Source organism: Xenopus tropicalis, chromosome 1 (genome assembly GCF_000004195.4).
Source record: "Xenopus tropicalis strain Nigerian chromosome 1, UCB_Xtro_10.0, whole genome shotgun sequence".
Classification (NCBI taxonomy): Eukaryota; Metazoa; Chordata; class Amphibia; order Anura; family Pipidae; genus Xenopus; species Xenopus tropicalis.
Genome location: NC_030677.2, coordinates 24,012,795 through 24,079,743, shown reverse-complemented (window position 1 = coordinate 24,079,743; position 66,949 = coordinate 24,012,795). Strand labels below are relative to the sequence as shown.

General features: G+C 41.9%; 3 long non-coding RNA genes across 3 annotated transcripts in view; 2 read left to right on the top strand and 1 right to left on the bottom strand.

The window, feature by feature from the left end:
* Positions 1 to 6,812: 6,812 nt before the first annotated feature.
* LOC105946261 lies at positions 6,813 to 22,359 on the top strand. The gene is made up of 3 exons (XR_001169785.3): positions 6,813 to 6,987; positions 19,510 to 19,579; positions 22,270 to 22,359. It is a non-coding gene; the product is annotated as an uncharacterized LOC105946261 (long non-coding RNA).
* Positions 22,360 to 22,398: 39 nt separating this feature from the next.
* Positions 22,399 to 25,003, top strand: LOC105946260. The gene is made up of 3 exons (XR_001169784.3): positions 22,399 to 22,438; positions 23,106 to 23,242; positions 24,714 to 25,003. It is a non-coding gene; the product is annotated as an uncharacterized LOC105946260 (long non-coding RNA).
* A 20,703-nt stretch (positions 25,004 to 45,706) lies between these two features.
* Positions 45,707 to 66,949, bottom strand: part of LOC116408437 — a 182,812-nt gene continuing 161,569 nt past the window's right edge. Inside the window, exon 2 of the long non-coding RNA XR_004220927.1 lies at positions 45,707 to 46,372. This is a non-coding gene — a long non-coding RNA (uncharacterized LOC116408437). The remainder of the gene's footprint in view (positions 46,373 to 66,949) is intronic.

Below are 66,949 nucleotides of genomic sequence, written 5' to 3'. Positions count from 1 at the left end.
CATGTTTGGGGGCCCAACATTCCCAACTGCTATCCATGTGTCATTTTCCATTATCCATGTGTCATATCTGCCAGTATAATTGTGTATTGGCTTCTTGCACTTCCTGCTGATGTGAAGGTTACAATAGAAAGGCAGCTATAAAGTATATGGCCCCTCCTACCTTATCTGCCCATGTGACCTGTGATTGATTGTTCAGTCGGATACAGTACAGGGGGGGGCCATGTATGGCCGGCTTAAAACTGAGTACTTTCCCATCAAAGCCTTCGATTGTTTTCCTTATGGCTTTTGTCTTTCTCCATCATCACTACCTGTCAGACAAACAGAAAGCCGATGCAAAAGTACCTTAGTATTGAAATAAACAAGACCACCGAGCCTTGTTATTCCCCCTGTACCCACGCCGCTCACATTTCTAACCTGACACGGCCGTGGCGCTTTCCTTTGTTTTCTGCTATTTTAAGGCCAAGTCGACTGCGGTGTTTAAAATTCGTATCCATCGTTTGTGGTTTGAACAAAAGGTTGGGGATAAATTATAGCTTACTGTACTCCCTGTGAACCCACATTTAAATAATTCCGTTTTATGCTGGAACAACATGTAACTAGCCTTTTATTTCACTCGGGAGAGAATGCCTGCTACAGGGACTTGAAAAGTTGCAACTAATTCATTTTGGGGTTTTTTTTTTGTATTTTTCAACTATATCTGGCTGTATTTGGTTTCCATTTATCACTTCTGACAGCATCCTGATTGGCATTCCTCCCTATCATTCACTTTATAGACGTTGGCCCCACCCAAGCAATTACATCCTCTGTTTTCATTAATACAGATACAGGATCTGCTATCTAGATACACATTATCCAGAAAGCTCTGAATTACGGAAAGGTCATCTCCCTTAGACTCCATTTTAATCTAATAATTCTATCTTTTAAAAATGATTTCCTTTTTTCTATGCAATAATAAAACAGTACCTTGTACAGGTATGGGATCCCTTATCCGGAAACCCGTTATCCAAAAAGCTCCGAATTACGGAAAGCCTGTCTCCCATAGACTTGGTTTTAATCAAAAATTTCAGAATTTTAAAACAGATTTCTTTTTTCTCTGTAGTAATAAAACAGTAACTGTACTTGATCCCAACTAAGATATAATTACCCCTTATTGGGGGCAGAACAGCCCTATTGGGTTTATTTAATGGTTAAATGATTCCCTTTTCTCTGTAATAATAAAACGGTACCTGTACTTGATCCCAACTAAGATATAATTACCCCTTATTGGGGCAGAACAGCCCTATTGGGTTTATTTAATGGTTAAATGATTCCCCTTTCTCTGTAATAATAAAACAGTACCTGTACTTGATCCCAACTAAGATATAATTACCCCTTATTGGGGGCAGAACAGCCCTATTGGGTTTATTTAATGGTTAAATGATTCCCTTTTCTCTGTAATAATAAAACAGTACCTGTATTTGATCCCAACTAAGATATAATTACCCCTTATTGGGGGCAGAACAGCCCTATTGGGTTTATTTCACGGTTAAATGATTCCCTTTTCCCTGTACAGGTATCGGACCCCTTATCCAGAAACCCGTTATCCAGAAAGCTCCGAATTACGGAATGCCCGTCTCCCATAGACTCCATTTTAATCAAATAATTCAGAACTTTAAAACCGATTTCCTTTTTCTATGTAGAAATGAAACAGAACCTTGTAACTGATCCCAACTAAGATATAAATAATCCTTATTGGATGCAAATCAATCCCATAGGGTGTAATTAATGTTTAATTGATTCTTTAGTAGACTTAAGGTGTGGAGATCCAAATTACGGAAAGACCCCTTATCCGGAATACCCTTGGTCCCGAGCATTCTGGATAATGGGTACTATACCTGTAATAATAAAACAGTACCTGTACTTGATCCCAACTAAGATATAATTACCCCTTATTGGGGGCAGAACAGTCCTATTGGGTTTATTTAATGGTTAAATGATTCCCTTTTCTCTGTAATAATAAAACAGTACCTGTACTTGATCCCAACTAAGATATAATTACCCCTTATTGGGGGCAGAACAGCCCTATTGGGTTTATTTAATGGTTAAATGATTCCCTTTTCTCTGTAATAATAAAACAGTACCTGTACTTGATCCCAACTAAGATATAATTACCCCTTATTGGGGGCAGAACAGCCCTATTGGGTTTATTTAATGGTTAAATGATTCCCTTTTCTCTGTAATAATAAAACAGTACCTGTACTTGATCCCAACTAAGATATAATTACCCCTTATTGGGGCAGAACAGCCCTATTGGGTTTATGTTTGTGCAGGGCACAGGCGCATTTAATTATTGCAAAGCTGTAATTCATTACATTACATTTAGTTGCCTGCTGATTGTAGAATCCATGGTCCTGAGACTCCAGTACGAGAGTCCCCGGGTGGCAGATTCCACGTTTCACAGTTATTGTTTAATGTATGCAATGTTGCTTGGAGTCGGCACCATCTGTTGTAAGTGTAATAGGACTTTTTTTTTCTAATAAACAGAGTTTGCCTTTCCCTAAATAATAGAGTGCTTTTGTGTACACAGATATTCTATAATACTTTACCCAATTTGTCTTGCCTACTGTGCATCTGCATTGCTGTCTGAGTATGAATAATTCATGGTGCTGCACTAGGTGGTGCTGTAATCCTGCCTCAATTGGGTTTATTCTCATAGAAAGTAAAGTATAGATCTGTTACTTCAGAGCCGTGCCCATGGCAGCAAATCATTTACAGCAAACATATTTTATAGATGTTGAATGCCTTGCTTTCCTCTTGCCAGCTAGGTTTGGAACCACGTTCTTAGAAAATCTATGCGAATGTGATAAATGCTGAAAACAAGATGGTTAAATACTGGGTATATGGTTAGAAAGGCAGAACTCAACATATTTGGCTTGGCAGCAATTGGCCCTTTGTATTTTCATAGTAAACTGGTACAGGTATGGGATCTATTATCCAGAATGCTTGGGACCTGGGGTTTTCTGTAATTTGGATCTCCATGCTTTTTGTCTTCTAAATAGTGATTTAAACATTAAATAAACCCAATAGGATTGTTCTGCCCCCAATAAGGGGTAATTATATCTTAGTTGGGATCAAGTACAGGTACTGTTTTATTATTACAGAGAAAAGGGAATCATTTAACCATTAAATAACCCCAATAGGGCTGTTCTGCCCCCAATAAGGGGTAATTATATCTTAGTTGGGATCAAGTACAGGTACTGTTTTATTATTACAGAGAAAAGGGAATCATTTAACCATTAAATAACCCCAATAGGGCTGTTCTGCCCCCAATAAGGGGTAATTATATCTTAGTTGGGATCAAGTGCAGGTACTGTTTTATTATTACAGAGAAAAGGGAATCATTTAACCATTAAATAAACCCAATAGGGCTGTTCTGCCCCCAATAAGGGGTAATTATATCTTAGTTGGGATCAAGTACAGGTACTGTTTTATTATTACAGAGAAAAGGGAATCATTTAACCATTAAATAAACCCAATAGGACTGTTCTGCCCCCAATAAGGGGTAATTATATCTTAGTTGGGATCAAGTACAGGTACTGTTTTATTATTACAGAGAAAAGGGAATCATTTTTAAAAATCTGAATTAATTGATTAAAATGGAGTCTATAGGAGACAGTCTTGCCGTAATTCGGAGCTTTCTGGTTAACAGGTTTCTGGATAATGTATCCTATACCTGTACTAGGCGTCAAGCAGGCTGAGTGCAAATAATATTTAGAATGTTACATTTTGAAGTGAGCCAAAGACAGTAAAGTTGGTATTTTTCCTTTGTTAATTTGACACATTTAATGCTGGGATATGGTTTTTGACAGCAGCTAAATAACTAGAAAATGGCTACTATATAGTCCAATGCAGATGAAATATGAATGTGAAAGAAGTAATGGAATTGCCAGAGGCAGAATAGCAGCAAACCCTGTGAGGGGCACCTCTGGAGCTTGCACTCTAGATCAAGGAAGAAGAGTTCCTCCTAGGCTTAAAGGTGTAAAGGGGCTTGGAATCTATTTAGAACAGACCCTTCTAAATGGATTTGTTCTAACCATAGAAAGCATTATGTGCAGTTAGCTGGAGGTAGTCCCTCAGATGGCTGATAACTGATAGATAACTAAAGACTTCCACTGTTGTGCCCCACAAGCGTGCGTAACTGGTCCCTGCTCAGCTCAGTATAGAGATCAGAACAAGGAATCATTCTTTGATTGACTCAGAACTGTAATGTCACAACACAAATGCAGAGACATAAAGAGGAGAATCCATTTTGGGCTCCTCTGTCAGCTGTTTGAGGGTTCCTTGTGGCTTCCTATGGTCTGTTCTCTGATGCAAAATTGCCATTAACAACTGCTAGAATTTGAAAAACCTACTTTAAACAAGGGATAAGGTCCAGCAGATCCTATAGTTATTATATATAGTGTTTTTTTTCTCCCCAACCACCAGTTGTACCCTGCACCAAGCTCCATTGCATTGGATGTACCCACGCACCTTTAAAATGCTCAATCATATTAAAGAAACACAGACAATCTTTTCTGTTGGGCCCAGTAATCCCTAATTTATATGTTTTCCCCTTTTGTTTTGTCTCATATGGTACCATGGCTTTTTGGAAAGTTTAGCGCCACAATGACAGAGCTATGGGGATCCCAAGTCCCTGTGAAGCAACCTCCTAAAATGCATTATCCTCCACAATATAACAGGGGCTCCATTTAACCCATGTTCTACTGTATAGCTGGGATTTTAGGGGTGCCTTAAAGTGTTACATAGCTTGCAACAGAGAACAGAGGGTTTGCCCAATACAGGGCACAGGGCATAGCCAGTGTAAATGACCTTTGGGGTTTAATGAGCTTCAGTGCTTATCAGCTGCCCTTGTATATTGCAATGTAGAAAACCATACATTGTGTAGCACAGATCTCCCTGAGTTCATCCTCGGGGGCCCGGAAAGCTCAGGCATACATTACAGGGAATCACATTTGTTACAGTCACGGCAGCCTTGGAACTGCAAGTGCAGCAGATCGGAGCCTCACACACAGCCTCCCAATTTATAGCCTCTTCCCCAGTGACTTGCACACAGCCAACAGGACTCATTTCTTATAGAAGAATCAGCATGAATCAGCTCTGTGCAACCATATAAAATAAGCAGCCGAAAGCTGAGGGTCACTGACCCCGGCAGCCAAAAACTATTGCTCTGTAAGGCTATCATTTTAATTGTTATTTTGTATTAAAGGAATACTGTCATGGGGAAACATGTTTTATTTTTTAAACCCATCAGTTAATAGAGCTTCTCCCTGCATTGAAATCTGTTTTTCACAAACAGATTTTTTTATATTTAATTTTGTAATTTCACATAGCCATATTCTTCATTTCCCAGGGTACCACAGCCATGTGACCTGTGCTCTGATAAACTTCAGTCACACTTTACTGCTGCGCTGCAAGTTGTAGTGATATCCCCCCCCCCCAGCAGCCGATCAGCAGAACAATGGGAAGGGAGCAAGATAGCAGCTCCCAGTAGGTATCAGAATAGCACTCAATAGTAAGAAATCCAAGTCCGGCTTGGGACTCCTCCAGTTACATGGGAGTAGGAGAAACAATAGGTTAGCTGAAAGCAGTTCTAATGTGTAGCGCTGGCTGAAAGCTCAGACTCAGGCACAATGCACTGAGATGGCGCCTACACACCAATATTACAGCTACAAACACATTTGTTGGTTAAAGAATAAAATTTTAAATTGTAGAGTGAATTATTTGTTATGTAAACAGGGTAATTTAGAAATAATAAGTACCCCATAAATATCACAACAGAATCCCTTTAATTATCTTTCTAATTATCTTTCTATTTAGGTCGTCCCCTATTCATATTCCTATCTCCCTTTCAAACAACTGCCTGGTAGATAAGACCATAGTAACCAGAGAGCTGATGAAATACCAAACTGGAGAGCTGCTGAACAAAAGCTAAATAACTAAAAAAAGACCAATGGCAAATTGACTTACTTTAGTTAAAAGGTAAACAACCCCTTTAATACCTTGTGTCTAGAAGTGGGCTGTTTGTGAGATGAAATAGAAGAATGATCCTTATAGAGGATAAGAATGGACAGCCCAATAGCATTACAATCAGCTCAGAGTATTGCTAATGTCCCCAATGGGAACCAGAACTCTGACACCGCGCAGCCTTCACGACAAGCACTACCACTTGGGAGTACATAGATTTATAGACTTATTAAAGTTCTATTCTCTGACCTAGTAAGCACAAAGCTTGGCTAGAACAATGCCAACAATAATTCCAGGTTCTACATAGAAGAAAGGGGCCTCCATCCATCTTTACCCAGCACTCCCTGGGGCGCCTGCCTACAGTCCCTCTGTCACAGCTTTTTATACGACTCTATAGATCTATAGAAATATTAATCTGAGTGTGTGCTGCTTGGGATATTTTATTTTTGCAACCAGCTCTGGAAAAGTAAAGAACATGGTTACGCAATGCTATTTTGGCTATGTAGCCTATTTAATATATATATCTATATTGTATAATTGAGCATCCCATTAAGTGCTCACAATGCACTTTGGGTGAACGGTCATTGTTGCCTTAAAGGAGACATATACAATAATTTTTCACTTTATCTTAAAAAGCAGCTAACACAGAAAAATTGAATACAATAAAGTTTATTTTCTACCTACTCTTCAAGAAGGCTGTTAAATCCTTGCTGAAACGCTGCAGCCCCTCCCATCCACAGGGCTTCCGGCCAGAACAAAGTCTCTGTCTTCAGCTCGGGCCGCCGGCCCCAGCTTCTTTCCTACTGACACGCTGCAGCCAGTGAGAGAGGAGTGGGCGTGAGATGTGGGCGGGGACTTTGGTGATGTCATTTCCCCGCCCACGTCAGTCACGCTGGGGTCCTGCTCTCTTGTGCTGCTCCCAGCCCCGCCCAGCCCTCCTGAAAAGCTGTTCACTTGGCTGGCAGCGTCTGGGACTCGATCCTGGTAAGTAAGCCTCTTAAATCTCTTTATTGAAAAATAATATTTTGCCAAAAAAAACGTTTTTGATACTAAAGGAGTCTATTCTATAGACTGTACCTAATGAAAAGAAATGTGTTTGTTTTTACATGCAATTCCCTGCAACTTGTACTTTGACACCTAAGCTGTTTTTTTTTGCATTTTCTCCTGCAACAACTCCCTGCAACTTGTACTTTGATACCTAAACTGGCTGTTTTTTGGTATTTTCCCCTGCAACAACTCCCTGCAACTAGTACTTTGATACCTAAACTGGCTGTTTTTTGGTATTTTCCCCTGCAACAACTCCCTGCAACTAGTACTTTGATACCTAAACTGGCTGTTTTTTGGTATTTTCCCCTGCAACAACTCCCTGCAACTTGTACTTTGATACCTAAACTGGCTGTTTTTTGGTATTTTCCCCTGCAACAACTCCCTGCAACTTGTACTTTGATACCTAAACTGGCTGTTTTTTGGTATTTTCCCCTGCAACAACTCCCTGCAACTTGTACTTTGATACCTAAACTGGCTGTTTTTTGGTATTTTCCCCTGCAACAACTCCCTGCAACTTGTACTTTGATACCTAAGCTGGGTTTTCTTTTGCATTTTCTCCTGCAACAACTCCCTGCAACTTGTACTTTGATACCTAAGCTGGGTTTTCTTTTGCATTTTCTCCTGCAACAACTCCCTGCAACTTGTACTTTGATACCTAAGCTGGGTTTTTTTTGCATTTTCTCCTGCAACAACTCCCTGCAACTTGTAAAGATCAGGCAGCAGCACAGGACAGCTATGTGCAGACTGGTAACAGATACACAGGCAGGGAGTGGGAGGGGTTTCCCTGCTACAGCAGAGTTCAGCCTGTCAGTCAGTGCTGTGACCATTTCCTGTGGGAGAATGAAGAGACACTCCCATCTCTCATTTCAGTTTAGCTTCAGAGGAGTGAAGATCTCTCTGCAGCTCTGATATAAAAACGATTTTAGCAGGTAAAATGCATTCAAATCGTTTTTTTTCTGCAAGATTACATAGATTGAAGAAAGATGAATTATATAACTGAATATGAAGTTGATATGAAATGTCTCCTTTAAAGTGTTGGGAAAAGGAGGCTTTCCCACCGCCCCTCCATTTCGCTTAAATATTAATATAAATAATGGTGATACGCAAATCCCAGCATTGATTTGTGTATGAGGCTTATTTGACAGGATTCAGTTGAATCCCTGAGTGCCTGGCTGAACCAAATCCTTGCTGTAATTGTCACGCAACCTTAGACTGTAAGTTGAGAATTTTTTTTCCTGAATTTTGTGATTTTGCTATACACACAAATACAGGTTTGGTAAACGATAATACATTGTCTAAAGCTGTTCAAGCCCCATATACCCCTAGGGACATGCCCCTGATCTGCCAAAACTAACCTACCCCAAACTCGCCCTCTTTAAGGGACACCCGACACGTTTGTGGTAGTTCAGGCCCCCCCTGCTTCCGCTGGGCCCCTGACAGGTTGGGGTTCCCCCCAGACGGTATTTGACAATGGCAAATCGCCAGCTAGGGCAGGAATTACAAATTTACCAGCAATATATCTGCTGGTAAATTTGTAAGGGTGGCAGCCCTAACTATAATGCCTTCCCCTTCCCTGATTCTTTCTGCAATTAATCACTCCCTTTTATATAACGGCCAGCCTCTGCTCTGCTCACTCACCCTGCCCACCTAATTACTTCACCTGTCCATGTCCCAACCCCAGCCACCCATTTCTCTGCCTAGTCCACCCATTTCCCTGCCTATTGCACCCATTTCTCCCCCCCAACCACCCTTTGCCCTACCTAATCTGCCCATTTCCCCATCCCAGCCACCCATTTCCCCATCCCATCCATTTCTATGCCCCATCCACCCATTTCTCTGCCTAGTCCACCCATTTCCCCATCCTATCCACCCATTTCCCTGCCTATTCTGCCCATCCCCCCAACCACCCTTTGCCCTGCCTAGTCCGCCCATTTCCCATCCCAGCCACCCATTTCCCCATCCACCCATTTCCCTGCCTATTCTGCCCATTTCTCCCCTCCAACCACCCTTTGCCCTGCCCAGTCCGCCCATTTTCCCACCTCAGCCACCCATTTCCCCATCCACCCATTTCCCCCCCCAACCACCCTTTGCCCTGCCTATTCCACTCATTTCCGCCCCCCAACCACCCTTTGCCCTGCCCAGTCCGCCCATTTTCCCACCCCAGCCACCAATTTCCCTGCTAGGTGTCCTTCCTGCAAACCTTAAATCATAAGGGGCTCATTTATGACCAGGGCAGCTGTGCTCACACAAAACTGGATGAAGGGGGTGAATGATGCCATTTATTAAAGGTACTTGTATCCGTCCCGCCCCCTGTTCTGAATCACATGCAAGTTCATATATTGATATAGGGGAGCCCTGGAGTTACTGTCATGCTGGCGGTGAGTTCAGGGATCCCCCCTTATTAAATATATATATATATATATACACACACATATGTACAATATTTGCAATAAAGGGATGTCACAGTTTTTTCTGCCATTCTGCCCATAGTCACTGTGTGTATGCAGCAGTTCAGAATACTGTCCTTTATGGCACTCCGCGGCTGCACGCCCCCACACAGATCCATAAACCAATGTCATCAGGCATGGTATCTGCTGATTGCCCCCCACCCCGAGCCGCTGCCGGTGACACACCACTCAACAAATCTCTTCCAATTAAAGAGTCTTCCCTGTTGGTTTAAAAAGGGTGAGAGGAACATGCACTCTGCTCGTTGCCTTTCATCCAGCTGTTACCGTCATAAATAATTCCCCGCTTTAGTGCTGGAAGGGTGATTACTTTATATTGCTGTCACATTGTGCGTGATTTGCTTTGCTATCTCCGCCGTTCCCAAGAACCGGCCCGACATTTTAACTTTTTTCCACCAACTTTTCTGCAGCGGCACAAAAATATGAAAAATTAAATTTTTCTTTGTGTTTCTGCACAAAAAAGATTTCACTGGGTATAAAACAAAATCCGAAAACTCCACAAACTCATTATCAGAGAGAGATGGCAGCAACTGAATTGCCTCAGAATAAAGAATGATCTATGTCAGGGGATTTTTTTGTCTTGTGGATTATGATATATAAAGAGGCGCCACATCTTGATTCACTCTAATAATATTAAGAAAGCTGCTATAACAAATGACTACAGTGATCAGTCTGGGATACAGCCATCAGTCTGGGATACCACTGGGATACATCTGGGATTTCCTTGCAATCCTCTGGGGGCCACTAAAGCATAATTCTGATGTCACAGGATTAAACAGAATAAAAATAATATACTTACAAATAATAAAGCATCATATTGGGACCCTTGGACCCACTGGACCTTATCAAAGGCTACTGCTACCATCGGCCACAGTGACCACCACCCCATCAATCCCCCGAATCCCCCCCCACTGCTGCTGCTGCAGATGCCATCCACCAGCTACACCCCTCCCCGCCCATCTCAATGGATGGCCCAATGGGTTTTATCCAGTGGGCCAGTCCAGCTGTAAAATACTCTATAATCAGAATTGTAATCTTTGAAAACACAATTTAGGCGGCTAAATCTAGGCAGATTTAAAATGCTGATTTGACCAATTCGGTATCTCATCTGCCCCTGTGTTAAGGCCCCCATACACGGGCCGATAGAAGCTGCCGATATCGGTCCCTTGGACCGACTTGGCAGCTTATCTGCCCATTTAGGGGCAGAAACGAGCGGGCTGGCCGACCTATATCTGGCCTGAAATTGGCCAGATATCAATCGGCCAGGTTAAAAGATTCAGTCGGATCGGGGGCCGCATCAGCTCGTTGATGCTGTCCCCGAACCGACTGCCCCATTGCCGCCTATATAATCCGGTCGTTTGACTCCAGGGCCAAACGATCGGATTATTTTTTTTTAAGTTCAAGCTCCCCGATATCGCCCACCCGTAGGTGGGGATATCAGGAAGATCCGCTCACTTGGCGATCTCGCCAATCGAGCGGATCTTACCGTGTACGGGGACCTTTAGGCCCTCCAACAGGCCTAGTCAACTGATATCTGGCTGAAATTTCCCACCCTGGGTGGGCATATTGGGGAAAGATCTTCTCATCTGGCGAGCTTGCTAAACAAGCGGATCTTATAATGTATGACCAGCTTTATTTACAAGTGGAAATAGAAAGTGCAAAAATATATATAAACGATGGCAAGCATGAGAAAGACACATGAAACATCTGTTGGAATGGCAGAAGGAGAAGGACTTAAGATAAGAGAGGTCATTTACAAAGCAATACTGCAGATCATTAAAGGTTCATGCGTCTAAAGTCACTCCTTGCTCTTCTACATAGTTGCACCCTGGATTTACAACAACCTCAAAGGTAGTGGAAGCTTCAGGGTTCCCAGAGCAGCCTGTGTTAGCTGAGACAGCGGACATGCAGTTGCACTCAGACATAAACCCTAAAAACAAGGATGGAATGTTCCATTTACTGAAAATGTTCACATCAGGGGTGGCCAAGACGTCGATCGCGGTCCACCAGTCTATCCCCTGTGGATTTCTGGTGGACCACCTCTAAGCCTTGGAATGCGGAAGTATGTATGTATGTATATCTTTATTTATAAAGCGCTACTTATGTACGCAGCGCTGTACAGTAGGATACATTAATACAAACAGGGGGTTATTAAGATAATAATAGATAAATACAAAGTATAACAATAAATACAAGGTACAGTTACAATAAGTTAAGAGTCAAAGACACAAGAAGATGGAGGTCCCTGCCCCGTAGAGCTTACAATCTGTAGGTTGTACATGTTACTTTTTGATCTTGCAGAGTCCCTGCAGTAGAGAGATGCCGTAGCACAATTTGTACTTTGAGCTTTAAGCAAAAACCTTCTTTCTCTTAGAATCTTTACAGCCCACTTATTTTTTATAGCTTTTTTTTATACCATCCCACAATTAAATTCCACCCCCCCAGGTATCTCACCCGGTATCCACATTCACTTAATAATGAGCAACTCATGTTTTCACCATTTTGCTAACTGTAATTGTATGCCCAGACACGAAGAAAGCCAATTACCTGTAGACAACACAATCTGCTTTTCCATTAGGTGGCCCTGTCACCATTTGCAAGATTTAGTTTCCCTACTTTATCATGTTAGATGGTATTCATCGCGTCTGTTAACTGTGGCTTTAATTAGCTATTTTGCCTTGAAAACCCAAATCTTATCTTTCTGAAAGGTTTATATGTTGTATCCTTTATATATTTATGGAGAAACTGTTTAGGAACACTCGGTGGCATTGACAAATTATACTTCAGTTAGACTGTAAAGGTTATGTAAGCAAGGGCTGGCAGTGTAGTGTTGGCCAAGTGGTGCATGGAAGGACCATGGAAGGACCAAGTGTGCTCTCTCCTGTCCACACATGACTTCTGCACCAAGATGGATAGCCATTCAAAATGAATTCCAGTTTTAATGGGTACGACTTTCTATGTAGGCTATATATATATATTCAAGCAATGTTTATGGTTATCCATAACCCTTACTGTAATTTCATTAGTTCCATTGTAGATGGCTGAAGCCTGGGTGCTGACTATGATAGATTTGTGATGCCTTCGGGTAAAAAAAAAGTTTGAGATTTGAGAAATTGTTTCTGTAATTAATGTAAATAATGGATCCATATGATCCATATTCATTTACATGGTCAGTTAGAAAAGCAGTCAATTTTCATATAGAAAGCCCTACAGCTCCAATATCTGTGCGTGGTATTGGTTTTTTGGTGCATGGATGTTGCACAGAGAATAACTGAGATAACCACCATTAAGCTCAAAATAATGGGTTCCATGGGCAGATCTTCTCCATGTCTGTGATGGCCTCTCATTCTGCAGTTGACAACAAACTCCCAGTTCTCAAAGATATATTTATTTTATTATTGCCAGGCAAGGACCAACTGCAAGCTTTCTTGTGGAGGCCGGGATGGTACAGAGTTCTGGGTAAAAACATTCATCATTCCATGTTAGTTTCTACCTGTATTTTTAAGTGTTTCTTGTGTCAGCACACAAGACACTACCAACACACAAGACAAGATGGACTATTCAATGGACTATTGGGAAAACAATGTGTGAAGTTCCTAAAACAGCAGGTATAATGTGCCCTTTCTTGTTAAGTCTTAGAATGCAGACACCCCATGAATGCAACGCCCCCTGTTGGTGTGAGTCTGTTTGTTAATTTGGTTCAAACACCTATCTCTGAGAGACAGACAGTATACGATATAAACATTTTCTTTAATCAGAAGGTCTTCTATCCAGTAGGCAATAACATATACTCATAACTATGGTTATCCTATAGAGCCGAGTGAACATCTTCAACCAGTGATTTATCCATAGAAAGCAGGGATGCTATTAGGGTACAGGAGGTACTGCAGTTAAGGGCCCCATGACAGAGGGGGGCACCAAGGCAGAAATTGTGGGTTGTGAAAGAGGCCGGGTTTGTGTTAGAGTGGGTGGGGTTGGGTGGACCATGGGTGGAGTGTTAGCATAATCGTGTTGTGGTTGGAGCAGATCTGGGTCTTGAATGTGAGTGCAATGAGCATTTTATTTTTATTGAAGCCCCATTTTGCTTATCCAGAGATCCCAGGTGGCCTGTTGGCTACAATTACCAATGGCTGCCCTGATAGAGAGACTCCAAGCTTGTACCCTACTATACACAGTTCCTTCAGGCAAGTGTCCTGGTTCCAATAATTCCTCTTTAGCCACTTTCTTCCTAATCTGAAGGTATAATTAGCCTGTCCCCTGCTAGCCTCCCTTGCAGTTATCTTCATCTGTTAAAGTAATTACTTCTCAGTTAGAAGTTCTGATTGGTGCATAGATTGTATTCCCTTTCCTCTTGCTAAGACTACAGGGAGTTGTGCAAGAAAGCAAAGCTAAAATCATTATTCACTTGCCATACATCACCTTTCACCCCGTCTCAGGGATGTTCTCTGCAGCGATATTATTCTGTCTCTCATTGAACCTAATTACAACTTTTCAGAACGGTATTTAATTTGCATTTAAACAATTACAATTTTACAAACTATCCCTCTATTTACATTAAACTGTTCACAAGTTCAGCATATTTAGATTCAGCGTTCTTAGGCATATTTATAGGTGCACAGAGTATCAACCATAATGCACTGGGCTTTTTCGCTTCAAGTGCTTTAGGTCCCACAGTTGTTTAGGACTCATAACAAGGTAAGACACAGGTCCATTAATATCTAGGACCAATGTGCCATCCTCCGTTCTTTAACTGTCTATTAGTCAATGATGTGAACAAAGTGAGCACTCTCCAGTATATGTGGAAAACTGGGAAACGGCCCTTGATTTAACTTGGACTTACAATGTTTGTGATGGAACATCAACTGGTGGGAGCCATACCAGACTTGTGCAAACCAAAGACAATCCCCAAGATATTTGGAGCCAAGAATGTGCTGGATTCTATTCCAGGGCTCCTTTCTGTTACTGCAGTCTGGCTGGGAACATGTATTTTTAGACAGGCTGACCAACAAGGACATCGCATCCATGGCTATCCAAGGTGGACCTCCCCTTAAAACTTTCATGCATGCTGTAACCTGTGTCAGACCAAGGTATTTTGTCACCCAATGGGCAATTACTTTAATCATCACCCTCCCCCCGTCTCATCTTAGTAGTCATAGCACAGTGGCCAATATCCCCCCTCTGTCCAGCCCAACACTACCCCCCCAAATAATCACATGGCACACCAGCCCCACCCAACCCCCTCAGTCCCAGTACACCCAATTGCCCTCAGAAAGTCGCAGTTCACCCCCCCCCTATGGTAGCCACCTTTTTTGTAATTAAATACCAGCCTTTGGGTGGGGCATGGGAGGTGATGTCACTCGGGGGCAGGGAAATGGGCAGAGTGGGTGGGAATATGAGTGGGGCACAGGAGGGACAATCCTTATAAGGGTGAATCAGGCAGTACAGAGCTTCAGGGAAGGGAGGGATTTATAGGGTATTACAAATTGCAATTACATTGCAAGAAAATGTGTAATTGCAGCCCAGGCCCTAGTACCCCTAACCCCCCAAAACTGTTACAGCTGCACACAGCACAACCCTCAGGTACTCACAGCATGTCCATTTTCCAAACAAATTGACAGAAAGTAAATAATGAAAAAACACCATCGCCAGCCATATAAAAACCTGCAACCCGGCCACAAGAGAGTCTCTCTGTGTAAGGAGGCAAACCACCCCAGCACAGCAGCTTCATGCTGTTTATCCCGCCGCCCCTTACAGACTGACAGGGGAGCAGGAAGCACTTGTGCCAGGGACAAGATTAGGTAAAGACTATCATTGCGCCAAGGGGCAGCTCTCCCTTACACTCACTAAACATTGTTTTATTAAAGGCCAATCCAATGCACACACAAAAGAAATAGTGAAAAAAGTCATTCTCCCTGGAAACTACGGCGTCCAACAATTGTGCCCAAACGCTTGCGTTTCTAGCCCTAATGCTGCCTGAGGTAGTTTTTGCGATGCCGAATCCTCAGCGCTAGAGGGGGTCCAGGGGTTGGTATTGCTAATGGAGATGGCGCAATTGTGCTCCCTGCACTAGAAGAGCTGAATATCCAGTTTAAAAAAAACAAAATTAATCTCTTAAAGTTACCAGGAGCAGCATTTTGCCACCCCTGGTAACTTGCAGGGTGCTGCCCCTGAGCCCTAGGCCCCTGGCTACTCTGCTTACCGCTAGTTCCAGCCCTATGTGCAGGTACCAGCATTGTCCACAGTGCATCATTCATGAACAAATCACTTGCAACTGGCATATCAGTAATGGTGCAACCTAAGGAGGGTTCATCTATATGACTCCCGTGGCCTGACCCTTAAGAATACAGCAGGCAGGGCTGTAACTGTGCAGCAGACACAAGTCTTTGAACGCCATTTTGTAGTGCAAAGATCTGCGGGCAAAGTGCAGGACCAGGTGCAATCAGTAACAAAACTAATTTAGGGCTGGCACGGGTGCAGGAACATGGCAATTTCAACCCCAGTGCTGGGCCCAGTTCTATTGGTGCCCAAGGCCTGGCCCTCAAACATTCTTCTCCCTGCCAATGGACACTTGCACCCCCTCTCTACTTGGTCTGCTGCTGCTGCTGCTTATTACTGGAACCCCCTCTTCTCCTACTGCTGCCATTCTCTCTCCTTTCCAGTCTCATTTCCCCCTGATTGTGGTCCCTGCGCCGGTGCCCATCTCTCAGTTTTGCCCCCACTGTGTTGTGCCCTAGGCAGCAGCCAATTCAGTCTACACATATTTCCTGTGCGATTAGTAAATAAGCACTATATTATACTGCTTCATGCCCAACAATAAAAGCCGGTTTCCTATTTCCACAGTGTTATGACTTTAGTGAACAAAAAACACATTAAGGCAGAAATACTGTGTTCTCAAAACAAGTGCCGCCTACTATAACTTGGTAAATCTCAGCCACAAGGCGCATATGCGATGGAATCCTATTTACTCTCGCTCCATTCATACAGCAGATGTACAGCATTGTCTGTGGAAACCATATTTGTCATCTGTTTTCCTTATAAGAACAGACAATATCCTCCCGACATCAGCAGCAAAGTGACAGCTTAATTGCATGTGGGCTGCCTGCGTGGCACTCGGGTATAATTACTATAATAGATGTGTGCGGTGGATCCCAATGAAGCCGCAATAAGCATTTCATATTATTTAGCAAATCACAGTTATTTGACAAATGAATCTTTACGGCGTTTACACGAGATATTGTCAAACATCAGCCCCATCCCTGCCTAATGTCGACTGTCACTCACCGGCAAAGCAAAATAATGGGGGAACTAGTTTTAAGGTGGCCCCTTATTTATTTTCTGCATTCTCATGTATGCACTGCTATTGAAATACATGGAATGTAATTAAGGATCATGTCATGTCATTAAGACTCTGACTTATAATCGATGATAAACTTTAAATGCCAGGGTTTGGTATTTACACCATGCATTGTATATGCCCCGCATTTGATTTCGAACCGTTTTTTTACAAACATTTGTCATTCTATAGCTTTGCTTGTCAATGAGACCCCTTATTATTGCATACAAAGTAGCAATTGCCATGCACTACAGGTATGGGATCTGTTATCCAAAAAAACGCTATCCAGAAAGTTCGGAATTATAGGAAATCCATCTCCTGTTCTATTTTTTTATTTTTCTTTGTACTTGATCCCAACTAAGATATAATTACCCCTTATTGGGGGCAGAACAGTCCTACTGGGTTTATTTAATGGTTAAATGATTCCCTTTTCTCTGTAATAATAAAACAGTACCTGTACTTGATCCCAACTAAGATACAATTACCCCTTATTGGGGGCAGAACAGTCCTATTGGGTTTATTTAATGGTTAAATGATTCCCTTTTCTCTGTAATAATAAAACAGTACCTGTACTTGATCCCAACTAAGATATAATTACCCCTTATTGGGGCAGAACAGCCCTATTGGGTTTATTTAATGGTTAAATGATTCCCTTTTCTCTGTAATAATAAAACAGTACCTGTACTTGATCCCAACTAAGATATAATTACCCCTTATTGGGGCAGAACAGCCCTATTGGGTTTATTTAATGGTTAAATGATTCCCTTTTCTCTGTAATAATAAAACAGTACCTGTACTTGATCCCAACTAAGATATAATTACCCCTTATTGGGGCAGAACAGCCCTATTGGGTTTATTTAATGGTTAAATGATTCCCTTTTCTCTGTAATAATAAAACAGTACCTGTAATTGATCCCAACTAAGATATAATTAATCCTTATTGGAGCCAAAACAATCCTATTGGGTTTAATAAATGTTTCAATGATTTTGCAGTAGACTCAAGATATGGAGATCCAATTTTGGCAAGACCCCTTATCCGGAAACCCCAAGGTCACGAGCATCCTGGATAACAGGTCCCCATACCTGTATCTATATAGTAGTTATAGCATATTATATGTATTGGGATACATGTGTGCCTGTAAGAGCAGGAAGCAAAGTTACATTTTGAGCGCAATTGCCATGTATTTTTCCCCATTGTGCAGTATCTTTTCCCTGAGTTACAGCACCATTGCAGTACCAAAAGAGTGGTGCACTAGTGCAATTGCGCTGCACCTACCGCAGTTGAGCCTCATTCAGCAAAATTACCACAACTGTGTATGCATTTCGTTGCAACCCAGACGCTTGCCCAGCAAGGAGCATTTCCAGCATTCGTTGTGTGAGTGACATCTGCACCCGATTCTTTAGGTGCAAGTGTGTGGCGCCTATAGACGCTGGGCGCCAAGGGAACCCTGAAGCTACCGCCTGGTCAGGGGGTGACGATAGCTTTAGGATTCCCCTGTGTCAATAGCACAGCAGCTAAGCTGTATATATAATGTGTGATGAAGGTCCACAAAACACAGGACTTAAATGTTGAAGTAAATTATTTTTATTTGGAGGCTCCCCCACTCTCTTTAAGATAAAGCTCAGCTGTTACCTTCTGGAGCACTAAAACATTATTTTGCCTAGTCCTGCGCTTAAGGGCAAATGCCCATACCTGGTGCACTCTTACATATAGATATATATATCTTAGCTATATACTAAGATATAATTACCCCTTATTGGGGGCAGAACAGCCCTATTGGTTTTATTTCATGGTTAAATGATTCCCTTTTCTCTGTAATAATAAAACAGTACCTGTACTTGATCCAACTAAGATATAATTACCCCTTATTGGGGGCAGAACAGCCCAACTGGGTTTATTTAATGGTTAAATGATTCCCTTTTCTCTGTAATAATAAAACAGTACCTGTACTTGATCCCAACTAAGATATAATTACCCCTTATTGGGGGCAGAACAGCCCTATTGGGTTTATTTAATGGTTAAATGATTCCCTTTTCTCTGTAATAATAAAACAGTACCTGTACTTGATCCCAACTAAGATATAATTACCCCTTATTGGGGGCAAAACAATCCTATTGGGTTTAATTAATCTTTTAGTCATTTTTTAGTAGACTTAAGGTATGGAGATCCTTATCTGGAATATCCTTGGTCCCGAGCATTCTGGATAACAAGTCCTATACCAGTACTGGGAAGCTATAAACCTGTTATAAAGACATTCACCTGAAATGATGCTTTGCTATTCACTATCCCCTATGAAAATGCTTATTTTGCACAGATATTATACATTAATAATGTTTATTTTATTCTATAACAGCGATAACTCCTAGACTTGCATTAATGGTACAAATATGTATTTTCTCCCTTTCCTTTAATTAACTATAAAAACATTTTCGGGAAATGTATTTAATGAGCATTTTTTTTTTACTATCTTTGTAATGATCGCACTTTCTTCCATTAGTCGCAACTAGGACAGTTGGTCCTTGAATTATTGGTGTATTAATGTTAGAGAGACTAGTGAGGAAAAGTCCACAATGAGTTTGCAAAGTGTTCAAAGTACTTTTAGATTTTATGTTGTCAATATAGATCACAGGATATTATTCCATTTTATCTCACTCTTGTAGGCACTCTGTAATCTGAAAAGGACGGAGAATTGAAATGTGGCTCAAAGGAGAAAACTTTTCACAATAACAGGTAAGTTCATTTCCTATAGTCGTCAACTTTGCTGAACAGCCAAACACAAAGAAGGTTATTATTAGAGATGCTTTGGTGCATCCCTAATAATTATTATATAGTGTGAGAATTTACTTACATGGCGGAGGTGGCAATACTTGTTTTTTCAAAGGAAGAGACAGCTACACCCAGTGTAACATCAAGCAGGTAAATACCTGTGTTTTATTCACAGCAGGGTTTTCCCCACAACTGGCACTTTTCAATTCACACAACATAGCAAAATAAACAAGTAAAGTTTATTCTTTTGACACCAGAGCAGACTGGTCCATTGGAAGGCTGAATATCTTAGAGAGCTAATTTTGGCAGTGCCTCGGCCATTATTAAGGCAACTTATCTGGGAAAAGAAAATATCTAACACATCATTATCATTTATTTATAGAGCCCCAGCAACTTACACAGTGCTTTCATGTTAAATTTACAGTAATTTAACAAACAAAGGTTACAGGGTAAAATAGGATCACAGGGCCCTACTCACAAGAGCTTACAATCTAAAGGACACAGTCTTTAGGTGTTTATTTCATTTGCTCTAGCAAAAGTGCACAAACTTAAGACTGTAAGCTCTACGGGGCAGAGACCTCCTTCCTACTGTGTCTCACACCCCATGGCACTTACTCCCTGTGTATTTATACTTATTTATTGTATTTATTATAACACTTGTCCTTCCTGTGTGTAATTGTGTATATTGTAAGATTGTAGAGAGCTGCATATCTTTGTAGCGCTTTATAAATAAAGTTATACGGGATTCTGCGCATCCCTTATTTTTTGTGGTTTTTCAGTTATTTGTTTGTTTAGCCACTTATCTGGTTGCCAGGGTCTTGTTTTCCTTAGCAACTAGGCAGAATAAGATACTGGAATGTGAATATATATATATTGTCGGAAATCAGATATATTATCATTGATAGTTTTACATGGTGAGCATTCTGCCCTATTTAATGTGCTGCATGGGGTGCAGTAAAGCTGGCGTGTCAGTGTAACATTTCCATCAAGCTGAATTAGGCAGCAGAGTTCAGGCGGTGCCAGTTTGTTGTACGTACGGTTTGTACTGGTGCTGCATGATCAAGAGGCAGGATGACCCGGAACAATGACCTATAATTCATTGGCAGAACACTAATCTGGATGTACAGTGTGTGCCATCCATACCACCGTGTCTCTTGTAACCATTTAATCATGATTTCTCCACAGAAGCAGGTTATAGGTCCAGCGGCTGGAGAGGCGCCGGTGCCCACGTGTCATTAGCTATGAAAGGGGCGATTTATTAAATATAAATGTTATATATATACTACAATTTCCCCTTTGAACCTTTTGTATATATGTATTTTATCTTGGAAATGTTATGGTAGGAATGTTTCTTGCTGCTGTTGAACAGAGGCCCACATCCCCGTCTCTCAGGGACATTCTCAGAGGCTTTTTTGTGCCAACGCCGAAGCTTTCAGCAATTGTCTGTTCCAAGGGCAGAATCTCGTACGGTTTCAGCGCTGTCAGAACACCTACACGTTTATTGCTTTCTCCGATACTAATGCAAGGAGATTCCTGCTGACACAGAATATATGGGTCACAACGCTACAGAGCCACCGACTCATTCTCAAAATATAAATCTGATATTTTTTTTCCAAAATGTCATGCAGAATTCCTGTAGTCAGTGTAAATGAGTTGCCACAAATGCACCGGAACTGAAAATGTCACATACAATTCATTTTGATGTAGATTTGCCATATGGCTATGGCTCCCGAGGGACCTAAGTTTTCTTGGCAATCAGGGATTATTTATCAACACTGGGAACATTCGTACCTGGGCAGTAACCTGTGGCAACCAAACAGTGATTAGCCAAGTTCAGCCGGTTACAGGTAGAGCAATGAGAGCAATGAGAGTGTTGCCATGGGTTACTGCCCAGGAGCCAAGGTGATACTGAAAAACATACATATTTTACATGTGTTTTGGTGAACAAATACACCAAAACCTATACAGCTATATTTGTACATTGGTCTTGTCCTAAACCAACTTTTTTTTCATTTGTTATGATTTTTTTTTCATTTATATTCAGGTTTACACCCAAATGTAGTAAAAGCCACTAAGTTTGCCCAGGAGCAGTAACCCATAGCAACCAATAAGATGTTTGCTTTAAAACAGGTGACCAGAAAATTCTACTTGCTGATTGGTTGCTATGGATTTATGCTTCTGGGCAAACTTAGTGCCTTTTATTACCTTAGTAATGAGTAGAGAATGCTATTCAATGGTCTTTGTTTTCTATTATTTGAGATTTTTTAAATTATTTTGCCGTTTTGTTCAGCAGCTCTCCAGTATTCATTTCAGCAGCTATCTGGTTGCTAGAGTTCAATTTAACCTAGCAACGAGGCAGCAGTATGCAGGCCCGGATTTGTCGCGAGGCCACAAAGACCCGGGCGTAGGGCGGCACAAATTTGGGGGCGGCACAAATTTGGGGGCGGCATGCACCAAAATCTTGCCATTTTGCTCCCATACGGAGCAATGGGGACCTCTCTCCATTGCTCGGTATGCGAGGGGGGGGGGGTTGATGCTCGGGGAGCCCAGATTAGAAATCCAGCGCCGGCAGTATGAACGTGAGGCAGAAATATGAATAGGAGAGGGCTTAAATAGAAAGAAAAGTCATAAAAAGTAACAATACCAATTTGTAGCCTTACAGATCAATAGCCTTTTTGGCTGCCGGGGTCAGTGAGCTCTATTTGACAGATATAAGGAGTCAGAAGAGGAAGGCAAATAATTAAAAAACGATGAAAAATGAAGACCAATTGAAAAGTTGCTAAGCACAGGCAATTCTATAACATACTAAAAGTTAGTCCAAAGGTAAGCTTCCCCTTCAACTGTCCTGCTCAGCACTTTGCATTTCCCATTGCCTTTTTGCCTTCTGTCCTTCTCTCCCATTCACTCCAGTTTGAATTACTTTTTGTACTTTTTGCCTTTCTCTTCCCCCGCTTATAATCTACTTGCCCTAATTACAGTGGTGTAACTATAGAGGAAGCAGACCCTGAGGTTGCAGGGGAGAGCCTGGGGGCCTGGGCTGCGGGGTCTGCTTTCTCTATAGTTAGATGTTCCCTCTCCCCAGCCGCTGTCTCACCTACCCTAGTGTGAGTGGAGCAGGGGACGTGAGCAGACAGCAGGTGGAGAGAGGGCCGGGTAGGGGCTGCTCTGCGTGCCGGGACCCTCCAAAGATATTTTTGTGGGAGACCCTGTTCATTATTTAATGTTCTGCTCTTCCTTTCTCTTCATTATTCGTACCCCTCACTTATATCCCTTTTACTTTTATGTTGTCAGCTCTTCTTTTACTACTGTCACTGCCCTTCTCAATTTAATTACTAGTCTTTGAAATCCCCACTTCTTGTCCCCCTTAACCCACCCCTAAGAAGTGGAATAACTCATCTCTACCCCAAAACAAAACCTGTTTGTGCCTGAAATACATTAATATTTTTAATTGGAAGGAAACAGTTCAATTCCGCAATACTTGCTTCCATAGGTCTGTTGGTGCCTATGAGGCTAATAATCAGTGTTACGAGAACAAGTCCTCCTGCCTTAAGGTGAGAATCCCCCCAGGGGGCTGCATGGATATAACGGCAGAATTCATGACTTTCTGCATTCCCTTTAGTTTTAAAGGTGAGAGAAAAAAACTATTTATTGCTAGCTCCTCTCTAATGTCTCTTGGTCCACACAACTCTATTTGCTTTCTGTTATTACACTTGGCACATTAAATACTAGAGACAGGATTTTGCTTTTATTAAGTAATGTTCAGTATTTCTCACTAGGGATAATCAGATTTGTGCTCTTGACCTTTATAATTAATTGTTAGATTGGATTTCCTTTTCTTCAAAGATTACCTTCAGCACATGGAAGATTCCGCCCCAAGTTCAGCTGTTTTGTGCTGTATGTAAAGTTAAACTTTATTAATAAAACTACAGACATGTATTTTATCTGATATGTTTATAAATTTTCAATTAAATTATATAACTATAAATACCCTGCTGTGTAGCCACGGGGGCAGCCATTCAAGCTGAAAAAGGAGAAAAGGCACAGGTTACATAGTAGATAACAGGTAAGTCCTGTGGAATATAATTGGGTTTGTCTGATGTGTATCCTGTGCCTTTTCTCCCTTTTTTCAGCTTAAATGGCTGCCCCTGTGGCTACACAGCAGGGTATTTATATAAACTATAGTGGAGTTTCTAAGGCAAGCACACAACTTTTACCAGTGCAGGGCAACACTACACTATATTTTATTTACTTTGATACTTTTTAATTTCTTTGTGTTACTGTTCCTTAAAGAACTGGAGCCCAAAACTGCCCCCCATACTCAAGGTGAGGCCTTACCAGGGACCTATAAAGGGGTAAAATTATGTTTTCATCCCTTGAGTCAGTGCCCTTTTTTATACAAGACAGCACTTTATTTGCTTTAGTATTATTATTATTATTATTAACATTTATTTATAAAGCGCCAACATATTCCGCAGCGCTGTACAATAAGTAGCCACTGAATGACACTGCCTAGAATTAGACAACTTGTTATCTACAAAATCCCCAGATCCTTCTCTGTTAAGGATACCCCCAACACACTACCATTTAGTGTATAACTCACATTTATATTATTTCTACCAAAGTACATAACTCTGCAATTTTCAGTTTTCCAATTTTGTGAGGTTTTTGCTCACCACCTCTGTTACGTATAAAACCATGCTGGTACAAACTCCCAGTATTGTGATTTGCAATGTATTCAAGTACCCTATCCCTTATTCCCCTTCCAAAAGCTTTCCTACCCGTGATGTCAGACTAACAGGCCTATAGTTTTCAGGCTGAGAACAGGATCCCTTTTTGAATAACGGAACCACATTAGCAATTCGCCAGTCCCTCTGCACCATGCCAGGCACAAAGCCAAAATTTATGGTAGAGGGCCAAATCAATTACCAAAGAAAATAAACTAGAGAACAAAAAAAGCTCATGTTATGTTGATTGACTAATCACCCCATAAGTATTCACCCTTAAGACCAGGTATATGTAATACAGCTAATAATGGCCTTTTTAGGGCCATTCCTTGCTTCTTCCTTGCTGAATCATTGAGCCATTTTCCTTGTTCTAGGTTCCGAGTTCTAGAAGTCTTAAGTTTGTGTTCCTGAGTCCCTTCCTGGTTCCCCTGAGTCCCTACCGTGTTTCTGTACTCCAGTCCCCATCTTACCTTTTCAGACTTCTGGCTTATTTCAAGGACTGGTTTCTGTTTGCTGCCTGCCCTGACCACTGGCTTGTTTAACAGACTTGTCTCACAGGTTAATTCTTATTTAATTTTTCTGTTCAATTATTATTCATTAAAGCATTTATCTCTTATGTGTAGCGTGAGTTGCCAAACACATAGGCTCCTGCTTGCTAGCTACACATCTGTGGCTGTCTGTGACTATTGTTTTCACCCAAATTGTTAAAGAAGGGATTTATCCTTGTACCTGAAGATGTTTATTGCTGACATGTTCCTGAGTAACCGAGGAAGGGGTTCATCCCTGAAACACTGCACTAACACAAGAGGTTTATTTCCAAAATGTCATGGCTGAGAAGCGGGTCTAATGGTGGAATGTTTGCTGGGTAGGTCTTAAATCTCATAGTGAATGGGGCGGTAGTGGCCTATCTAAATACCCAAGAACCAAGTCTGTATCAGCTGACTGAAGATCTCTACTAACCAGGGCTGCTTTATCACCCAACATATGGACATTTTAGGTAACAGAGATATCCAAGTCGCCCACATGTCACTAATAACAGATGCCAGTTTTCAAAAAGGTAACGTCCCTGTACACACAAGCAAGTGTTTTGGTTTGAGGAACATGAAGCAGAAGTTCAGGATCTCCCATGGCCAGCACAGTTGCGACATTTAAATCTATTGGAGCCATTGAGGTCTGTTTTGGGAAATAAAGTGACAAAATGCTCTCCCCCCCAAGGCTTTTCCAGATAATGGGTCTTGGAAAACTGTCTGAAGGCTGCCAAAGACATCTGGGTTGTTTTGCCGCCATTGTGCAAATGATAAAGCAAAGTAGTATAGATGTGTATTTACAAAGGACACTATGGGAAAGAGTACTGCTGTGTGTAGGAGCTTTCTGGATAACTCGTTACCAGATAACACAACCCATGCATCTTTATCTTAATTTGTACTCTGCGGTCCGCCGTAATGACTTGGAGCAGTAGAAATAACTCCTCCTTGGAAATCAGAGTTTCACACAGACATCAGAGGAAACATAAATTGTAAAAAGATCAGCATCTTCTTTATTCTGAAGTCTTGTGGAGAGATAATTAGAGAACTTAAAAGATGCCGTGAATCTAATTTTTTTTCTCTTTTTTACAAAAGCTTCAGTTATTCACAGGGCCAAATCCTCTCAGATGTGGCAGATACCCACTAATATTGTTAAGCTGTGGCATTTGACTGGCAGGTGTTGAAAAACATCCCAGGTGGCATTTTGTTTCTTTGTGTCGGCTAATATGCCTTTCTCTTTATTTTTTTACCTCTCGTCTCCTTTTCTGGGGAGATTGAATGCCGTAATTGGAGCGCAGGCAATTAAATATGATTTCACTGGGAATACATAATAAGTGTAAAGAATTTGCAGAGGAGGCAGCAATTTTTCATACATACATTTTTCTTTTCTGTACAAGAAGCTGTAAATAGGTATTTAAACGTTCTTAGCCCTGAAAGGTCAATAAGATTCCAACTTGCATAGTCACAACCACCCAAAATGAAAAAGGGCAAGGTTGACTGATTTATTGTTCCCCAGAAAATATCAAACCTCCATTAAGAAGGAGCTTAATGAGAAACTGACTGATATTAAAATCTTTGCATAATGGCATCGGAGACGCTTTTGTACGGCACCTTGAGAACAGCGGGAAAGTGCCGGCTGGCATATTATAAACTGAGAGGCCAAAACTTTTTTTTTTTTAAAGTTGGCCCCAATAGTGGGAAAATTTTTGCTGATCAGAGCTGTAATAACAAAAGCAAATACTGGGCAACACTATTTACAGGACAGTTCTATAGTTTATTCATTTTAATTTGTCCCACAGGATCATTGTGGTCCCTTTCACAGCATAGATGTCCAACTCCCTTCTAAGGCAACCCTGGACACAATGGCACCTTTAGGCAGGGCTACCTTGCATTTATTGGGCTCTATACTTTGCACTTGAAGGCAATTCTTCATAGTGTGTTGGAGAAACCTATAAACACTTGCCTCAAGGTGCTAAGGAATATGTGTAGATGCTAAAGGTGCCTCAAGGTGCTAAGGAATATGTGTAGATGCTAAAGGTGCCTCAAGGTGCTAAGGAATATGTGTAGATGCTAAAGGTGCCTCAAGGTGCTAAGGAATATGTGTAGATGCTAAAGGTGCCTCAAGGTGCTAAGGAATATGTGTAGGTGCTAAAGGTGCCTCAAGGTGCTAAGGAGTATGTGTAGGTGCTAAAGGTGCCTCAAGGTGCTAAGGAGTATGTGTAGGTGCTAAAGGTGCCTCAAGGTGCTAAGGCAGTGCTGTCCAACTTCTGTTGTACCGAGGGCCGGAATTTTTCCGACCTACGTGGTGGAGGGCCGATAATGGAAGCCAGTTTTGACCACTCCCCTTTTTGAAACCGCACCCACTTGAAAACACACCCATGTTATCACATGACCATACCCACATTAATGGTTGTTGTACAGCAAAAACCTGCCATACTCTGCCTGCCCTACCCTGCCTGTGTGTGCCATACTCTGCCTTCCCTACCCTGCCTGTGTGTGCCATACTCTGCCTGCCCTACCCTGTCTGTGTGTGCCATACTTTCACTGTGTGTGCCATTCTTGGCTAGTTTGTGCCATACTTGGCCTGTGTGTGCCATACTCTGCCTGCCCTACCCTGCCTGTGTGTGCCATACTCTGCCTTCCCCACCCTGCCTGCGTGTGCCATACTTTCACTGTGTTTGCCATTCTTGGCTGGTTTGTGCCATACTTGGCCTGTGTGTGCCATACTCTGCCTTCCCTACCCTGCCTGTCTGTGCACACTACAAAAAGAACATATACTGAGGTGGTACTTCAATTAAAAAGTTTTTTAATATATAGTTATTGTGCAGACTGTAGGAGCAGTGCCAGCATTGTGTCACTGTAGGCTGCCTGTGTGTGCCATACACACAGGCATCATAGGGCAAGCAGAGTATGGCACACACAGGCAGCCTACAGTGACACAATGCTGGCACTGCTCCTACAGTCTGCACAATAACTATATATTAAAAAACTTTTTAATTGAAGTACCACCTCAGTATATGTTCTTTTTGTAGTGTGTAGGGATTATATGTGGGTTTCTACTCCTCCTGAGGTGTGAACAGGGGAACAATGTGGGTGATTACAGCCTGAGCCTGAGGTGTGAACACTGCAGGGGGTGAACAATGCAGAGATTAAAAGGTGTGAACAACACAGGGGATTACATATTTAAACAATACAGCCTGATTACAGCCTGAATCTGAGGTGAGAACCATGCAGGGGGGGCAGTTAATCACAGTACTGATACCATTTAAAGCTTACACAAGAGTAAGCCATCAAAGCAGCCAGACAGGTGGGGGGCCACACAGAGGGGGGTCGCGGGCCGCCAGTTGGACAGCACTGTGCTAAGGAATATGTGTAGATGCTAAAGGTGCCTCAAGGTGCTAAGGAATATGTGTAGATGCTAAAGGTGCCTCAAGGTGCTAAGGAGTATGTGTAGATGCTAAAGGTGCCTCAAGGTGCTAAGGAATATGTGTAGATGCTAAAGGTGCCTCAAGGTGCTAAGGAATATGTGTAGATGCTAAAGGTGCCTCAAGGTGCTAAGGAATATGTGTAGATGCTAAAGGTGCCTCAAGGTGCTAAGGAGTATGTGTAGATGCTAAAGGTGCCTCAAGGTGCTAAGGAGTATGTGTAGATGCTAAAGGTGCCTCAAGGTGCTAAGGAGAGTGGCGTGCAAATAAAGCAAATTCTTCGAGCCTTCTGTGTAACAGGATTCTGCACAATAAATTCCGTGGCGGAAACACTAGGGCCGTGATCACCTCTTTGATGTTGCTCCCAAGAGCCCCAAACTAGGTGCCATTTTTACATGTCTGACTTGGAGGCAAGTTTTGGAAGCACAGAGACAAAGTTTTACCCCAAGCAGAGCCTCCTGCAGGTCAGCAGTCACATGGGGCTACCAAATAGCCAATGACAGTCCTTATTTCGCATCCCCAAAGAACTTTTTCTTCCTGTTTGTAACTTATATTTTTATTGTTTTTTCTTTTCTTTTGCAAGTAGACATTAATACAAAACATAAAAAGAAACATAGTAAACATACTAGACATAATAACCCTGAGTTCTGCTGGTTTTGGTTGTCTTAAAGCAGTAATAATTATTGTCCTTGTTATTACTGTTGTATGTCCTCATTCTCCTTGTATAAGTGAGCGACGTTCCCATGTGGTCCAGACTTTTAGGTATGCCGGGGTCTTGTTGTGAAGGTGGCCAATCCTAGACTCAAAGTTTTGTTACTTTCAATCCTTTGATAAAGTTCCTCCCAAGTTGGGAGGGCTGGTGTTTTCCATTTGGATGCTATGGAAATGCAGACTGCGGATAGTATGTGGTTGGCAAGTTTCTGTTGTGATCTAGTGAGTCCGATTATGGGTTTGCCCATTAGGAATGTGGCTATGTTTTTCTGGATTCAAAAGAGATGTCAAAAGGCCTTGGGTTTTATCCCAGAGAGATTGTAGGGAGGGCAAAACCAGAATATATGTGGTACATCTCCTGAAGCTCCACCACACCTCCAGCATGTCTGTGGGTATTCAGGGTAGATTCTGTTCAGCCTCCCCGGGGTGAGGTAGCAAAACATTTATATTTTATACAAATTCTCTTTTTGCTTAGTACATGTCACATTTGTTTATGCGTTTCCCCAAATGAGGTTCCAATCCTCCATTGTGCAAAGAACTTTTTTTATGCTTGTGTGGCTCACCATTATTTTTTACATCTGAGAGTGGCTCAGTAAAAAAGGTTGGGGTCTAGAAGATAATGTTAAGATGGAATTTCACTTTCATGACCATGAATGGCCAAGTAATGGGTCTACCAATGGTAAAGCATGTGTAGAGGCATGAAAGCCAGCTATGGCAAGGTATCCAAACAACCAGCCTGTACTAGTTCCATGGTTTAACCCCATCAAAAGGATCCTTCTTTGATATTATATCAGATTTGCTTTCATGTCTGGGTTCTATCCTATTTCCTCGATATCTTGTCAACTCTTTTGGGATATTTCAAATTGAAGGTACATTTCTGTTTACATAAATAAAATAGTGTTTAAATATGCAGGATAGAACAGCTAGTCTGCAAACTCACCCTCTGTTTTCAATGTGCTGGGAAACATCAAACTGTACGTGCAGGAAACACATCACAGAAAATCCATAAAGATGTTCAACGCCATGGAAATCCAAAGTACTGCATATAATGTAATTAAGACAACAAATGGATGTAATAGCAAAAACAACTTAAGAAAACCAATAAAAGCCGTGCATCTTTTACTATCGCAGCAGGGGAGTTTGGTTTCCCACATCCACATTTTTTGATGAGATCTTTCCTTCAAGGGACTAACAAAATCAAATAACTTCCAGGCTTTTGTTGAATGTTCTAAGTTCCTTATGTGCATCCTCATGGAACTTTACTCTATAAATAATTCTCTATTGGAATAGTCACTAGTGCTAGAAAGCCCCCAAAATGTGGTCATTTAATAGTAATGGACTCTTATGTCTACAATGCTCTAATTCCCAATCCAGTCCCAACACACACTACTTCTTCTTCAATACATACTCCTGTCTTTTGCAATACCAGCATAATACAGTATAAAGGCAACTGCAAAAAGGAAGAAAACTCATGAGTAAATATACTATACATCCACAAAATATAGGTTACTAGCCTACCGTATATACTCGAGTATAAGCCGAGTTTTCCAGCACTCAAAATGTGCTAAAAAAAGGAATCCTCGGCTTATACTCGAGTCAAGCTGGCTTACTTGTCCTCCCTGCACATCCGTTGGCAGATCGTGAACCAAGGAACGATGCGCAACACCCCCCGTGCGGCGCCTGAGCGTTGCCCGAGCGCCGTGTGCGTACGGGGAGAGCGTGCAGTGCCATGCGTGTGTTCCGGCGCGCCGCACGGGGTGGGGCCAGCGCAGTCTCTTCATTTATGATGAGGTACGCTGCCCTTTCGATTAAGCTGCGGATGGATGTGCAGGTCGGGGGTACAGGTGTACGCGCGCCGCACGGGGGAAGGGTAGGGGCCGCCACACGGCCTTCCTTCATGCTCTGAGGACGGATCTGCAGGTCGGGGGTGCAGCCATTTCATGTTCCACATAAAGCTTGACAAAGCCAAGCAACACTCTGTAAAAGTCAAGGGCTGAGTTCCCTGTTAGTAATGTGTTGGCAGTGCAGCAGTGTGGCAGGAGAAGCAGTAATTATAGAGAGATAGATACTTAACTACTACACTTATGGTGGCCCAAGTGTAGCACACTGCTGTTATGCATTCTGCAGCATTATTACTCCAGCGGGTATGGCATAACATACAGTTATGGCAACATATCCTAACAGGGCAAAACTATGCAGGACTATCATTACCTAGACACTACAAAAATGAAATGAGATATTAACCTGTACAGCCTTGCATGTGGTTATCTTATGTTGGATGTGCCTCATTTTCCAGCCCACACCTTGTGTTTATTTATATGGTAGTCATGTAAGCACTTGTGAGTGTCCTTTTATTAAATAATTTGATTATTGAAACTTAGCAGTAGCGGCTGCATTTCCCACCCTAGGCTTATACTCGGGTCAATACATTTTTCCAGTTTTCTTAGGGAAAATTAAGTACCTTGGCTTATACTCGGATCGGCTTATACTCGAGTATATACGGTAATTAAAGGGGATTTTTATGTTTTCAAATAAGACTTAACCAAGCCACAATTTCTATTCCAATATGTGACCTATCAATGAATCCTATCAGCTAAACTCTCTTAAATAAAGAGAAAAAAAGTGGGTGCTAATGGTAACAGGAAGCAGCAAAGGAGTTGCTCCCTAGCAAGTACATGTGCCCTTGGTTTGTGTGTGAGCTCAATGGCTCATTTGGGCAATAGAGATGAACTGTAAATGGCAGAATTTTATTCTGCTGTAATCTAGTGGTAAACAAATCCTATCATACTTAATGGTGTCTCAAGCAGTTACAAAATTTACAAGACAACCCCATTTAAAAAAAAAAAATCTGCTACCTGGTATACAGATGGAAGAGGGGCTTGACCTCAAGCCATGTTTTATCCTACAGTCACCCAAAAACATTCTAGATAAAGAGCACAATATTAAAAACGATACAGTCATAAGACAGTTGCCAAAGTAATAAATACAATATAATTTTTCCACATGATTCAATTATATGGGGTCTTAATGGTACCTGGGGATAGGGGCAAACAAGTTAAAAGATTGGGCCAGATGAAGGTTAAGATGAGGTTTGGGGCCTATAGGGTTACCCACACTGGCACTATTTCCCTATATTTTCTAAATGAATTCCCATTGCCAGGTCTGATAACTCAATCCCTGCACTTAAGGGCCAACCCCCAAATCTTTTGCACTTTTACCCTCCAACTTGTGCCTGTATGTTACCCACTCACTTAGACTGTAAGCTCTACAGGGCAGGGACCTCCTTAAACTTGTAATTATTGGCCGGCATATCGGTCTGAGTTATGTTAATTGGTTTTTGTGAAGTTTTTAATAAAAACCCATAAAAACCCTACTGTGTTTTATACAGCATGGTACTTAATCTGTCCTTAATCTGTGTATTTATACTTATTCATTTATTTATTTATACTTATTTAAACTTATTGTATTTATTATAATACATGTACCTGAGTGTATTTTTGTACATTGGAAGATCGTACAATGCTGTGTATCCTTGGTTATACATACATACATACATAAAGTGGCTGGTTATTAATCACGCAGGATCTTAGGGGCTGATTTAAGAATCATTGCACTGTATTAATGTCAGAAGACACGGTTTTTATCTCATTCACATTTTCTGGTATCAAATTCCTTAAAACACAAAAAATAGTGATGAGCGAATCTGTCCCGTTCAGCTTCGCCCCAAAATTCATGCAACGGCAAAGAAATTTCGCGAAACGGTGAAAAATTCGCGAAACACATTTGTTGCATGATTTACTTGTCGCCCGCATCTTTTTTGTCGGCCGAGTCTATTTTTTTGTCGCCACCGCGCCCAATTTGATGCGCGACAAACACAATTTCCGTGTGTCGAATTTTTCTGCGGCAAATTTTCACGGAAGTTTCATGAAACAATTCACCAATGTCGAAATGTGGAAATTTGCTGGGAATCCATGCCTGCGAAAAAATTCGCTCATCACTACACATAAATTGTGTCACCTAAAACCTGGTGACATTGCCAAATCCAAAACTTGATGGGTCTTAAGGTAGTCCCTTAGCATTGAGGATTTTGATGTAAATGATAATGAGAGCTCCTCGACCGAAAACCTTGGTATCCCAACATTTAATTATTCCAAAATGTTATTGTCTGTGCAATCTATTCTACTTGGGGAACTTCTCAAGGAAACTCTCCACGCTTTCCTCTTTTTAACATTGAGCATATTTATGTGTGTATTTTTGGGTTTCCTTGTTTTATCTTATCTGGTTGGATTATTATTTTGTTTAAAAAATAATCCTTAAGGAAAACATTTCTTTAATGAGGGGGGAGTCACACAAGAACATGACCTTTACTTGGAAGCAATGATATAATGTAAGGCAACTTACTGCATGGTGTCAAATGTTATTCGGGGCTGTGAGTGTAAACTCGGCTGAATTAGAATAAGCGCAGAGTTGCTCGTAACTGGATTGTAAAATGATGTCATGTCTTCCTGGACTAATTACTGTAATCAGAATGTTTCTTTCTCTGTATAATGATGGCAGCAGTCAGCAAATATGCCAAAGAGGCGGGGCCAACAGCTAAATGTGTATGTAAATAGTGTTTTTTCACCCAACCTTTGGTCTCTGTTAATGATATACTGAAGAAAAGTCATTAGTGAAGGAATATGAATGAGGCCAATGTCTCTTACCAATATGGAGGAGCCCAAATGAAGGAGCATGGCGAAGTGTACTTAAAGAAGAAGGAAGGTCTAAGTCACTTGGGGGTGCTGAATAAGGGCCTGTGATTTTAGTTATTTAGTAGCCCAATGTGGATTGGCACCTACAGGGGCTCAGTTTGGCAGTACACATGGTCTTTATGCCTCTAAAACTTGCCAAAAACAAACCAGAAATCTAAAAAAAAAGCTCCTACTAAGGACTAACATAGTGTGCACTCAGAAATTACACTTAGGGCTGTGACATACGGGGAGATTAGTCACCGCGTGACAAATCTCCCTTGTTGTGGGTGACTAATCTCCCGGAAATGCCATCCCCCCGGCTAGAATGTAAATTGCCGGTGGGATGGCAAATGTGGCGCTGCGATTTGCCGAAGACGCAGAAGTTTCCTCTCAAGGCAACTTCCGCGAACGGCAAACCGCGACGCTGTGTATGCCATCCCACCAGCAATTTCCATTTCAGCCGGTGGGATGGCATTTCGGGGAGATTTGTTGCGTGGTGACTAATCTCGCCGTGTGTCACAGCCTTTAAGAAGAGGAAACTGGAACTCAGCAAAAACATTCCTCCCATGTCTGCCAATAGGTACCATAATCATAATCCGAACAATTTCTCTTTATAGCAGCTGGTTTAAAGGAGAAGGAAAGTCTAAGTCACTTGGGGGTGCCAAAATGTTAGGCACCCCCAAGTGACTTGAATCGCTTACCTTTTACCCCGGGCTGGTGCCCCTGTATGGAGAAAACAGCACCAGCCCGGGGTAGCAGCGATCGCTTCCTTCTTCCTACATTGTTCATACATTGAATAAAGACTGTTTCTATTTTTAATCACGTGGTGCGCCACCTTTTTTGAAGTTTTTCATACATACATAAAGTGGCTGGTTTTCATCATGCAGGATCTAAGGGGCTGATTTAAGAATCATTGCAAAACACGTCACCTAAAACTTGGTGACACTGACATGTCCAAATCCAAATAATAATGAGATAATCATGATAATAATGTTGAATTGTAATATTTACGTAACATTTTATTTATTCCAAAATTGTATTGTCTGTGCTATCTATTCCACTTGGGGAACCTCCCAAGGAAACTCTCCACGCTTTCCTCTTTTTAAAGTTTTTTCTTGTTGAGCATATTTATGTGTGTATTTTTGGGTTTCCTTGTTTTATCTCATCTGGTTGGATTATTATTTTGTTTAAAAAATAAACCTTAAGGAAAACATTTTTTTAATGAGGGGGGAGTCACACAAGAACATGACCCTTTACTTGGAAGCAATGATATAATGTAAGGCAACTTACTGCATGGTGTCAAATGTTATTCGGGGCTGTGAGTGTAAACTCGGCTGAATTAGAATAAGCGCAGAGTTGCTCGTAACTGGATTGTAAAATGATGTGATGGTCATGTCTTCCTGGACTAATTACTGTAATCAGAATGCTTCTTTCTCTGTATAATGATGGCAGCAGTCAGCAAATATGCCAAAGAAGCGGGGCCAACAGCTAAATGTGTATGTAAATAGTGTTTTTTCACCCAACCTTTGGTCTCTGTTAATGATATATTAAAGAAAAGTCATTAGTGAAGCAATATTCAGTGAGGCCAATGTCCCTGACCAATATGCAGGAGCGCAAATAAAGCAGCCTGGTCAAGTGTACCTAAACCAACTGCCATAAATAGAAATTGTTAGGATGATGATAATGGTCTTTATTGGCAGACATGGGAGGAATGTTTTTGTTGAGTTCCAGTTTCCTCTTCTTTAAGCGGAAATGGCATTTCTGTGTGCGCACTGTTACTAGCCCTTAAAACAGTGATCCCCAACCAATGGCTTATGAGCTGCTTGATTTTGCCCCCAGTGACCTCAAAGCAGGTGCTTATTTTTAGATTTCTGGTTTGGAGGCATAAATACCATGTGTACTGCCAGAGCCCCTGTAGGTGCCAATCCACATTGGGCTACTAAATAACCAATCACAGGCCCTTACTCATCACCCCCTAGGAATTTTTTCATGTTTGTGTTGCTTCCCAACACAAGGAGCAACATGATATTTAATTTCACACACTCACTGGATTGGGATAGACACCAGTGTCAGTTCTGTCTAGGTTAAGTGAATGAGCTCTATTATGTTTGAGGTAACAGCATAGAAATAAATATGAAAGGGACAACAAAAAGGAATCGTAGTTATTAAACCAGCGACTTTTTGAAATAATATTGGAAACAGGTCATTAATGTTTCTCTATGGCACCTTACTATATACTGTAGATGCCTTCATCATTTGCAGTTTGCTGCCGACTATTTCCCATTCAGCTGAGATGTAGATTTCATTTGTTAAGTACAAGTACAACAGGATTTGGACTTCAGGATCATTTCTATATAAATAAAGAGCCTTCCTTTGTATTAGCTTGGAATTATTTCCCTAACCTAAACCTTTTTTGCAACCAAATATGAGTTTCAGTGACACAGAAAGATAAATAACCTATTTACAACACAAACAAGAGTCATCTGGTATTCACATTACTGGCCCAATATAAAAAGAGACAGGACTGAACTGTGGGAATAAATAATTCACTAAATAAAACCAAGCTTGTAATGAAGGCAATAAAACCCCCCAGTAGCCTGTCTGGAGAGCACAGAGGCAGCGTGTTTTTTTACTCACCCACGTAATTAGAGAAGAAATATTTATGTGCATTATAATTTTTGGGACAGGTAATCAAGGAAAATCCAGAATGAGTAAATATGTGCCTGTGTAGGGAGGTTTATAGGCAACCTTAATAGACCTCAGTCACAGCAGTGGGTTTCTTCTGTCTGAACAATGGTCTCCTTTTTATCTGGAAGTTAAATCTTTCTGCATATGAAGCCATTCACATTTCTTTCACATTTCTTTCCCGTCTCTGCTTCATATGGCAAGTAATTATCTCAATCATGTTCAAAGAAAATGCTGACTAATACAAAGCTAAAAATAGGGTCTTTTAAGCATAGTGTGTATTGGGGGACTTCATAATAACGCCAGATTTAGTAAAATCATGGTAAAGCAACTGAAATTAGTCTGCTTAGCTTTTATTAATGTGAGCAGAAGGAATAATTTCCTTTTACTTTACCTTAACTGCCATTGTCTCAGGCTGGCAAGAACTTGACTGGGGCCCTCTCCTAGCCTTGCCTAAATGATTTTGTAGCAACAAAAGCACTGGCACTCAGAGCTGCAAACTGGACTAGCCCTTTAAAAATTCTTTATTGCGGAGGTGCAACGCTTCGCAAAGTGACCCCTTTATCAAGCATATAAGGATTTTTTAAAGGGCTAGTCCCATTTGCAGCTCCGAGTGCCAGTGCTTTTGTTGCTACTGTATATACTCGAGTATAAGCCTAGTTTTTTAGCACCCAAAATGTGCTGAAAAATCACCCTCGGCTTATACTCGAGTAATCTTCATCTTCCATCCTCATCTGTCCCATTCTACTACTACAGACCATTGCACTTTATATTCTATAGAAACTATATATGGTTTTGAAGGATTTTAACTCTTTGTGTTTTAGCTTGGTTGCTGATTGAGCTAAGGGGGTAGTACTCTTAAGATATCATTGTTATGATATCATTTATCATAACAATGGTATCATTTATTTGTATTTATTTTGATTATTGAAACTTAGCAGTAGCTGCTGCATTTCCCACCCTAGGCTTATACTCGAGTCAATTTGTTTTTCCAGTTTTCTTAGGTAAAATTAGGTACCTCGGCTTATATTCGTATCGGCTTATACTCGAGTATATACGGTATTTGGAATTTTTGGGAGGGTTCCGATCCCCCCAGCAGTATTCGATTCCCCCGGTATTCGCCCGAATCCTTTACGAATGATTCGGGGGTTCGGAATGCATTTGGTGCATCCCTATTCCATGCATTTTTAAAACAAAATTGACAACATTCAGCAAAATTGGTGTTCTTTTTCATTCATTGGCCTAAAGCTGATAAGCGATACTAGGATGTAAACTATAGGGTTGAGTCCAAATTAAATGTAAGGGTCCTTTACAAATCCTGTGGGTGCAAGTGCTAAAGGGCTAAGGGGTGCAAGAGCGCACCCTATAGTACTCATCTAACAAGCACATGCGTCCCAGGAAAATCTGCAATGGGGCAAGGAGCTAAACCCAGCGCCAGGTGGCACAAAAGAGCCCATTGGGCAGGCAGTGAATGGAGGTCCTTGCCCATAGGGCTTACAATCTAAATGTACTGTAGTTGTCCCCTATCTGACTCCATAAATGTGCTTCAGGCTAGGGTATAGCACAGCAGGGCCCTGTAGTTAAGTGTTGCACCAGTTGCACCCAGGGCTACTCCTGCTATGAGGCAGGGTGAGGACCCTACCACAGGCGGAAAGGAGCAGCCTGTAAGCAGGGGCAGAAAAGCACCACCTCCGATAACATTAAAAGCCAAATTTCTGGTTTTTAAAATGGAAATTTTGCTCTCCCCCCCCCGGAACCCATCTGGTGCTACAGTTGTAAGTGTAGAGCGGGAGGTGGCAGCAGTCCCAGAATTGGTGCTGTTTTTTCACTAAAATCCCCTACCATGAGGGCTCTGTAAAAGAGCACTGACCCAATTTCCCACCGTTTATGCCTTAGCCCTTGCGCCAGAGATTTGGTAAATGACCACCTGGATCATTAGAAAAAGTAGTACAAGGAGCACTTGTTTGTAATCTCAGCAAAATTGGAAGTGAACCTCATAAGCAATGTGGCCTCACTATCCTAGAAACTCTGCTCTATAACACTTCCTATCAGCAGCCTCTGGGTCTGCTTTTCTGGGGATCCAGTACAGCTGCAGGGCCCATGGAACTGCACAAGCGTATAACAGCACCTAGTCCTTCCACTAGCAAGTAAACCCAATTAACAGTGATCAGTGGCCAAGATTAGTACTTATGGGGCTCAAACAGATCAACTTCTCTGCTGGTGAGGCCTGATATTAGGCACCCCAAGACTGTCATCTCTTCTCTTGTCCCACCCCACTATCATTGGTATGTTTAATGGGGTGATTTATTAAAGTCATACTGGGTTTCCCTTCTGTTAGTAACTGACATGCAACAACAAAGATCACAAACAAAAGTTTTTCAAGTTTCATTTGATACCAACCATTGACTAGATCTTGTGTGGCTCACAGACACTGCCAGCGGCCTATAATTTAGATGGATTGGCTTCTTATTATAAGACATGTCAAAATTGCGCTCTACTCAATTTACCTAGGCGGCCACCTGGAAGGAAAGAATACGGTGTGTGATCTGATGAAAAGACAAGCTGTTACCATCTCATTATGGCAGCGGCATCAATACTTACGAGTTTTTCGGAGTTGAGAATTCCTCACTTCAAAGTTAACAGCTCTGACATTGACACTGGAGCGCAGTAATCACGGAATGGAACGGGAATGCTAATGGCGCTGACACTTTCATATACACTCATAAAAAGCTGATATATAGTCAGCCTATAAAATAACTTAGTAGGTAACTGGTGGTTTTTATCACCATCTACCGGGGCCAATATCTGATTTTTTTCCTGTGCATGGCTATGTGCTTGTGTTTGTATAACAGCTGGGACAAAAGATGGAGTTAGTGGTGCATTTCGGCTCTAAATGACATTTTCCCGGCATACTGAATTTATATAAATAGTGAAGATTTTCTCACAGCGTCTGGCAGCAGAAGGGACAATGCATAGGCTACCATAGAGGTGATGGAGCAAAGCTTCTTCATTCTGGGTGCATTTTTCTGCTTCTGTCACCTCTGTGATGCAGTGGCTTCAAGACTTTAAAGATAAAGCAACCAAACATTAGGGGCCATTTAAGGGGAACTCCGTCTTCCTAAAGTTTGCCCTACACAACATAGAAACTCCTAATATACTTATTACTGTTCCTTCAAAAAGTATGAATAAATACCATTTTGATATGGTAAAATCCAGCAAACAGTTCTTCTCTTTCTGCATCATTTGAAAACCTGGCAGGAGAGGAGGGACTAAAACATTGATGTTACAAATTGTAACAACTTCTCCACAGCTTACAGACAGCATGCAGGAACTACATAACCCACAATGCATTGCTCTGTGATGTTCCTTTCCATATTAACATCATGTTTGCAGGGAATTGTGGGATTGGGAGGATGCAGGCTGAAGGCAGGATGAAGACTGTTCCAAACCATATTATTACATTAAAAAATATGAACAGGCTGCATATTTTCAATTAATATATATATTGCAAAGTTGCTTAAAATTATGTTTACTTTTCAAAAAGCTCAAGTTGTGTTTGGATGTAGTTGGGTGTTTTGGGTGTGGTTTCCCTCTAAACATAGTAAATGAGAAAATTTGTTGAAGGGTTCTACTAAAAGAAAGAGGAAAGGTTTTATCTGGGTTGTTTTCACTCAAGTGTACAGTATCTGTCTGTGGCTCACTAATATTGCACTTCTTTATCGTATATTTCATACCTTGCCCCCCTATATCATATATTTCATACCTTGCACCCCTATATCATATATTTCATACCTTGCCCCCCCTATATCATATATTTCATACCTTGCCCCCCCTATATCACATATTTCATACTTTGCACCCCTATATCATATATTTCATACCTTGCCCCTATATCATATATTTCATACTTTGCACCCCTATATCATATATTTCATACCTTGCCCCTATATCATATATTTCATACTTTGCACCCCTATATCATATATTTCATACCTTGCCCCCATAGGCGGAGGGTGATTTTTTTGTTTGGGTAGGCTAATGTCTCGTGATCAGTTTCTAAATCAGCGATATACACTGACCCGACGGGCTAATTGGCAAAGTACTGAGTATTTTTTTTCTAAATGACATGGACGAAGCCCATTTTGAAAATGATATGCATGGCAAACTTGTATTATATACATTTTATTTATAGGAGATCTTACATATAGTGTAGATAAATGTTGGTCCTCTTGCAAAAAGTAACAGTATAATAATAGATTAAATTATTATTAATAATTAGGTTAAAAAGGACATGCATCAAGCATCAATTCAAAGATTTGTGAAAGTGAATTTAGATTCATTGCTCTGCCAGTTGAACCAGAGGAAGGTGAAAAGCTGTAGCCTTAGATGGGGGGGAAGAAATCCTTCCTGACTCCAAGAGGGCCAGCCCCTGGATCAAAGCACAATAAAGCTGTTGTTGCACAAACATGCTTAAGATGTTTTGAAGGAGCTGTAAGGGCTCTGGCACACGGGGAGATTAGTCGCCCGCAACAAAACTCCCTGTTCGCGGGCGACTAATCTCCCCGAGTTGCCTTCCCCTGCCATCCCACCGGCGAAAATGTAAGTCGCCGCGTGTGCCATCCCACCAGCGACTTACATTTTCGCCGGTGGGATGGCAGGGGAAGGCATCTTAGGGGAGATTAGTCGCCTGCGAACAGGGAGTTTTGTCGCGGGCGACTAATCTCCCTGTGTGCCAGAGCCCTAAACAGCTGAGTATTCACCAAATATGGAAGTCACATCACAAATGTGTAGCCTTTGTCCATTACTGTTAGAATGAAGAAGGAAAGGCTAATAAAGAGTTAATCTCAAAATGCAGGCTTACCTTCAGTTGTCTCAATAGTGCCCTTAAGTCTCCCCATATATCTCCAGTTCAGATGATCAGAAGCCAAACAGGAAAAAAAAACGCTGAGCTGGGTAGAAAGATTCCCATAATGCATCGCTCTTTTCCAAGACTTGGAGACTACTAAAGGCGGTGTATGCGCACAAGCAGGCGTGCTGCCCCTAGCGTCTGGTTATGAGACTCTACTAGAAGCAGCAGCTGGGGCCATTACAGGACGCAGCCGGCAGGTGCAGGGGCGGAGAGGCAAGCGAGGAGAGGAGCGGGGACGAGAGGACGCAGGTGCAGGGAGGGGAGCGGTGAGGAACGGTGTCGGCTGGCAGGTGCTGGGGAAGAGATGCGAGCGGGGACCAGAGGACGCAGGTGCTGGGAGGGGGAGAGGTGAGCAGGGGTGAGGAACGGTGTCGGCTGGCAGGTGCTGGGGCGGAGAGGCAAGCGAGGAGAGGAGCGGGGACGAGAGGACGCAGGTGCAGGGAGGGGAGCGGTGAGGAACGGTGTCGGCTGGCAGGTGCTGGGGAAGAGATGCGAGCGGGGACCAGAGGACGCAGGTGCTGGGAGGGGGAGAGGTGAGCAGGGGTGAGGAACGGTGTCGGCTGGCAGGTGCTGGGGCGGAGAGGCAAGCGGGGAGAGGAGCAGGGATGAGAGGACGCAGGGAAGGGCGCAGTGAGGAACGGTGACAGCTGACAGGTGCTGGGGGGGGAGAGGCAAGCGGGGAGGCTAGTGGAGCGCCATCTTATCAGTGTTTAAAACATGGCGGCACAGACAAGGAGAAATACTGTGTACTTCGGGAGGACCGTACTGGGCAAAGGAGCATTTTTAGAAGAAATGATTTCAGTGTTCAGGTAGGGGCAGGGGCCCTCTATTACATACTAAAATATGAGTAAAACCCTTTCCTTCTCCTTTAAATGTACTATGGAAAAAGGTTAATTGCAGCCCTGTGTGCTCACCCAGTCTCTGTCAGGGTGACAATATAGAACAAGGAAAATAAGCAGCATCAAAAGCCTTTATTTGGTAGGTAGGACACAAAGACTTTAAACCCTTTAGTGAAAATATAGTCACCAAAAACCCAATCACACTGGATCACATTGAACTATTCAGGTATGTGTTAGTTGGAACTCACTAGAGAACCATATTGACTGGATCACACTTTCACACCTCTATGAGTTTCAATTAACTCCTAAGTTAAGTTCAATGAAACCATTATGATTGGATTTTGGTGACTATATTTCTCTTAAGGGTTTTTCTTACCATTCCAGTTGAACTGAAGAATTTGTTTAGCTGTGGAACATTTTGAAGAACTCAGAAAGTCCAATTGCTTTAGATTTAATACTAGATACTGTACATACTGACCTGGATGAATAAAAATCTTAAGACATATTTTGTATGACACTGTAATACATTTCAAAAGATAACAGAGTATTAGATACACATTGTGTATATGTATACATGCTGTAGCACGCTGCCCAATGCTGCCTCAAAATAAGAAATGCCTAGACACTCACTGCGGCTGCATTCCATTTACTCTCACATAAACCAGGGCTGTGGAGTCAGAAAATTTATCTACCGACTCTACAGCCCTGACATAAACTGCCTGCTATTGTATCCCAGTGATTGCAGGGACCCTCACATGCAGCATTATATGGCAACTATGACAAGAGCTTCAGTCCTACTGCCTGCTGCTAATCCATTTATTTCACATTCAGACTAACTGCTTCAGCAGACACACTTCTTTGTTATGCTAATTTTAATAGTAAGACCCCCAGCACACACTGGGCCCGATTCACTAAAGTCCGAAATAAGGAGTGCTATTTATAGCATGCGTTAAAAATCTTATCACTTCTTATTTTTCGCTCGATTCACTAAAAGGACACTTGTCATAATTAAGAAGCGATGTTCTTGGCATTATTTATCTTACGATGACATATTTTAATGAAAAAAACTATGCGATAAGCGTTATAGGGGCCAATTCACTAACGGTCAATAACGCTTATCGCATAGTTTTTTTCATTAAAATATGTCATCGTAAGATAAATAATGCCAAGAACATCGCTTCTTAATTATGACAAGTGTCCTTTTAGTGAATCGAGCGAAAAATAAGAAGTGATAAGATTTTTAACGCATGCTATAAATAGCACTCCTTATTTCGGACTTTAGTGAATCGGGCCCACTGTCTTAATCAGGAACTGTGTTTTACACAAGGGACCCCTTAACAGCTTGTCCCAATAACTCCTTGCAACCCAAAAGCACATATCCAGGATGAGTTCAGCTCATAACAATAACAATCTCCACATACCATGCAAGCAGATGGAAGAGCAGCAGCAGCTTTGTCTCTTGCCCCCAGTACCCAGCACAGCCAGCCTGTGTAACCCTCACACCCACTCCCTCACAGTGCTTGGCGCGCAGACCAGCTCTCAAACGAGCCTATCCAAATCTCGCGAGATTTCGTACTCAAGATCTCAAGAGACTCTGCGCAGGAAACCTTGCTGGAGCTGTTGCTGGAATCACTGAGAGCTGGCAGGGGTGATCTTTTTCTGCAGATACTAGTAAGCAACACTACCCCCAACAAGCACAAGCAGGCAACTTTTGTTTTTGGAGTTGGCTTTTTTTTTTACAAACAGGTTTGGGGAGGCTTAGCCTACCCAAGCCTTAATGAAAATCCGCCCCTGCTTGCACCCCTATATCACATATTTCATACTTTGCACCCCTATATCATATATTTCATACTTTGCCCCCCTATATCACATATTTCATACTTTGCACCCCTATATCATATATTTCATACCTTGCCCCCCTATATCATATATTTCATACCTTGCCCCCCTATATCATATATTTCATACCTTGCCCCCCTATATCATATATTTCATACCTTGCCCTCCTATATCATATATTTCATACTTTGCACCCCTATATCATATATTTCATACCTTGCCCCCCTATATCATATATTTCATACCTTGCCCCCCTATATGTTGTGTATTTCATACTTTGCACCCCTTTATAATATATTTCATACCTTGCCCCCCTATATATTGTATATTTCATACTTTGCACCCCTATATCATATATTTCATACCTTGCTCCCTATATCACATATTTCATACTTTGTACCCCTATATCATATATTTCATACCTTGCCCCCCTATATCACATATTTCATACTTTACACCCCTATATCATATATTTCATACCTTGCCCCCCTATATATTGTATATTTCATACTTTGCACCCCTATATCATATATTTCATACCTTGCCCCCCTATATCACATATTTCATACTTTGTACCCATATATAATATATATTATACCTTGCCACCTATATCATATTTTTCATTGCTGGTGTGTTGAAAGGTTGATTCATAGTGAGAATATAACACAGGGCAATGCCTATAAAGGCATACTAAATTGTATTATGGTATATCTGTATAATGGGTACAAACAAACTACAAAGGTTGATCCTGCTAATGCCATGCCTGAGATTTTCTGTTACTGACATTTTGGCTGATCATGCCCCCATGGATATTAAATAAGGTTACATTGGTTACCTAGGGTAGAAGATAGGGAAGTTTCTGCCCAGAGACTCTGAGAACAATGGCGTATTAAAGGCAACATTCTTGGACATCAGTTCTAATATCATGTTACATAAACTGAGTAGATGTAGGGAATCACCAATGTATAACCCCTCATAAAGGCCCATTTTGCAGCAGCAATACCTGAGGATATAGTTTTATGGTATCTCTCTATACAGACTATGCACAGATTTAAGGTCCCCATACACGGTAAGATCCGCTCGCTTGGTGAGATCGCCAAGCGAGCGCATCTTCCCCCGATATCCCCACCTACGGGTGGGCGATATCGGGGAGCTTGAAGTTAAAAAAAAAAAATCTGATCGTTTGGCCCTGGGGCCAAACGACCGGATTATGTAGGTGCCAATGGGGCAGTCGGTTTGGGGACCGCATTAACGAGCAGATGCGGCCCCGATCCAACTGAATCTTTTAACCTGGCCAGTGCGCTCGTTTCTGCCCCTACACGGGCCGATAAGCTGCCGAGTCGGTCCAAGGCACTGATATCGGCAGCTTCTATCGGCCCGTGTATGGGGGCCTTTACAGTAGGTGGGCTATTCCTATGTAACTGGAAGAACATCCGGATTGTAATCTAAATTACTTTGCTCACTTTGTGCATGCACATGAACCGCCTTGCCTTCAGTTGCCTCAGAACATGCCCACTGGCTCGTAATTTATGCCCCTTGCTGGGATATTATAAAGGGATTTTTGGACACCACAAAAGGGATATGGAGGTTTTAAGGACAGCTATAACATGAAATAGAAACCAGCGGTAGGTCCCACAAGTCTATAAATGCCATGGCCACTACCACTATCAGAGAAGCCGAGGACCAATAACGTTAAAAAGAAAAATAGATTGCAACTTACTTTTTAATTTAACCATTCCTTCTCTGAATACTTGCATTTGTATACATCAATAAAAGCGTCTCTCTTGTGAAAATCACCAAAACAGTGCAATATTGTTGTGCCCATTAGGGGTGCCATTGCTGTAAAATGATGGCAAACACTTCTATCAAGGCTGAAGGTTCTGCCTACATAAGAACTACTGCCTTGAGCTATTGAGCAAATGAAATAAGAAGGAAGCAATCCAGAGGAACAGGGTTTACTTTCCCTTTTAACAAGTGTGAGAATAACAAATTGAGTTATAAGACATGGCCATACACAGCGCCTTTGAGATGAGATTATTCATGGCCTCTGCAAATTAGAATTCCATTTGTATTTGGTTTTCCCTCATACTTTCAGCCACAGAAGGAATTTGTCATGTTCCCCGGCATGTTGTCTTTGCTTCCTAATGTTTTTTTTGTAAAAGAAATGAAATTGAAGAATTGCGCTCTTGCTGTTCGCACGGTGCCTCGTGCCGGGGGGAAGCAGCTCCTGACTTGTCTCTGGTTATAATTAGCATTCAAATACACAGGCCAGACCAGGAGGTGCCAATGACTCCTCTGCGGGTATTAAATGTGAGAAGCACGCGGTGGGGACGTTGCTCAGGTAGAGTGCAGTTGGCTGCCAGCCTGGAACCTAGGGAAATGGCATGTTTAAATAAAGAAAAGCTTTCGCTACTTCTTCAACTGAAAAATAATTTTTTTTTTCCTACTAGAATCCGATCATTCATCACCCAAAGCTGAATTGTAATGTGTTCTAAAGTGACTTTCCACTCTGAAACCATAGCAATTTGTAAGGCTTGAACATGACTGATAGCAGATGTGTTGGATGTGAGAAGAAGAATGGAAGGTTCAGCAGACTGAGAAATTTACTGTGAGATTTGTTTCATAAGATATAAATATATTTTGTTGGTTGTAGGGCTGAGCCAGCCAGCTCTGGTCTGGGATTCAAAATAGTCCCTGGCATTTCAAGCCCACAGAGGTTCAAACAGCCCCCCAGCAGCCCAATAAATAGTGACTGTCTAAGTCAGTGATCCCCAACCAGTGACTCAGGGGCAACATGTTGCTCCCAAACCCCTTGGGTGTTGCTCTCAGTGCCCCCAAACCAGGGAGTTATTTTTGAATTCCTGACTTGGGGGCAAGTTTTGGTTGAACAAAAACAAGATTTCCTACCAAATAAAGTCCCTGTAAGCTGATAGGGTGCATAGAAGCACCTAATAGCCAATAACAGCCCTTATTTGGCTCCTCCATGAACTTTTATGGTGCTTGTGTTGCACTCCAAGTCTTTTTACATTTGACTGTGGCTCACGAGTAAGAAAGGTTGGGGATCCCTGGTCTATGGCATCTTACAGCAGCCCCTCTGGTATTTGCCAGAACCTGCAGATTGGCATTAGCCAGATGTGACTACCTACAGATTGCATCAGCCCCCCTGACAGCCTTTGGCCACATAAACCACCAGTCACTAGGCCCAAGCTTATTCCATAATCCATATACAATCATATGTAAATGTCCCATAAGATGTATCTGCATCATTATACAAGTCATGCTAGTAGGGCCATTCTCTTACATACCCTCCAATTGCTTACTATTTATTAGGTGGGAAATAGGAGGACACTGGCTCAGAATTCAGTTACCCAGTGACTAACTGCAAAGTTTAGGGACCCTAGGATTAATAGTTAAAGAACGGCAGCAGTTTACATTTAAACCAATAAAAGTCAATAGGTGAATTGTGATTGGTGGGCCCGCCCACTTTTTCTAACCTTGAATTGAAGTCACCCAGTGACAAACAGTGGGCACTCTGGCATAAATAGTGTGAGAATGTCAGCATTTTACATTTAAACCAATAAAATTCAATGGATGAAATCTGATTGGCTGTTAGTGGCCCAACCCACCTTTCCTATTTTTGAACTGCAGTCCCCCAGTGACCAACTTTGCAAATTTTGGGGACTCTGTGTGACTGACAGCATTTTACACTTCCCCATTGTACCATTACCATAGTAAATAGGTGAAATGTTATTGGCTGTTTATTGGCTCCGTCCACTTTTTTCTAACTTGAAGCAGCAAATACCGAGTGACTAACTCTGGAAACTTTAACGACCCTGAAATTAATATTTAAATAATGGCAACAGTTTAAATATAAACCAATGAAATCTAATGGGTGGAAATGGATTTGCTGTTGGTGGCTCCTCCCACTTTTTCTAACCCTGAATATGTAGTCATCCAGTCACTGACTGTGCAATGTTTGGGAACCCTGACAGAAATAGTGTGAGAAAAGCAGAATTTTAAATTTAAACAAAAAAAAAAATTCAATAGGCTGATTGGCTGTTGGTGGCTCCACCCACTTTTTAAAACCTAAAAATGCAGTCCCCTAGTGACCCTGGTGTTACAAGGTGACTAGCTCTGCAAAGTTTGGAGACCTTAGTATTAATATTTAAAGAATGGCAGCAGTTTAAATTTAAACATATGAAGTCTATAGGTGAAATCTGATTGGTTGTTGTTGGCCCCGCCCACTTTTCTAAACTTGGAACATAGTCACCCAGTGACAAACTGTGCAAAGTTTGGGGACCCTGACATTCAACTTCTGAGAATGGCAGCAGTTAAAATTTTCCCACTGAAAACAATTAAAGAAATGTGATTGGCTTTAGGCAGCCCCGCCCACTTTTTCTAACCTTGAGTACGAAGTCACGCAGTGACTGACTGTGCAAAGTTTGCGAACCCTGGCATCAAACCAATAAAATTCAATAGGTGAAATCTGATTGGCTGTTGGTGGCCCCGCCCACTTTTTCAAAACTAAAACTGCAGTCCTCTAGTGACCAACTGTGAAAAGTTTGGGGACCCTGGTGTTAATACTGTGAGAATGGCAGCAGCAGGTTGCATTTCCCCATGTAAAGTCAATAGGTAAAATCTGATTGGCTGTTGGTGGCTCCACCCACTTTTTCTTACCTTGAACCACAGTTACCTGGTGCCTAACCCTGCAAAGTTTGGGGACCCCAGTGTTATTACTGTGCGAATGGCAGCAGGTTGGATTTCCACCAAGTCAATAGGTAAAATCTGATTGGCTGTTCACAGCTCTGCCCACTTTTGGGCATCCAACAATCATCATATTTTCATTCAGGCTGAGCCCATGAATATGTGATTCAAGTTTGGGGAGTGTAGCCTCAAAGCTGTAAGTGCGGCAGCAGTTTCAATTTCCCCATAAAAGTCAATGGGTAAAATTTGATTGGCTGTTGTTGGCCCCTCCCACTTTGAGTTTTTAAAAAAACATAAAACTTGAATGCGTAGTAACCCAATGACCGACTGCGCAAAGTTTGGGAACTCTGGCATCAAACCAATAAAAATGAATCGGTGAAATTTGATTGGCTGTTGCTGACTCCGCCCACTTTTCGAATCTATAGCTGCAGTCCCCTAGTGACCGAGTGTAAAAAGTTTGGGGACCCCGGTGTTATTACTGTGAGACTGGCAGCAGGTTCAATTTCCGCCAAATCAATAGGTAAAATCTGATTGGCTGTTCACAGCTCTGCCCACTTTTGGGTATCCAGCAATCATCATATTTTCATTCAGGCTGAGCCCATGACTATGTGATTCAAGTTTGGGGAGTGTAGCCTCAAAGCTGTAAGTGCGGCAGCAGTTTCAATTCCCCCATAAAAGTCAATGGGTAAAATTTGATTGGCTGTTGTTGGCCCCTCCCACTTTGAGTTTTTAAAAAACAAATTGCGTAGTAACCCAATGACTGACGGGGTGGGGGGGTAAAATGCTACAGCAACCAAGGAATCCCGGGTTGCTGGAACATTGGAGGTTAAGCGGACTTGTCCTGGATCCCAAGGAGTTCTGCGCTGTGGGAATCGAACCTGGGTCCCCCCATGGGGACACCGTATTAAGGCCGAACTTACCACTAGGCTATACTCCCCCTCCAGCTTCTATGAGAGTCTTTTAGGTCTGTTATCTCTCACATATCAATGCTTGGCGCCTCCTAACTGAATTCAACACCCCACTTGACCAAGACCTGTTGTGCTGCTTTTTTTTAACTCTCTAATAGCCAATCTTAGCCCTTATTTGTCACCTCCATGAACTTTTATGGTGCTTGTGTTGCTCCCCAAGTCTTTTTACATTTGACTGTGGCTCACGAGTAAGAAAGGTTGGGGATCCCTGGTCTATGGCATCTTACAGCAGCCCCTCTGGTATTTGCCAGAACCTACAGATTGGCATTAGCCAGATGTGACTACCTACAGATTGCATCAGCCCCCCTGACAGCCTTTGGCCACATAAACCACCAGTCACTAGGCCCAAGCTTATTCCATAATCCATATACAATCATATGTAAATGTCCCATAAGATGTATCTGCATCATTATACAAGTCATGCTAGTAGGGCCATTCTCTTACATACCCTCCATTGCTTACTATTTATTAGGTGGGAAATAGGAGGACACTGGCTCAGAGTGCAAAAGGGATCACTTTATATACTCTCTGGTAAGAGGAGCAATGGAAGTATAGAAGAATTTCATATACTAGAAGCAAGCACTTTCCCCCACATATTATAAAAGGTACTAAGTTTACCCAGGAGCAATAACCAATGGCAACCAATAAGATGATTGCTTTTAAACAGGTGACCAGTAAATGTTTTTTCTGCAGATTGGTTGCCATGGGTTACTGCTACTGGGCAAACTTGTTCCATCTTGGTGGTAGAAGTTGGTGGAAATCAAACAGACCTTCAAACCTTCATTCACTTCCAAAACAGAGCATGCATAATAATAAATAATGAAAGGCCAGGGCCAGATGGTACACTGGCTGCAATTGGATGCAATTGGTCTGTGTAGGGGACCAAGAATGATCCCACTTCTGATTGGACAGGTCTGATTCAGATATTTGTCTGGTCAGAAAATTCTGCTGACCATTAGGTCATGGAATTGAGGGCTTATTTATAGTGATGAGTGAATTTTTTTCGGCAGGCATGGATTCGCAGCAAATTTCCGCATTTCGCCATTGGCAAATTGTTTCGCAAAACTTCCGTGAATATTTGCTGCCGGAAAATTCGACGCGTGGAATTTTTTTGGTCATGCGTCAAATTGGGCATGGTCGCGTCAAAAAAGGGGCATTCGCGTCAGAATGGTGCGGCCGCGTCAAAAAGACACAGGCGACAAAAAAATCGCACGACAAATGCTTTTTGCTAATTTTTAGCCATTTCACTAATTTTCTTGCCGTTTTGCGAATTTTATGGTAAAGCGAAACGGGACAGATTTTCTCATCACTACTTATTTACTAACATAGGTGCTAACTGAAAGGAAAACTATGACCCCGGAATAATTAATTAACCAACAGATAGTTTAAATTATATATATATATATATAGAGGTATAGGACCCGTTATCCAGAATGCTCGGGACCAAGGGTATTCCGGATAAGGGGTCTTTCCGTGATTTGGATCTCCATACCTTAAGTCTACTAAAAAATCAATAAAACATTAATTAAACCCAATAGGATTGTTTTGCATCCAATAAGGGGTAATTATATCTTAGTTGGGATCAATTAAAAGGTACAGTTTTATTTTTACAGAGAAAAAGGAAATCAGTTTTAAAATTCTGAATTATTTGACTAAAATGGAGTTTATGGGAGATGGGCTTTCCGTAATTCGGAGCTTTCTGGATAGCGGGTTTACGGATAAGAGATCCCATACCTGTATCAGTAAATATTGCCCTTGTACATATTTATTGATATATATCAGGGCCATGAGGTGAGCTGGCAATAAGTTATTAAACTGGCCCCAAAATACCCCAGTGCTTAGCTATGGAAACCTCTTTTATGGCTGCTTTAGAAGTGAGGCCTTTCATCCACCCACTGGCCAGACCAAAGCCTGCTTAGGTACAGAAACTCTAAAACGGACTCGTCTACTTTAGAATGTTTTAATGACAGTTGAAAAAAAATATCTCATTAGTGTTTCCTCATAATAAATATACCGGAGCACGGCTTTGTGCAATTAAGAAGCACAGAAATGAACTAGAAAGGGAAGTTTGAGAACAAACTTCATGTTGGGTTGAAAGTCACTGAATGGGCTCTGCCCACTTTCTCTGACCTTGGACCACAGTCATATAGTAAAAACCACTGTGCAAAGTTTGGGGACCCTGGTTTTAATAGTGTCTGAATGGCAGCAACTTAAATTTCCCCACCGAAAGTCACCGAGTGACAACAGTGATTGGCGGTTGGTGGCTCCACCCCCTTTTTCTAACCTGGAACTGCAGTTACCCAGTGACTAACTGCAAAGTTTAGGGACCCTAGGATTAATAGTTAAAGAACGGCAGCAGTCTAAATTTAAACCAATAAAAGTCAATAGGTGAATTGTGATTGGTGGGCCCGCCCACTTTTTCTAACCTTGAATTGAAGTCACCCAGTGACAAACAGTGGGCACTCTGGCATAAATAGTGTGAGAATGTCAGCATTTTACATTTAAACCAATAAAATTCAATGGATGAAATCTGATTGGCTGTTAGTGGCCCAACCCACTTTTCCTATTTTTGAACTGCAGTCCCCCAGTGACCAACTTTGCAAATTTTGGGGACTCTGTGTGACTGACAGCATTTTACACTTCCCCATTGTACCATTACCATAGTAAATAGGTGAAATGTTATTGGCTGTTTATTGGCTCCGCCCACTTTTTTCTAACTTGAAGCAGCAAATACCGAGTGACTAACTCTGGAAACTTTAACGACCCTGAAATTAATATTTAAATAATGGCAACAGTTTAAATATAAACCAATGAAATCTAATGGGTGGAAATGGATTTGCTGTTGGTGGCTCCTCCCACTTTTTCTAACCCTGAATATGTAGTCATCCAGTCACTGACTGTGCAATGTTTGGGAACCCTGACAGAAATAGTGTGAGAAAAGCAGAATTTTAAATTTAAACAAAAAAAAAATTCAATAGGCTGATTGGCTGTTGGTGGCTCCACCCACTTTTTAAAACCTAAAAATGCAGTCCCCTAGTGACCCTGGTGTTACAAGGTGACTAGCTCTGCAAAGTTTGGAGACCTTAGTATTAATATTTAAAGAATGGCAGCAGTTTAAATTTAAACATATGAAGTCTATAGGTGAAATCTGATTGGTTGTTGTTGGCCCCGCCCACTTTTCTAAACTTGGAACATAGTCACCCAGTGACAAACTGTGCAAAGTTTGGGGACCCTGACATTCAACTTCTGAGAATGGCAGCAGTTAAAATTTTCCCACTGAAAACAATTAAAGAAATGTGATTGGCTTTAGGCAGCCCCGCCCACTTTTTCTAACCTTGAGTACGAAGTCACGCAGTGACTGACTGTGCAAAGTTTGCGAACCCTGGCATCAAACCAATAAAATTCAATAGGTGAAATCTGATTGGCTGTTGGTGGCCCCGCCCACTTTTTCAAAACTAAAACTGCAGTCCTCTAGTGACCAACTGTGAAAAGTTTGGGGACCCTGGTGTTAATACTGTGAGAATGGCAGCAGCAGCAGGTTGCATTTCCCCATGTAAAGTCAATAGGTAAAATCTGATTGGCTGTTGGTGGCTCCACCCACTTTTTCTTACCTTGAACCACAGTTACCTGGTGCCTAACCCTGGAAAGTTTGGGGACCCCAGTGTTATTACTGTGCGAATGGCAGCAGGTTGGATTTCCACCAAGTCAATAGGTAAAATCTGATTGGCTGTTCACAGCTCTGCCCACTTTTGGGCATCCAACAATCATCATATTTTCATTCAGGCTGAGCCCATGACTATGTGATTCAAGTTTGGGGAGTGTAGCCTCAAAGCTGTAAGTGCGGCAGCAGTTTCAATTTCCCCATAAAAGTCAATGGGTAAAATTTGATTGGCTGTTGTTGGCCCCTCCCACTTTGAGTTTTTAAAAAACATAAAACTTGAATGCGTAGTAACCCAATGACCGACTGCGCAAAGTTTGGGAACTCTGGCATCAAACCAATAAAAATGAATCGGTGAAATTTGATTGGCTGTTGCTGACTCCGCCCACTTTTCGAATCTATAGCTGCAGTCCCCTAGTGACCGAGTGTAAAAAGTTTGGGGACCCCGGTGTTATTACTGTGAGACTGGCAGCAGGTTCAATTTCCGCCAAATCAATAGGTAAAATCTGATTGGCTGTTCACAGCTCTGCCCACTTTTGGGCATCCAGCAATCATCATAGTTTCATTCAGGCTGAGCCCATGACTATGTGATTCAAGTTTGGGGAGTGTAGCCTCAAAGCTGTAAGTGAGGCAGCAGTTTCAATTTCCCCATAAAAGTCAATGGGTAAAATTTGATTGGCTGTTGTTGGCCCCTCCCACTTTGAGTTTTTAAAAAACAAATTGCGTAGTAACCCAATGACTGACGGGGTGGGGGGTAAAATGCTACAGCAACCAAGGAATCCCGGGTTGCTGGAACATTGGAGGTTAAGCGGACTTGTCCTGGATCCCAAGGAGTTCTGCGCTGTGGGAATCGAACCTGGGTCCCCCATGGGGACACCGTATTAAGGCCGAACTTACCACTAGGCTATACTCCCCCTCCAGCTTCTATGAGAGTCTTTTAGGTCTGTTATCTCTCACATATCAATGCTTGGCGCCTCCTAACTGAATTCAACACCCCACTTGACCAAGACCTGTTGTGCTGCTTTTTTTTAACTCTCTAATAGCCAATCTTAGCCCTTATTTGTCACCTCCATGAACTTTTATGGTGCTTGTGTTGCTCCCCAAGTCTTTTTACATTTGACTGTGGCTCACGAGTAAGAAAGGTTGGGGATCCCTGGTCTATGGCATCTTACAGCAGCCCCTCTGGTATTTGCCAGAACCTACAGATTGGCATTAGCCAGATGTGACTACCTACAGATTGCATCAGCCCCCCTGACAGCCTTTGGCCACATAAACCACCAGTCACTAGGCCCAAGCTTATTCCATAATCCATATACAATCATATGTAAATGTCCCATAAGATGTATCTGCATCATTATACAAGTCATGCTAGTAGGGCCATTCTCTTACATACCCTCCAATTGCTTACTATTTATTAGGTGGGAAATAGGAGGACACTGGCTCAGAGTGCAAAAGGGATCACTTTATATACTCTCTGGTAAGAGGAGCAATGGAAGTATAGAAGAATTTCATATACTAGAAGCAAGCACTTTCCCCCACATATTATAAAAGGTACTAAGTTTACCCAGGAGCAATAACCAATGGCAACCAATAAGATGATTGCTTTTAAACAGGTGACCAGTAAATGTTTTTTCTGCAGATTGGTTGCCATGGGTTACTGCTACTGGGCAAACTTGTTCCATCTTGGTGGTAGAAGTTGGTGGAAATCAAACAGACCTTCAAACCTTCATTCACTTCCAAAACAGAGCATGCATAATAATAAATAATGAAAGGCCAGGGCCAGATGGTACACTGGCTGCAATTGGATGCAATTGGTCTGTGTAGGGGACCAAGAATGATCCCACTTCTGATTGGACAGGTCTGATTCAGATATTTGTCTGGTCAGAAAATTCTGCTGACCATTAGGTCATGGAATTGAGGGCTTATTTATAGTGATGAGTGAATTTTTTTCGGCAGGCATGGATTCGCAGCAAATTTCCGCATTTCGCCATTGGCAAATTGTTTCGCAAAACTTCCGTGAATATTTGCTGCCGGAAAATTCGACGCGTGGAATTTTTTTGGTCATGCGTCAAATTGGGCATGGTCGCGTCAAAAAAGGGGCATTCGCGTCAGAAATGGTGCGGCCGCGTCAAAAAGACACAGGCGACAAAAAAAATCGCACGACAAATGCTTTTTGCTAATTTTTAGCCATTTCACTAATTTTCTTGCCGTTTTGCGAATTTTATGGTAAAGCGAAACGGGACAGATTTTCTCATCACTACTTATTTACTAACATAGGTGCTAACTGAAAGGAAAACTATGACCCCGGAATGATTAATTAACCAACAGATAGTTTAAATTATATATATATATATAGAGGTATAGGACCCGTTATCCAGAATGCTCGGGACCAAGGGTATTCCGGATAAGGGGTCTTTCCGTGATTTGGATCTCCATACCTTAAGTCTACTAAAAAATCAATAAAACATTAATTAAACCCAATAGGATTGTTTTGCATCCAATAAGGGGTAATTATATCTTAGTTGGGATCAATTAAAAGGTACAGCTTTATTTTTACAGAGAAAAAGGAAATCAGTTTTAAAATTCTGAATTATTTGACTAAAATGGAGTTTATGGGAGATGGGCTTTCCGTAATTCGGAGCTTTCTGGATAGCGGGTTTACGGATAAGAGATCCCATACCTGTATCAGTAAATATTGCCCTTGTACATATTTATTGATATATATCAGGGCCATGAGGTGAGCTGGCAATAAGTTATTAAACTGGCCCCAAAATACCCCAGTGCTTAGCTATGGAAACCTCTTTTATGGCTGCTTTAGAAGTGAGGCCTTTCATCCACCCACTGGCCAGACCAAAGCCTGCTTAGGTACAGAAACTCTAAAACGGACTCGTCTACTTTAGAATGTTTTAATGACAGTTGAAAAAAAATATCTCATTAGTGTTTCCTCATAATAAATATACCGGAGCACGGCTTTGTGCAATTAAGAAGCACAGAAATGAACTAGAAAGGGAAGTTTGAGAACAAACTTCATGTTGGGTTGAAAGTCACTGAATGGGCTCTGCCCACTTTCTCTGACCTTGGACCACAGTCATATAGTAAAAACCACTGTGCAAAGTTTGGGGACCCTGGTTTTAATAGTGTCTGAATGGCAGCAACTTAAATTTCCCCACCGAAAGTCACCGAGTGACAACAGTGATTGGCGGTTGGTGGCTCCACCCCCTTTTCTAACCTGGAACTGCAGTTACCCAGTGACTAACTGCCAAAGTTTAGGGACCCTAGGATTAATAGTTAAGAACGGCAGCAGTTTAAATTTAAACCAATAAAAGTCAATAGGTGAATTGTGATTGGTGGGCCCGCCCACTTTTTCTAACCTTGAATTGAAGTCACCCAGTGACAAACAGTGGGCACTCTGGCATAAATAGTGTGAGAATGTCAGCATTTTACATTTAAACCAATAAAATTCAATGGATGAAATCTGATTGGCTGTTAGTGGCCCAACCCACTTTTCCTATTTTTGAACTGCAGTCCCCCAGTGACCAACTTTGCAAATTTTGGGGACTCTGTGTGACTGACAGCATTTTACACTTCCCCATTGTACCATTACCATAGTAAATAGGTGAAATGTTATTGGCTGTTTATTGGCTCCGCCCACTTTTTTCTAACTTGAAGCAGCAAATACCGAGTGACTAACTCTGGAAACTTTAACGACCCTGAAATTAATATTTAAATAATGGCAACAGTTTAAATATAAACCAAGGAAATCTAATGGGTGGTAATGGATTTGCTGTTGGTGGCTCCTCCCACTTTTTCTAACCCTGAATATGTAGTCATCCAGTCACTGACTGTGCAATGTTTGGGAACCCTGACAGAAATAGTGTGAGAAAAGCAGAATTTTAAATTTAAACAAAAAAAAAATTCAATAGGCTGATTGGCTGTTGGTGGCTCCACCCACTTTTTAAAACCTAAAAATGCAGTCCCCTAGTGACCCTGGTGTTAATACTGTGAGAATGGCAGCAGGTTGAATTTCCCCTTCGAAAATCAAGAGTTAAAATCTGATTGGCTGTTGGTGGCTCCACCCACTTTTTCTAACTCTGAACCGCAGTTACCAGGTGACTAGCTCTGCAAAGTTTGGAGACCTTAGTATTAATATTTAAAGAATGGCAGCAGTTTAAATTTAAACATATGAAGTCTATAGGTGAAATCTGATTGGTTGTTGTTGGCCCCGCCCACTTTTCTAAACTTGGAACATAGTCACCCAGTGACAAACTGTGCAAAGTTTGGGGACCCTGACATTCAACTTCTGAGAACAGTTAAAATTTTCCCACTGAAAACAATTAAAGAAATGTGATTGGGCTTTAGGCAGCCCCGCCCACTTTTCTAACCTTGAGTACGAAGTCACGCAGTGACTGACTGTGCAAAGTTTGCGAACCCTGGCATCAAACCAATAAAATTCAATAGGTGAAATCTGATTGGCTGTTGGTGGCTCCACCCACTTTTTCTTACCTTGAACCACAGTTACCTGGTGCCTAACCCTGCAAAGTTTGGGGACCCCAGTGTTATTACTGTGCGAATGGCAGCAGGTTGGATTTCCACCAAGTCAATAGGTAAAATCTGATTGGCTGTTCACAGCTCTGCCCACTTTTGGGCATCCAGCAATCATCATATTTTCATTCAGGCTGAGCCATGACTATGTGATTCAAGTTTGGGGGAGTGTAGCCTCAAAGCTGTAAGTGCGGCAGCAGTTTCAATTCCCCCATAAAAGTCAATGGGTTAAAATTTGATTGGCTGTTGTTGGCCCCTCCCACTTTGAGTTTTTAAAAAACAAATTGCGTAGTAACCCAATGACTGACGGGGTGGGGGGGTAAAATGCTACAGCAACCAAGGAATCCCGGGTTGCTGGAACATTGGAGGTTAAGCGGACTTGTCCTGGATCCCAAGGAGTTCTGCGCTGTGGGAATCGAACCTGGGTCCCCCCATGGGGACACCGTATTAAGGCCGAACTTACCACTAGGCTATACTCCCCCTCCAGCTTCTATGAGAGTCTTTTAGGTCTGTTATCTCTCACATATCAATGCTTGGCGCCTCCTAACTGAATTCAACACCCCACTTGACCAAGACCTGTTGTGCTGCTTTTTTTAACTCTCTAATAGCCAATCTTAGCCCTTATTTGTCACCTCCATGAACTTTTATGGTGCTTGTGTTGCTCCCCAAGTCTTTTACATTTGACTGTGGCTCACGAGTAAGAAAGGTTGGGGATCCCTGGTCTATGGCATCTTACAGCAGCCCCTCTGGTATTTGCCAGAACCTACAGATTGGCATTAGCCAGATGTGACTACCTACAGATTGCATCAGCCCCCCTGACAGCCTTTGGCCACATAAACCACCAGTCACTAGGCCCAAGCTTATTCCATAATCCATATACAATCATATGTAAATGTCCCATAAGATGTATCTGCATCATTATACAAGTCATGCTAGTAGGGCCATTCTCTTACATACCCTCCAATTGCTTACTATTTATTAGGTGGGAAATAGGAGGACACTGGCTCAGAGTGCAAAAGGGATCACTTTATATACTCTCTGGTAAGAGGAGCAATGGAAGTTAGAAGAATTTCATATACTAGAAGCAAGCACTTTCCCCCACATATTATAAAAGGTACTAAGTTTACCCAGGAGCAATAACCAATGGCAACCAATAAGATGATTGCTTTTAAACAGGTGACCAGTAAATGTTTTTTCTGCAGATTGGTTGCCATGGGTTACTGCTACTGGGCAAACTTGTTCCATCTTGGTGGTAGAAGTTGGTGGAAATCAAACAGACCTTCAAACCTTCATTCACTTCCAAAACAGAGCATGCATAATAATAAATAATGAAAGGCCAGGGCCAGATGGTACACTGGCTGCAATTGGATGCAATTGGTCTGTGTAGGGGACCAAGAATGATCCCACTTCTGATTGGACAGGTCTGATTCAGATATTTGTCTGGTCAGAAAATTCTTGCTGACCATTAGGTCATGGAATTGAGGGCTTATTTATAGTGCATGAGTGAATTTTTTTCGGCAGCATGGATCGCAGCAAATTTCCGCATTTCGCCATTGGCAAATTGTTTCGCAAAACTTCCGTGAATATTTGCTGCCGGAAAATTCGACGCGTGGAATTTTTTTGGTCATGCGTCAAATTGGGCATGGTCGCGTCAAAAAAAGGGGCATTCGCGTCAGAAATGGTGCGGCCGCGTCAAAAAGACACAGGCACGACAAATGCTTTTTGCTAATTTTTAAGCCATTTCACTAATTTCTTGCCGTTTTTGCGAATTTTATGTAAAGCGAAACGGGACAGATTTTCTCATCACTACTTATTTACTAACATAGGTGCTAACTGAAAGGAAAACTATGACCCCGGAATAATTAATTAACAATTAACAAACTTCATGTTGGGTTGAAAGTCACTGAATGGGCTCTGCCCACTTTCTCTGACCTTGGACCACAGTCATATAGTAAAAACCACTGTGCAAAGTTTGGGGACCCTGGTTTTAATAGTGTCTGAATGGCAGCAACTTAAATTTCCCCACCGAAAGTCACCGAGTGACAACAGTGATTGGCGGTTGGTGGCTCCACCCCCTTTTTCTAACCTGGAACTGCAGTTACCCAGTGACTAACTGCAAAGTTTAGGGACCCTAGGATTAATAGTTAAAGAACGGCAGCAGTTTAAATTTAAACCAATAAAAGTCAATAGGTGAATTGTGATTGGTGGGGCCCGCCCACTTTTTCTAACCTTGAATTGAAGTCACCCCAGTGACAAACAGTGGGCACTCTGGCATAAATAGTGTGAGAATGTCAGCATTTTACATTTAAACCAATAAATTCAATGGATGAAATCTGATTGGCTGTTAGTGGCCCAACCCACTTTTCCTATTTTTGAACTGCAGTCCCCCAGTGACCAACTTTGCAAATTTTGGGGACTCTGTGTGACTGACAGGCATTTTACACTTCCCCATTGTACCATTACCATAGTAAATAGGTGAAATGTTATTGGCTGTTTATTGGCTCCGCCCACTTTTTTCTAACTTGAAGCAGCAAATACCGAGTGACTAACTCTGGAAACTTTAACGACCCTGAAATTAATATTTAAATAATGGCAACAGTTTAAATATAAACCAATGAAATCTAATGGGTGGAAATGGATTTGCTGTTGGTGGCTCCTCCCCACTTTTTTCTAACCCTGAATATGTAGTCATCCAGTCACTGACTGTGCAATGTTTGGGAACCCTGACAGAAATAGTGTGAGAAAAGCAGAATTTTAAATTTAAACAAAAAAAAAATTCCAATAGGCTTGATGGGCTGGTTGGTGGCTCCACCCACTTTTAAAACCTAAAAATGCAGTCCCCTAGTGCACCCTGGTGTTACAAGGTGACTAGCTCTGCAAAGTTTGGAGACCTTAGTATTAATATTTAAAGAATGGCAGCAGTTTAAATTTAAACATATGAAGTCTATAGGTGAAATCTGATTGGTTGTTGTTGGCCCCGCCCCACTTTTCTAAACTTGGAACATAGTCACCCAGTGACAAACTGTGCAAAGTTTGGGGACCCTGACATTCAACTTCTGAGAATGGCAGCAGTTAAATTTTCCCACTGAAAACAATAAAGAAATGTGATTGGCTTTAGGCAGCCCCGCCCACTTTTTCTAACCTTGAGTACGAAGTCACGCAGTGACTGACTGTGCAAAGTTTGCGAACCCTGGCATCAAACCAATAAAATTCAATAGGTGAAAACTGATTGGCTGTTGTTGGCCCCTCCCACTTTGAGTTTTTTAAAAAACATAAAACTTGAATGCGTAGTAACCCAATGACCGACTGCGCAAAGTTTGGGAACTCTGGCATCAAACCAATAAAAATGAATCGGTGAAATTTGATTGGCTGTTGCTGGACTCCGCCCACTTTTCGAATCTATAGCTGCAGTCCCCTAGTGACCGAGTGTAAAAAGTTGGGGGACCCCGGTGTTATTACTGTGGGACTGGCAGCAGGTTCAATTTCCGCCAAATCAATAGGTAAAATCGGATGGCTGTTCACAGCTCTGCCCACTTTTGGGGTATCCAGCAATCAATCATAGTTTCATTCAGGCTGAGCCCATGACTATGTGATTCAAGTTTGGGGAGTGTAGCCTCAAAGCTGTTAAGTGCGGCAGCAGTTTCAATTCCCCCATAAAAAGTCAATGGGGTAAAAATTTGATTGGCTGTTGTTGGCCCCTCCCACTTTGAAGTTTTTAAAAAACATAAAACTTGAATGCGTAGTAACCCAATGGACGACTGCGCAAAGTTTGGGAACTCTGGCATCAAACCAATAAAATGAATCGGTGAAATTGATTGGCTGTTGCTGACTCCGCCCACTTTTCGAATCTATAGCTGCAGTCCCCTAGTGACCGAGTGTAAAAAGGTTGGGGACCCCGGTGTTATTACTGTGGAGACTGGCAGCAGGTTCAATTTTCCGCCAAATCAATAGGGTAAAATCTGATTGGCTGTTCACAGCTCTGCCACTTTTGGCATCCAGCAATCATCATAGTTTCATTCAGGCTGAGCCCATGACTATGTGATTCAAGTTTGGGGAGTGTAGCCTCAAAGCTGTAAGTGCGGCAGCAGTTTCAATTTCCCCCATAAAATCAATGGGTAAAATTTGATTGGCTGTTGTTGTGCCCCCCCACTTTGAGTTTTTAAAAACAATTGCGTAGTAACCCAATGACTGACGGGGTGGGGGGGTAAAATGCATACAGCAACCAAAGGAATCCCGGGTTGGGGGGGGCTGGAACATTGGAGGTTAAGCGGACTTGTCCTGCGATCCAAGGAGTTCTGCGCTGTGGGGAATCGAAACCTGGGGTCCCCCGTGGGACACCGTATTAAGGCCGAACTTACCACTCTAGGTATACTCCCCCTCCAGCTTCTATGAGAGTCTTTTAGGGTCTGTTATCTCTCACATATCAATGCTTGGCGCCTCCTAACTGAATTCAACACCCCACTTGACCAAGACCTGTTGTGCTGCTTTTTTTTAACTCTCTAATAGCCAATCTTAGCCCTTATTTGTCACCTCCATGAACTTTTATGGTGCTTGTGTTGCTCCCAAGTCTTTTTACATTTGACTGTGGCTCACGGAGTAAGAAAGGTTGGGGATCCCTGGTCTATGGCATCTTACAGCAGCCCCTCTGGTATTTGCCAGAACCTACAGATTGGCATTAGCCAGATGTGACTACCTACAGATTGCATCAGCCCCCCCTGACAGCCTTTGGCCACATAAACCACCAGTCACTAGCCCAAGCTTATTCCATAATCCATATACAATTCATATGTAAATGTCCCATAAGATGTATCTGCAATTCATTATACAAGTCATGCTAGTAGGGGCCATTCTCTTACATACCCTCCAATTGCTTACTATTTATTAGGTGGGAAATAGGAGGACACTGGCTCAGAGTGCAAAAGGGATCACTTTATATACTCTCTGGTAAGAGGAGCAATGGAAGTATAGAAGAATTTCATATACTAGAAGCAAGCACTTTCCCCCACATATTATAAAAGGTACTAAGTTTACCCAGGAGCAATAACCAAGTGGCAACCAATAAGATGATTGCTTGTTTAAACAGGTGACCAGTAAATGTTTTTCTGCAGATTGGTTGCCATGGGTTACTGCTACTGGGCAAACTTGTTCCATCCTTGGTAGGTAGAAGTTGGTGGAAATCAACAGACCTTCAAACCTTCATTCACTTCCAAAACAGAGCATGCATAATAATAATAATGAAAGGCCAGGGCCAGATGGTACACTGGCTGCAATTGGATGCAATTGGTCTGTGTAGGGGGACCAAGAATGATGCCCACTTCTGATTGGACAGGTCTGATTCAGATATTTGTCTGGTCAGAAAATTCTGCTGACCATTAGGTCATGGAATTGAGGGCTTATTTATAGTGATGAGTGAATTTTTTTCGCAGGCATGGATTCGCAGCAAATTTCCGCATTTCGCCATGGCAAATTGTTTTCGCAAACTTCCGTGAATATTTGCTGCCTGGAAAATTCGACGCGGTGGAATTTTTTTGGTCATGCATCAAAGTGGGCATGGTCGCTGTCAAAAAAGGGGCATTCGCGCAGAAATGGTTGCGGCCGCGTCAAAAAGACACAGGCACGGGACAAATGCTTTTTGCAATTTTTAGCCATTTTCACTAATTTTCTTGCCGTTTTGCGAATTTATGGTAAAGCGAAACGGGACAGATTTCTCATCACTACTTATTTACTACATAGGTGCTAACTGAAAGGAAAACTATGGACCCCGGAATAATTAATTAACCAACAGATAGTTTAAATTATATATATATATATAAGGTATAGGACCCGTTATCCAGAATGCTCGGACAAGGGTATTCCGGATAAGGGGTCTGTTCCTGGATTTGGATCTCCATACCTTACGTCTACTAAAAAATCAATAAAACATAATTAACCCAATAGGATTGTTTTGCATCCAATAAGGGGTAATTATATCTTAGTTGGGATCAATAAAAGTACAGCTTTATTTTTACAGAGAAAAAGGAAATCAGTTTTTAAAATTCTGATTATTTGACTAAATGGAGTTTATGGGAGATGGGCTTTCCGTAATTCGGGAGCTTTTCTGGATAGCGGGTTTACGGATAAGAGATCCCATACCTGTATCAGTAAATATTGCCCCTTGTACATATTTATTGATATATATCAGGGGCCATGAGGGTGAGCTGGCAATAAGTAATTAAACTGGCCCCAAAAATACCCCAGTGCTTAGCTATGGAAACCTCTTTTATGGCTGCTTTAGAAGTGAGGCCTTTCATCCACCCACGGCCAGACCAAAGCCTGCTTAGGTACAGGAAACTCTAAAACGGACTCGTCTACTTTAGAATGTTTAATGACAGTTGAAAAAAAATATCTCATTAGTGTTTCCTCATAATAAAATATACCGGAGCACGGCTTTGTGCAATAAGAAGCACAGAAATGAACTAGAAAGGGAAGTTGAGAACAAACTTCATGTTGGGTGAAAGTCACTGAATGGGCTCTGCCCACTTCTCTGACCTTGGACCACAGTCATATAGTAAAAAACCATTGTGCAAAGTTTGGGGACCCTGGTTTTAATAGTGGGGTCTGAATGGCAGCAACTTAAGTTCCCCACCGAAAGTCACCGAGTGACAACAGTGATTGGCGGTTGGTGGCTCCACCCCCTTTTCTAACCTGGAACTGCAGTTACCCCAGTGACTAACTGCAAAGTTTAGGACCCTAGGATAATAGTTAAAGAACGCAGCAGTTTAAATTTTAAACCCAATAAAAGTCAATAGGTGAATTGTGATTGGTGGGCCCGCCCACTTTTTCTAACCTTGAATTGAAGTCACCCAGTGACAAACAGTGGGGCACTCTGGCATAAATAGTGTGAGAATGTCAGCATTTTACATTTAAACCAATAAAATTCAATGGATGAAATCTGATTGGCTGTTAGTGGCCCAACCCACTTTTCCTATTTTTGAACTGCAGTCCCCCAGTGACCAACTTTGCAAATTTTGGGGACTCTGTGTGACTGACAGCATTTTACACTTCCCCATTGTACCATTACCATAGTAAATAGGTGAAATGTTATTGGCTGTTTATTGGCTCCGCCCACTTTTTTCTAACTTGAAGCAGCAAATACCGAGTGACTAACTCTGGAAACTTTAACGACCCTGAAATTAATATTTAAATAATGGCAACAGTTTAAATATAAACCAAGGAAATCTAATGGGTGGTAATGGATTTGCTGTTGGTGGCTCCTCCCACTTTTTCTAACCCTGAATATGTAGTCATCCCAGTCACTGACTGTGCAATGTTTGGGAACCCTGACAGAAATAGTGTGAGAAAAGCAGAATTTTAAATTTAAACAAAAAAAAAATTCAATAGGCTGATTGGCTGTTGGTGGCTCCACCCACTTTTTAAAACCTAAAAATGCAGTCCCCTAGTGACCCTGGTGTTAATACTGTGAGAATGGCAGCAGGTTGAATTTCCCCTTCGAAAATCAAGAGTTAAAAATCTGATTGGCTGTTGTGGCTCCACCCACTTTTTCTAACTCTGAACCGCAGTTACCAGGTGACTAGCTCTGCCAAAGTTTGGAGACCTTAGTATTAATATTTAAAGAATGGCAGCAGTTTAAATTTAAACATATGAAGTCTATAGGTGAAATCTGATTGGTTGTTGTTGGCCCCGCCCACTTTTCTAAACTTGGAACATAGTCACCCAGTGACAAACTGTGCAAAGTTTGGGGACCCTGACATTCAACTTCTGAGAACAGTTAAAATTTTCCCACTGAAAACAATTAAAGAAATGTGATTGGCTTTAGGCAGCCCCGCCCACTTTTTCTAACCTTGAGTACGAAGTCACGCAGTGACTGACTGTGCAAAGTTTGCGAACCCTGGCATCAAACCAATAAAATTCAATAGGTGAAATCTGATTGCTGTTGGTGGCCCCGCCCACTTTTTCAAACTAAAACTGCAGTCCTCTAGTGACCACTGTGAAAAGTTTGGGGACCCTGGTGTTAATACTGTGAGAATGGCAGCAGAAGTTGCATTTCCCCATGTAAAGTCAATAGGTAAAATCTGATTGGCTGTTGGTGGCTCCACCCACTTTTTCTTACCTTGAACCACAGTTACCTGGTGCCTAACCCTGCAAAGTTTGGGGACCCCAGTGTTATTACTGTGCGAATGGCAGCAGGTTGGATTTCCACCAAGTCAATAGGTAAAATCTGATTGGCTGTTCACAGCTCTGCCCACTTTTGGGTATCCAGCAATCATCATATTTCATTCAGGCTGAGCCCATGACTATGTGATTCAAGTTTGGGGAGTGTAGCCTCAAAGCTGTAAGTGCGGCAGCAGTTCAATTCCCCCATAAAAGTCAATGGGTAAAATTTGATTGGCTGTTGTTGGCCCTCCACTTTGAGTTTTTTTAAAAACAAAAAACTTGAATGCGTAGTAACCCAATGACTGACGGGGTGGGGGGGTAAAATGCTACAGCAACCAAGGAATCCCGGGTTGCTGGAACATTGGAGGTTAAGCGGACTTGTCCTGGATCCCAAGGAGTTCTGCGCTGTGGGAATCGAACCTGGGTCCCCCATGGGGACACCGTATTAAGGCCGAACTTACCACTAGCTATACTCCCCCTCCAGCTTCTATGAGAGTCTTTTAGGTCTGTTATCTCTCACGTATCAATGCTTGGCGCCTCCTAACTGAATTCAACACCCCACTTGACCAAGACCTGTTGTGCTGCTTTTTTACTCTCTATGCGGTCGTTATCTACAAGCACAGTGAATCCCGGGTTGCTGGAACATGGAGGTTAAGTGGACTTGGTCCTGGGATCGCAAGGAATTGTGCAGTAGGGGAATTGCACCTTGGACCCCACAGTGTGCACTCTGAATCCTATGATCCCAGGGGGGCGGCCCTTTATTATTAAAATGGCAATTTTCTATTTAGGATTACCAATGGCACATATTACAGATATTGGATCCCTTATCCAGAAACCCGTTATCCAGAAAGCTCCGAATTACAGAATGCCCGTCTCCTATAGACTACATTTTAATCAAATAATTCAGAATTTAAAACTGTTT